The 72,089-nt window shown below is 35.2% G+C and overlaps 1 protein-coding gene across 1 annotated transcript; it reads right to left on the bottom strand.

Moving 5' to 3' along the window:
• Positions 1 to 53,905: 53,905 nt before the first annotated feature.
• Positions 53,906 to 54,606, bottom strand: LOC119638264 (general odorant-binding protein 56d-like). Its single transcript, XM_038034943.1, has one exon. It carries the CDS (start codon positions 54,604 to 54,606, stop codon positions 54,070 to 54,072), a length of 537 nt encoding a protein of 178 aa, XP_037890871.1. The 3' UTR covers positions 53,906 to 54,069.
• Positions 54,607 to 72,089: the final 17,483 nt, after the last annotated feature.

The following is a 72,089-nucleotide window of genomic DNA, read 5'->3' as shown; positions in this document are numbered from 1 at the left end:
CCGAGCACTTGCTTGCCATCCTGTGCTCAAAATTCTTCTTCCAAATTCATTACTTTTGTCGTTCATTTGAAGAAATGTGCTGCAGAAAACCATCAAACACTTTAGAAGCTTATAGTGATGTTGCTTCATCGCATCGTTGCCAAACCGATATGAGTTCTTTCGACGCGACATCGCCATAGTGCCTGAAATATGATAAAACATTGTAAAAAGTGGTGAAAAGTATTTTGATTAATATGCATTGTATCAATTTCTGTCAATAAATGCTTTTTTCAAATAAAAAAAAAAATAACATGCAAGCCGTTATTACATATGTACATACGTATAGATATACCTGCTTGAGGTACCTATAGAAGACAAAGGCCCTTTTGAGGGTAAGCCTTCCTATCTACTTCGTTACTTCCGGACCAAACGGAGCTTGTCTATCACTTTACGTCTTGGGAGGCGAATTAATGAGTTTGTTTTCTGTTGGTATGCTCCTAGCAATCTAGGAGCTAGTAGGTCGGGATTGCGCTCTATCGATAATATACTTACATTTTATATATTATATAGTAAGTAGGATTCAATAATGGTAGGTCTCTAGCGTACTGTAGACCTATACAATATATGTGTTCATACCACATATATGCAGATATCCCGGAGTAACATAGAAGTATTGAACTGCTAAGCGGTCAAAACTATTGCATTTTTTGTAACTAAAAGAATTACAATTACGTTTGCTTTTTTCGTTTCTCTACAAAGGTACACTTGTTATGTCGGCCGTGCACCTTTGAACCTCTTTATTTTCATCTATAGTTTCATTGCAAAATATTCTGTTTTCTGTTGAGGCGCAGAGTTTTCTTTATTGAATTTTTTAACTCGATATGTGAGTCTGCCCAAAAAAAAATGAAAACAAACCAATTTTTCTCAAAAAGTTCGCCGTCCTTCATTAGACTTTGAAAAACGGCTCAAGAATTTTTCTACATTACTGATTTAGATAGAAGATTGCGACCTGCAAACATAAAAAAATGGATGTGCTAAAAAGAAACGTGTTTGATAGCAGCACTCCATCAACATTGTTTTCTTAGAAATTTTTAAACACTTTTTGTAAATATCTTAACATATGTGGGACTATGTGCGAAACTTTTCTTTCAAGACTCTGCGTTAATTAATTGCCAAAAAATTTGAGAAATTCCTAATTCCTAATTTTGTTTCACGTTAAACTAAGAAGAGCAACACCTCCTGTCGCTAGTGAAAAAGTCAAGCAATGGGTCATTAGTGTCTCTAAAGAATGGCTTTGTGTAACTACTTTTCAAAAATGTAGATAAATTTACGTAAACTGTCAAGTAATTGTGTAGAATCGGGTTCGAGACTCAAGTGCGGCGAAGTTTTTTTTGATCGTTCAGTCGGAAAATACAGCACTTAGCGCCCCCTCCCCCTCCCTTCAACTTCTTTCTCACTGTCACCGCCATCGTGTTATACGAGTAGCAGTCACGCCCTGACCTATTGACCAAGAAGATGAAGAAGAAGAAGAAAAAGATTACATATGTATATATATTACGTTAGCTAATCGACTAAAAAGTACGTTGATCGGTCACTGTCGCAAGGCAACGTCACGAATCACCACGAAAATGATTCGATAACAAAATCCAAATCATTATTTCGCCTCATTGAAGAAGAAGAATATATGCTTAGAGTTTCTCAACTAATCAGAGAAGTTTTGGTTCTTATAGGATGACATTTTTAATGTACATAATATATATATCTCCCTCCGTAATTCCTAGCAGTTTACATATTGAATCGGTTATGAATGTAAAAACTATTTCTGGCTTCTGAGCTTCTCCTTGCCATCAGTGTTCGCATATTTCAACAGTAAGAGATGTGCTTCTTATTAATTAAGAATTATTTTAATTACGGCAATAAATTTAAAAAGAACAACAGGAACGACAGAAACAATTGAAAATAATAAAAACTCGAAATAAAAAAAATTAATACAAAACAACAAACGTAGTGGAAGTTTCTTTCCATTTTAAGGCGATTCTTGAAAGCTCCTCCTTCCTCACTTACGGCAAATGTAAAGCGTTTTCAATATTTCAAAGGGCTCAACCGGAAAATTAAAACTGTTTATCACTAACTATGTATACGTAGTTCGAGCAAACAAGGGAAGCCGGCTTTATATCACTGCATGTTATCGTGAAAGTTAATTTTCAAAAATTACTCATACATTTGAAGGTTGGATGGAGAAGTGCTCAGACTAATTTTACGGTTGAATCAAAAACTTATATACGTTGAATTTCAGCTCTTTTCGATCGATGTTTGCATTTTCAATGATTAAGAGAACATCGATAGGCGGCGAAATTTTATCTAAATTAACCAAGCGTCTCTCGTCTTGGCCCCTATTTTGTCTGTACTTTAGGTTGTAATGTTGTAGTTGTTACAAGCGCAATAACAACATCATTATGCCTCGATGTTTCTCTGCTTCAAAAAATTCGCGTCCTGCCTATTTTTGAGCAAGCAAGATAAACGGTCAAGGCTTGATGGCACAAACGCAAGCATACAGCGGTCAACAAAATACGTATATGTGTTGTGGTGGAATTTTCGATGCCAAACACTTTGAAAATCACAATATGCTTATGAACACATGTGTTTGCAGGGAACATATATATGCACATTCGTATATTATACACATTCATATATATACACATTCGTGCTCAGATTGAGCCGGGTCGCTGATTTGCCAGGCTGACGGTATGGTTGTTAGTTGTTTGGTTGGTTGACTGGTTTTGTGCGTAATTAACGACCAACAAATGAGTTAAAATTTATGTTGTTGCCGATTTTGTCAAAACTGTTGCTGCTCTTGCTCGTGCACCGTGCAATGATGATGACGATGATGACAACGCTACTCTTGTCGATAATGCGTTGCTGTAGCGCCCCCCTAACAGCGCAGATTTCTCTTTTCGCTTTTGCATTGAACAAGTGAACATCGTCATACTGAGCATGTGGCGATGGTTCTTCCCATAAAATATATATGGGTCATAACAGATCAATTGTCATTGATAGCTTTTTGGTGGTTCATTCATTTTTTTTTTTCTTTCTTTCTTTTTTTGAAATAAATCAATATAAGTGACAGAGTGTTTATGAGATTTTAATTGGTAAACGAAAACTTGGCTCCGTCTTCTGGTTTTTTTTTTTGCATGTTTTCATTTTTTCCAAATTTTATAAACTTACTAAATAAGCGTATTTGCAATTACGAACAATATCACGCGCCAATCTTTTAAAAAAAAAGTTCTATTTTTACATCCATTTGTGGATGTCCTAAATGCGTCCACTTTCTTTGCTGCGCCGCGCACTTTCCTTGCTAATGTAATGTTTTGTAGGCGTTGCAGGCTTTTTTTGGACAAAAACTAAGACGATTTCTACGGTTTTAAATCGACGACACAAATACCTAAAAATTTCACTACGCTCGAGGCTTGCACAGTTCAGAGGTACGTAGTAAACGAAGAAAACGGCGTTGGAGGTTGGTGTTTTCCGTTGGGAAAAGGATTGATTCGTAAGCCAGTTCAGCGGACTCTGCGTTTACCGATTTCTTCCAAAATCAATCAAGATCAATTTGGCCCACAGTTTTTGGGGAATCACCACAGACGCAAACACGAGGGCAACAAGCTATAATTGGGTATAAAAATTTTTGATTGATCGAGAACTCGATGTTATAAAGATGGATCAGAAAAGACGAACCTTTTTGTCTATGATTTTTGATCCCGCGAAGCTATCTCTGGAAAGTTGTTATCGAGATAATCGCCATGTTATGGCCAAAAATGGATCCTACGGTTTGCTAATAAGTCTGTTCTGTTATTTTAATGTTGTCCGTATTCCTTCCATTCCATATGGTGCACATGAATGTGAGGAAATCACGTCCATTTTTGAACCTTTGATGTTAAGGAATGTTTATGTCGAAAATTACCTTCTTCTCTTCATTTTAGCTTCAATGTGAATCCACAAAAACGATTACATTAATAAAGAAAAAACAAAAATGATGGATAATACGCCTTTGGTTTCCCTTCCCAACCATTGTAAAGCATGAAGAATTTTCTTGATTTTCTACGATTTCAAATATTTCGTCTCTTCACTATATCGTATTAGAACCTTCAGCCTTGATATTTGGACTAACGTTGCGAAGTACATTCTATCTATCTAACAATTGCTTTATCTATATACTATTAAACCCGTTAGTATGCGAGAGGTGCTGCCATTAGTCTTTGTGTGAAGTATCTTTGAGTGAAGTAAATTTATTACACTATAAATATGTAGGTAAGTACCGATAAAGTAAGATATCGATGAACTTACCACAAGATGCCTATAAATGTGAGAGCACACTGCATTGTACAAATTTTTTTAGAGACTTTGTTTTGTTAATACTTATAAAATACTTAGAAGCGTTTTCTTTTCTTTTGTTGTCTAGACTTTATTGTGTTTTATCGATCCATCGGCTTTTGGTCGATGTTGTTGTTATTATTAGTATTATTATTATTATTATTGTTTGTAACTTTCGTGGTATTTGGCTTTGATTTTTATATAATGATTAGAAAACATTCGCTTTGTTGGGAAAAACCTTTTGCGAAAGCTATCGTCCTCTTAAGCTTTCACATCAGCATTTCTCTTTCCTAATTTTTTTTTTTTTTTTTTTTTTTTTTTTAGGTACATTAGCTGGTTGGCTGTTTTTCGGCATTAGAGATTTCATCAAATTCTTCAATGCGGTATTGGCGGATACGTTACCTTATTTGCTGTCTTTCTATTATTCTCTAGTGCAGTACTTATTGTTATTCTCTTAAAGACGCACCCTATTTGTAGTTATATTTTTGCTTTATAGGTTTATAGGTTAGGTCATGGTTACTAAATTTGGTAAAATTAAACAAAGTCTTGCAAAAGAAGGAAAACACTTTTTTTTGTTACGCGCCCTGAGTAAATATATTAATATTAAATCTTAACATTAGATTTTACTCATTTTTTTTTTATTTAAACGGCAGTTTATGAATGAAAGAAACATCGCGGGCGTTGTGTACTATGTAGCTGGCAACAAGCTGTGTACAAGGGAACATTTTACCTTAACATCCACCTCCATCCAAAAAATGCTTGCGTAACACTTATATATATTTAAGGCAATCGAAATGTATTAACAAGCATCTGTGTCTGCTGCACACACGTTAATGAGCGCATTTTTCGATTCGACTTTATCTCGTTAACCGACTCGAAACGCCGCCAAGTGGGCTGGAAGTGAGGATCAAATTCAAATCTGCCAAACAAAGCAGCTGACAGACGCAGAAACTTGTCATTTCCAACTTGTGCATCCGTACATTAAGAACGTATGTCGGAATCAAAATCACTAGGGTGCCTCAATCCATCTGGAAAAGCCTGAAAGACGCGGGTAATTTACGAAATTCAAAATTGAGTATTCATCCCCCAGCTGTTTTTTCGACATAGCATTTAGCGGCTGTTTCGGGAGAGGAGACATCGGACGTACGCTAACCAGGTTTTCTCAACGTTTTTCTAACTGTTAAAAAAAAAAAGAAAAAGCACAAAACCATGAGCTTTTTTCTCAGACCATACATGGAAAATATTTTGCCTCACTACGAGAATTGTAAAGCTATTAAATTTTAGATCTTGGAGTCGTTAAAGAGTGATTTCTTTCATAGCTGAAAATTCTCCGGAACAAAGAATGCCTTTACGCGATAAAATCGGGCATGGATAAGGTAAAGTCACATAAAATACTGTGATTAGAAAGTAAGACCAATATTTAAATTAAATTGCACGATTATATCGAATGTCAGATATATTTTTGCCTAAATCTGTAATACTGTAACTGACATCTATGTCAAATGTCATATCATAAACACTATTATTGTTTCAGCTGCGCTTTGCTTTGTACGACACAAAAAGTATTGTTTGTGGTTTGTACAATGTCTGTGAAATAATGATTTCTAACTGTTAGGATGTCATTAAAGGCACTATTATGGGAGATAAGATTTAGATCTGTGCACACGATCCAAAAACACCGACCAATTGAGCGAATATCGTGCAAAAGGTGAGGGAAGAGCGAGAAAACCGCGTTAAAAGTTAAGGTCAAGCAGTTTTCTTCGATTATCGTGGTGACAACAATAATGAAATTACTATTTTTTATATAAATCCTGCGATATGGTGACTGGTCTGTAATGGTTCGCCACTATAGTGTTGTTGCTTGTTACATACTCAGTAAGCCCTTTATACAGTCGCGAGGTGGCATAAGAAGTAGGGAAAAACATACAGCAAACACGTTCCGAGCAAGAACGTCATTGTACTTACGACGTGCAAGGCATTGTTCAACCGATTTTGTATAAACGTTGTGATGTTCAACGGGTTTATCATAGTTGATCTTAAAAGGTACTACTCTTAAAAGGCATTGTCTCAAAATATTTATTTGCTATTCTTAATTGTCTTTGTTAAAAGAAAAATGCTTGGGAGTTCCTGCAAGCTAACCCAATTCGAAATTGCGTTCAGCTTACGCCCCATTGCGCGTGTGCGCTCCGACCGATTTGGTCCATTTTCAATACCAACATAGGCGTAGATGTTTGTTCTAAATTTAGGCTTGATATCTTCATTTTTGCGACCACGAGACTGTCAACAACACACACCACACAGACAAACAGACGAACAGACATGGCTACATCAACTCAGAATTTCACGCTGATCAAGAATCCGTATACTTCATAGGGTCTCTGAAGGTTCCGTTTGGGGTGTCACATACATTATGGAGCAAAACAAAATGATTATATAGCCAGTGGTGGGTATAAAAACACTACGTACGTTATATGCATGCGTTTAGATTCTGTTAAGCTGTTGGAAGCATTTAAATGCGAAGGCCCCTATCAACTGATGCATTGATTTGAACGTTACAAAAGAATAAAGCAGATGTTGGAAATATCTAATTAGCGTATTCAACAAAAACACGCGCATTTGCGCGCACACACTTTTATGAACAGGTTAAGCTCCGCTTACCTAAAAAAGCAGCAATTTTGTTATAATTTCGTGCGTATTTTTCAATTGTACGTTTATGTTTAATGCCGCAGAAATGCGGGTTCGATTAAAAACCTATGTTTTCAATTGCAAATGATGACCGCAAATAACTTCCAACTCTACAGAGTTTGTCTTCTTTTGGAATTGAAAGCAAAAGAAAAAACGAATAATAAAATTGTTCCCGTTGATGGCCGAAATCTTTATACCCAACATTTTGCCTTGAAAAATACTTAACGCAAAAAGAAATTTCACTGCTGTAAAATAGGGTGGAGACGTGGCCTATCGTTTTTATTTCGGTTCGAATCATTCGCGGCAGATAAAGTGTAATTTTTACGCTTGTTACTACCCCATGTAGTTCTATAAATAAAAAATAAAATTTTTTTTTTTTTTTTTGCCTTCCGAAAACAGATGTTTTCAGTTTATGTTGTACGGCAGGCGTTAGCTTCGACTGATTTGGCTCATTCTCAGTATCAAACCACTCGCAAGAACTTCGAATGTTTTCACCAAATTTCAAGTCTTCATTTGTGACCACAGGGCAAGAAGGCACATGGATGCTTTGATCGATTCAGAATATGATATTTTTGCCAAGAATTTAGATAGTTTTCAGAATGTCTGAACTTGTCTTCTAGATGTTGCACTAATTTTAACGGGATAAATGTATATATGCCGGTAATGGGTGCAGAGAACGGTCGAATTACAAAAATTAATACTTCGTTATTATAGCAGTAATGTGTAAATGCAAAATGACAGATGCTAAGCAAAAATTTAATGGTGGAAAAAAATGAGTAAAACTGCATTTCTGTTGTCCAAACTCGTACGTAGCAATTGCTAATACTTATGGGCGTTCATTTTAATTGAAAGAAAAGGAAGAATGATTTTTACCTCAATCGATGGGTTAGTTCTTTTACAGTGTTTTTATGTTTGTTAATGTTGCTACCACATAACGCATGGTTAGATTATACATATAAGAAAGTGGGTAAGGGGAGAAAGAGCTACGGAGCGAAAGATACGAACACTAAGTACACCGACTTCACCGACTTCACCGACTTCACTTATCTACAGCCTCGTGCACCAAAATTTGAGCCCGCGAACACGCGACTTGATAATCGTGACCCTTATCTACTTGGGTATGCGGCCTTTTATCTACTCGGGTGTTCTCACGAAATTTCTTAGGAATAACAAACCGTTGATAAGCCCACGTTATTTAATCGGTAAGGGTAGGTTTATGCTTTAACTACAGTGAATTGCACGGTTTTGGATTGAAGTCAATCTCATAGGTGGGAATTTTAAGCAAATAATTTTATAGAGAGCTCCCTTTTAAGTAGATAGAATAATAGCCTCATCATAATTTTCCAATAGTGACAAGATTTCAGTGTTAAAAAATGCTTTGCAGGGACAAATTGATTCGAGAAGCGTTTGGTTTTATCGCTCTCTCATACGTTGAGCTCTTATTTGCCTATTGACCTTTTGAATCACGGAGGGCGCCTCTACAAAAACAGTTGCCCTATACAGTAGTGTTCAACTCTGCTCCTGCTATTCAGACATTTAGTTCGAAAATATACAAATAAAATTTCTTTACTCGTTCCTGCACTTATAAAATTTTCCAGTCGTTGTCGTGCATGCCGTGAAGTATGGGGAAAATAATAGGGAGGCGTCCAAAGACGTCGGGCAATGCGTGCAAAATAGATAATTTTGCGCTCAGACAAAAATTTTATATATCCGTCACTGTACCCAAAAAGATTTTTTAAGGTTACGTACAACTGTCGTTAACATTGGTCGGCTACTTTACAACACACAATAAAAGTTGTGTCACTGAAAAGCTTCCATTGATATTCGAAACGTGCGCACTGCTCCTAATAAGAATTCTCTTTATTTTTTGAACAGTAAAGTGAGTTGTTTGTTACAAAAAACGGAAGAAAGAACAACCTATGAAACAATTAAAATTCAGAAATGGTTTCCCATGCTAGACATTTGTTTTCTCTATAATTTAGACAATTCAAAATTTTAGGACGAATTGAAATCACTTAAAGTGGGATTTAGCAGTCAATCGCAATGTAAAAGTGATTCCTTCACGGGTTCATTTAATTTTAATTTGAAATGATTTCTTTTATTTTTAGCAAACGTTGTGACGAACTAATAAAAATTATTAAAACAACATGTGTAAGCGAAGAACGTAACATTTCGTCTGGCTGTATATTATAGTGACTTATTATATCTTGTAGCGGCCTTTTTTTTTTAAATAATTTCATTGTTCTTCCTTAGGTAACTAAGCAATGAAGTTAACTGTTGTTATGCAGATTCATTTAAACTGGCATGATTTACACCATAAAGAAGAAGAAAAGGCATGTAAAACATCACCAACACGCATTGGAAAACATACAACGACAATTGTGTACAAACACATTAAAAATTGTTTGCGAACACTTATGCAATGACTGTCGTTTACCTAGTCCCCCGTAATGTAAGCTTGTAGCTGTGTACGTAAATGTGTAGACAAAATGTTCGGAAAGAAAGCCTTGTCAAGCTGCTTGCTATTTTGTTAGGGATAGAAGAGCGAAAAAACGATTGTAACTAAAGAAACTGAAACGTACACCTAAATAATTGCATATAACTTGAACTTATATCGCTACAAACTTACAACGACATCGAAGTACCTATAGAGGAAATAAAATATAAATGAAAACACATCAAAATATTATAGTTGCGAACGCTCGGCCTTCAATACCTTGAACCGTTCCGTCTAAAACAGCTATTGGCAGGTTTGCGTGATAAAATCCCAAAAACCATATTTTGTTTACAATATCAGAGAAACCCTTACATTACAGGGACTCTAAAATCTGAACCGATCTGTCTAAATTTGATAAGTTTTATTTATTTTTTCTTCTAAGATATTATTATTCCTCAATTGTTTTCATCAAAATTATATTTTGTTTTTAAAAGGCCTTTGCATGGAAAACGGCTTTAAAGTTGAACTGAAATGTGGTCCATACGTACCACAACAAATCGATTCTAGATCACTTTGCAACATAGAATTCTAAAAATTTCGGTTTGTTCTCGCGCAAAGTCTTCATTTGTGACGTTTATATGGAAGGGGTTCCAGAAAATTGTCCCATCTGGTTGATCTATTCCACACACGTTAAATATTCTAAACTGTTATTTCCTATCAGCCGTTATCGAGAAATATTAAAATTGGAATTTTTTTTCCATACAACCAACCATATTCCAATATATGCCCCAAATCGGGCTTTATATGAATAATTATCATAAAAATGGTCCGGTACAACCTATTTGCAACAGTTTCCATTGTACCCGTACATCAAATTTTGATCGCATATCTTAAAGATTGCAACCTGTAAGTTGAGCACAAAAATACATGCACAGACGAAGAAAGACAGACAGACATGTTTAAATTGATTCAGAAGACGATTGTCAATCGATCGGTATAATAAAAGGTAGGTTTGCCTCATGGCCTTCTCCATGTGTTGCCTACGTCCGCACTGGTTTAATATACCTTTGCGACGTAAGTATAATAAAACACGCTAATATGAACAGCAAGCAGCACTTGTTCTACTACCAAAAAAAAAAAGAAAAGAAAACAGAAAATAGAAAATGGGAAAGAACGCCAAATCCATATACCTAACAACGAGTTGACGACGGCATTTTATTACTGGTAAGTATTAATTTTATAGTTTTACAATGTATTACATGGATATGGGACATGCGTGTATATGTGTACGAAATGCATATCATTTCCAAAAACCGTAGCTTTCCTGATACTGGCACTGGTTTCCTTCGACAGTCGTATTTCCCATTGCTTTTGAAAGCTTCAAATTAAATGTCTAGGAGCGACGCAGTCAGAACAGTCAGCTTTAACGGTGATGACGTTGTGGTGCTGGTAGTAACGACAGTAACAGGTACTATAGTGACGGTTGTCTATATAGTTGTTGTGGATGTTGATTTACAAGTCTTTTCCACATCATGAACATATATTGAAACTGTCCTTTTGTGTATGCGTATGCATGTGTTAGTGCAAGAGCTATAAAATACCGAATAATAAGTGTTGAGTAATTTGCTTAGAAATAAGAAATTACATACACGTATAAATCCATACACATCCGCACTCATTTGTACTTCTTATAAACAAATTTCCAAGACAAGTCTTAGCGACATGCACACACATAAACCTAAGAGTCTCTTTTATTATTCGACTATGCGAGCGTAGTCGAGAAACGAAAACATATGCGTAGCAAAAGAAGGGAACTTGTAGTGAGACGAAGTATTAGGCTGGCAAGGAAAAGCAATATACACCGCACACCAATTTACACGGTCTTCTTCTATGCGATTCTGAAATAGCGCGATTCACAAATGAGAGCAAATACACTTTTTTACGCGAATTTTTTGCTGTAGCACGAATTAAAAACAAATAAATTAATAATAATTTTCACAGCGCGCAAATACTACTGAGGGAACACTATGATCAGAAGTCATACGATTTATGTCCACACACTTGAAGAATTTCATTCGAATCAAACCCGACACGTTCTGCCGACGTATCTACTGATGATAGCATATTTGATCCAGTTCGTAATAAACGTGCACGCTTGTCATCAAGTAGCAGTAGTAGCTTGTCAAGTAGTAGTTGATATCAGTTGGGAAAGCGATTTTCATTCCTATACTAGTTTCAATTAAATTTTTTGTATATACTTATGGACTGAATTTTCACTATACGCTAATTTCAATTTGTTTTTTGTAATGAAAGGGAATTGTTTTTATTTTATAAATATTTAATATGGATTTCATTATTAATTTTTTTACGCGGTCTTTCCAAAAAACATATATACTCTTTTTTCATCTTACACGATTTTTCAAAATTGTGAACCGCATCACCAAATTTGCCATGTGTTGCGTTAATTTTTTGACACGATTTTCTTTGCACGGATTTCTAAAGAAATGCCACTATACCGTGTAAAAAAGGAATTGGATTTATATAGAATGCGACACGCATTTGTGGACGGTTAAGCAGCAAACATAACTTTACTTTATACCTAACAAAACCGACATTATTTTCTTACCAACATAATGCAGTTTTTATTTGTAACACATACTTCAATGTACCCAAATATGTGTATTTTCATACAGATGCAAGCGATGCTTCTAAGCAGCTTTGCTGCTGATGTTGGGTGACATTGCTGATTTGTTCTTGTTATTGTTGGTGTCGTTTTATTTGATATTTGCTTCTTAATATTTATTTAGTTTGAAGTTTTTACCGACACAATGAATACACAGTTTGCGCACATATTCGCATACATACACATGCTTTACATATTCGTATTTAAATGTTTTCCATAATTCTTTACAATCCTGAAAAAAGCAAATGAAGACAAGTTGAAATTTTTCCTAAAAAGATGTATTTGCGTTAAAGCTTAACTTATATAACGTAACAGCATGAATATAACCAACAGGAAAGCAAAAACAGATATACAGACATACGTATGCGCTTATCCACTGAAAACTACACAATGTGCTTACACATGTTGTTACAAATATAGTTATAATGCTTTCTACATGCAACTACAATATACATTGGTAAGGTTGTGCGTATGCATATCGTATCATGTTCGTGTTTAAGTTTGTTATGTAATTAAGTGGGCGACAGGAAAATGGATGTGTATACGTTAACATTCATGTAAACATTTTATGTGACAAAGAAATCCCAACAATAACAGAATAAAGCAAAGCAAACTGCAAAACGTGTAGAAACTTTTTAAAAGAAGACTTTTTACAAGAAAATTGGGAATAAAAAAAGTTAAACGAAGCATTTAAGACGATTTCTAAAAACCTTAAGAAAAACTTGACTGTAAGTCAAAAGCTGGTTAATGGAAATGTTACTTTTCGAGATCCCATTAATCATTAGTAACGATAATGGATAGGCAAGCTTTGGTGTTGGCTGAAACACTCACCGCTAAAAAAATAATCTACTTATGATCAAAAAATTGCGAGAATTTTTGCTTTCTCTTCAAAAAGTATGCTTTCATTTTTAAAATCCATTCCACAGCGACAACTTATCTGCTGGTCTTTCGCTCGACAGGTGCGAACAAGTGCAACGGCGAAAAAGTATACTTTTTTTACTATGCAGAGCGTCAGCTTTCGTAGAAAATATTCTTGACTTCAAAAAATATCTCAAGGACTGCGGCTTGTTGCTTGAAAATTAAAATTGAAAATTACGTGGACAGATAAACAGACCGGATCGATTGGTCTAATAAAAGGTGGACCTATCTTAACCCCTTCTTCGTGTTGCTCACGTCCGCGCAAACTTAATATATCCGGTACCATAAACAGTGTAGGATATAAAAACAATAAATAAATAAACTCGCTATAGAGACTAAACGAAACCATGGCGCAGAGTTTGAAAATTCTTCTTAGTTTTTGATCATATCAGATATACAATGGCCTTTTAATTTTACGGACTAACCCTCTTTTTTGGTTTTTCCGCTTAAGCGGAATAAATATTATTGCAATATGTGCTCTTAATATTGTTTTACGAATTTATTAATAAATCGAAAAAAGACGCATTCATGACATCTTGCAATTAGATCCACTAGAAGTGGCGTAGTAACTTGACTTGTAATAGTAAAAGTGGATGAAATGAGCCTGGTATAGCTTGAGTTCAGTCAATAAGCATATTTCAAACTTATTACAAATTGTACTCAAAGTGAACTTTGCCAGTCGCTCAAACCCATTCCAATTTCTAAACAGCCCGTATCTTAGCAAAGGCCATGGTTCCCAATGCCAAAGACAGATGCAATCTGTTAAAGTCGTTTTATAAACATTTAACCACTCATGATAACACATTTTACATTTATTGCCGATAAAAGCTATTGCACGCTAACATGCAAAATCCAAAGCTTATTTCAATCATCTTTAAAAATTGCAAAAAAAAAGAAGAAAAAAAAAAAAAAAAACTCATTAACATAAAACGATTTCTCAAAAATGTCAAAACTCACATAAAAATCATCCGGTCTGCGTTTGTTTGTGTTCATTCGGTCAGTCAGTCCTTCAATTCACTCATTCAGTCAGGCACAAATACCAAATTCTACGTATTCACATATGGCGCTTAAGTGCACTTTTTAAATGCATATATATGTTTATGCGTATGTATATGAATACATATACAGATATATATATACGTGTACAGTATGTGAATGAAAGAGCTTTAAAGAAAACCACCAACAATGCAACAACGCTATCCACGAAAATTGTTTTCATTTATTTATGTTATGCGAAAACAATCAACAGACAGATAGAAGGACAATACGGACAGACAGACGAACATACATATGGACAGACAAAAATGTGCACTTTGTATACGTTCGTATCGATGTCAATGATATATATTTTCCTTTTTGTTTAAAGACAAATAAAAGCGCCACTAAAAATTGAAAAAACAAAAAAAAAAAACAATAAGAAAACAAAAGCAATAAAAGTGAGGCAAACGAGGCAACAACTGAAAACACTAATAAAATATCCTTTCAGTTAGTGCGGCAGATGCCTCTTGTATCGTTCTCTACACAGTTCTCGATTAACAACAAAAGAATGAAAAATGAATTTGCGTATTCAATAACAAAAACAAATGAAAAGAGAGCGAGACAGACCGATAGAGAGACAGAGAGAGATAGAGTGAGCGATGGAGAGAGCTAGGAAAGAAGGGAAAATAGAAATCTATATTATGTCGTGGTAACGTACTTGTGTAATGCAAAGAAGGTATTAATTTTAAAATTCCTTTTCATGCCAAGAGTCTAGCAGACGAAATGGCGGCATTGCTCTTTCATATACGTATGTTGTGCATAGGAAACAATTCAAATGATTTACGTTTACTTTACGTTACGCAAAAGGGCCATACCTCCAAAGCGATGATTTCCGCTGATGGGAAATGAAACTAGATTCTAATTAATCTAGAAAACATTGAGATTGTTATTAGGAGGTCTTTGGCTATGTAAACATCTACAAAAGTAATATTCCAAAGGGATTTTCCCATCTCCCGAAAGTTGGGTTTTCAAGAATACTGAAAGATGTTTATTTCATTTATAGAATTTTACAAAAATGATTCGATTCGAATGCGAAATTATTTCGATAGCAAAGATTATTAAAACATTATTCTTATTACTGTTATCTATTGCAAATCGCAATAATTATGTAGGCAATCCATACGACGGTAGTTGAGAAAGTCTTAGCCATTTATATTTTGACAACAATGTCGGCTAGTTCAGTCGTGAGTGAGACCGCTCATCGGTTGAGAATTAAATTCTGCCTCGATCGTTTTTAAAAGTATGTTGTTGACACAAATTGTGGTATTGTATAGTGTATAGCTATCTAAGCACTGAATACATATTGTAGTTTTCTTTCAACTTGCCTAAAACTGTTGTTCGTCCTGCGTTGCATAGTTTAATTTTCGGTCATAATTCACATATTAACTATCATATTAGTTAAGAAAATTTAGCTTAAAAAAATTGTTAGGGAACTTTGGGAGGAGGGGCTTTGTTAAAACCAGTAAACTGAAATATCTTCAAAAGTAGCGGAGATTACAGGCAAGCACTACATGAATCGAGCGCAAGTAGTCATGAATAGGCTGAAATCGATTAAACGCAGTTCGATATGAGAGGCTAATTAGTATGGTAAAGACCATTGAATTGAAAGAACTTTCAGAAAAATACAACTGATTCTGCGCCAACGTACGGGCAGGGCAAACTGTCGCATTTAAGTACAGTTCAAAAAGATTACCATTGATGCAATTGCAGGTAGTATCCCCACCAGTCATTTTCGCAGAAGCTGTGAGACCGTTTAAGATCTTCACTGAATGCGACATGTGTGCAACATTTTCATTTTCTAGGCTGCTTGTGGCAAGAGCATATCAACACGTGGTTGACCACGTGAGTGGCCTAGTAATCAAGAATCACGGCTAACAAGGCTGTGTCAGTAAAGGGTACACACAGACTAGGCCGCGGCCGTTTCCTTATCTATTTACCTTTCCTCACTTCTTTTCAACCGTCACTGTACTACATGAATAGGAGCCATTTCCTGAGTATTTGGTCATATAAAAACAAAAGAAAAAAAAAATTAATCATTTCTCTCAGAGGAATCAAAGGGGCCCGTAATTCGCATCGTGGCATCACCAAAATAAATACAAAAAATTTAAAATTTTCTTGGTCGATTAAGAAGAGCTTAACAGAAACTGAAAACCACAAAAAGGTTTTCTGTGATCTCTTTGGTACGAAAACCTATCGACATCTTCAAGACTAGACCACGCAGACAAAAATTTATTACAAGTGTTTAAAAGTCTTTCCCTATAAGTAATGGTCACCGACAATTTTGGAGCTTTATATGCAGTTATCTTTGTGCGGATATAGGGAACAAACAGGTGGACTTGATGTAGTTCCGTCGTACGAATCAATTCAGAATCATTTGATGAACAATTTCAACACGACTTAGCAATTTTCCAAGTATTTAGATGAAATTTGGTGTACTGCCATTTTCTGGCTTGATGGTTACGCGTATTGAACATAAATTGGAAGGGCCTATTTTCACACCAACTCCCCAAGTAAAACTTTAAATTGGAAAAATTCATTGTTTAAGAAACACTTTGCTATTTTTAATTTTTTTTTTAATTCGATAAAAACAAAATTTTGACTTAGTAAGTAAATGAGCCAAGTGCGAATGGGATAGGACCATTTTTTGAACTGCGTTTCTTATAATTAATATTATGCGATATAAGCGTTTCTATAATAACAGAAGAGAATTTTTTTCTATTTTATAACGAAAATAACGCTTTGACAATTAAATATTTTCTCGTAACTTTGTAGCAATTTTTATTCATTTTTCAGATCCCTTACAATGTAGGGGTTATCATGGACAACAATCCCTTAGGTGCCAATAAAATCTTATTTTTCTTCAATTTTGGGACAAAAGTAATTAAGAATGATTAAACACTCATATGCAAAGATCAAATTGAGACGTAGAAAAAACAATCTTTAGTAACATTTTCAAGGCAAAATTATTGCTTATTTGTCTAAAAGTCCTAGGGAAGGACATTGAACACCGAAGTATATATACATAGTATATTCATTTTGTCAAAACGTTTGCAACATGCAAGAGTAACCTTTACCTCATAACGTATGTGAACTCTTAATAAGGACCAAATTGAGGCCCGGCTATGTGAACGTATGCGGTAAGCATCCTTCCGGCCGCAAAAATTAAGACACCGTCCGCTAATATGAACAGCTCGTTGAATGCAGATTGAAATCAAGAAGGAGCAATATCGGTTGTAGGACCAAAATAAGAAGTCAGCCTGTTATAGGATATTTGGCTTTTTAAGTGTTGCTCATAACTGCAACGATCGTAATGGTAAAAATTTGTGCATACAGCCTGTAGATGATATTATATAACAAGGGGGAACGAATCATCTATGTCTACCCAATATAATGTGAGATAATTTTTTTATTTTGGAGATTTCTCTCTAAGATAGAAGATGGGACCACGCCCGAATATAATATTTTTAATTGATATATTTTTGCTTTAAACCGTTCGTAGGTGGCTTATGACGATACACAATCAATTATATGGCATATATCGTTTGTCGTAGACATGTTAAGGTACCGTTTCATGCCACTCTGGAGCAACTTAAAGGTCATTCTATAAATGGAAAACCAAGTTTTCATACTTCGTATAACCCAAGCTGAAGACGTTTTTACTGCTCACGCTGGAGCGTAAAGAGCCTTATAGGCCCCGTAAAAAGAAATTCAAGTAGAGTGGTTATTGTTGCTTAACTTCATTGTGTCGCACCCTCTTTATGTTTTCGGCTGTTGAAATGGTTTTTGGTTAACTGAGGGACATGATAACTTCGATTTGAAGCTTAAAACTCTTCGACCTGCCCTCGTATGAATTTTCATATACGAAATTGTACACTAAGCATGACTAGCATTTAAAAGTTACTAAGAAAAAAGAATTCTAATCGCACCACACTAACTAACAACAATAATAGTAAGCAGTTAAGAGCAATAGCAAATTGCAGACAATACTTGATGAAAATATTTATGAAGAAATTTTTCGATTGATTCCCATATTGATGGATACTTTTGAGGAAAATATTTCTAAATGGAATATGTCTGTATATGAATGTGCATAAGTAGTTTTATATGTATACATATATAAATATATAATATATAGATATATATATGTGCAACCTATTTGTATGCAACAACATCCACATATTATATATGAACATAGCATTGTATCCATATGCTGAACATACTAACGATTACCTACAATGAATAATAAGCTTTAAATCATTATATTCCCAGGACAAGGTGCGCCAATTTTTACCTCGTTTTTTTGGATATTTTGCTTTTGTTATGCAGCATATGAAGGAGTATGACCTCTTAAAATAGCTGCAGGCAACATGTTACTAGGTATCGTAACGTATTGGCATGATTCCATGAAACCGACAATCATTACTTGTTACGTTATAGTATGTCTTGTGTTCTTGTTGTTTTTGCAATTCATATAACGCCTTATTTAATACTACATGTATTTATGGGAGTATATAATAGATAGAAAAGAGAAGAAAATTAGAACCGTTAACATTTAATTTTGTTGGAGAGTGCAAAATAAAACTTTGCAAAAATGGTTTACAAAGCTTTAAAATGATGCATTGTTGTTTCTGATGATGTTATGTTGTTATGATTATTTTAGTATGATATCTGGGTTTGGCTGCATGCGGTATCCTAGTAAATCTTCAAAAAGCAACAGAAACTGAATTTGAGAATGTAACAACGGTTTAGTATGACAGATCATTTGATTTATGTATAGAAATTTCATTCTTAAATAAATATTGGTGTTGTATATAAATTAAAACCAATGTCGGTCATGTTGTCTCTAAATGAAAATTCTTTGTTACTGTGTTATAATTATCGAATAAAAACTTTGCTTGAATAATTTCTTTTTATAAAAAAAAGCCATTAGTCAAGCAATTCCTGAGTAAAACAACAATAACATTAGAAATAAAAGAATTTCGAAAATGCCAGAAATCTTAAGCCATAGCTCAACAAGTTCAATGCTATAACATTAACCTGCGTTACACTTGATTTGCATGAATAGTATAAGACATAAGAGAGTCGAGATACCTATAAGCGCCCGGCTTTTCGACTTCCTGTCGTTACGCATTCTTTGAGATGGTTTTTGATGTCGTGAATGCTGTTTCTATATACAGGCTTAAAAAAATTATATTAATCTCAATCTGTAATCAGCAATACTTTAAAAATCCGTTAAATTGGTCCAGAAATCTAAGTGTAATCAGAGGAGGAAAACTTATAACATTTCTACTTTTCCTAAAAAAGTGCTTTAGAAAGTTGAATTTAATCTTATATTTTCCTCTTATGCGTTATTCACACGTTAACATCGAAACTCAACTGAATGTTTAAGGGCTTGACTATAATAAGATGTCAGGTAAAAGAAATATTTCGTGTCGTTTTTCCCCAAAAAATTCAAACACAAATTCTTTTTCTTAAATTTTCAATGAATTCTATCCAAACAATATTTTCCACTATGACCGACAATCTTTTGCCATTTTGCTAATAAAACCGTGGTACCGTCATTGTAAAATTGCCGAGATTTCAGGACAATAGGCCGGGCCAACTGATTCTCAAAGGCCTATTTTTACAGCTAACTTTCCACAAGAGAGTTCTGCAGAGAGCGTATAGGATAAATGCATCAAAATTTCATACAAATATTCATTCACGACATTTGTCTCCGACACCGTGGCGATGCTTTTTCTAGTAATTAGTTCAAGACACATTCCTTCAGTTGCGTGCTTTAATCGCATTAGTTGTTGACGATAGAGAATGAAATCGACCGCCTCTCTGGGTTCGAACTGCTCAGGTGTCAATCGGGACTTTATTATCGTTTGTCCAGCTTCATCCAGCTTGGTCCACGATATCGTTGATACGTTACTGTTATAATCATTATTTTTATACCTATCACCGAACGATGGGGGATGTATATATATTTTTAATGAGCGCCAACTTCTAAATCGATTTAAACATGCCCGTCCGTCCGTCCGTCTGCAAAAGGAAGCTTATGAAGACTTCAAGTTTGGCAGAAATATTGGAACTTCTTGAATGCGGATTGGCATTTAAAATGGGCTAAATCGGTCGACGGACCACCTACCATACTACGCAAAATGAGAACACCTTTGTCTTTCAAAAGGAATAAAATATTGGTTTCGTACTCATTACTCACCAACTACAGTCGATAAATGAACGCAAAACTTGAACGCAAATGCCATTATTGATGATTTGATTTTTCATGGAAATCAGTCGATTCTCTAAACAACTTCGGAAGAAACGGGAAAACCAAGTACACATGACCTGCGTCATGCAGCTGGCGACTAGCGAGCAGATTAACAAAAATTGGCAGCAATTTAGCGGGAAACACGGACTAGAAATGTCGCGATGAACGAGTGTATAAGCAGCATATTTGCGAAATTAAGACCCAGTCGCAAGAAGGTCTAAAAGCGAGTCACGAGTCATAAGAAGAGTTGAAGAGTTAGTCGAATTAGCCGAGTCATGAGAGTCGAGTCAAAAGATTTGAATTGTATTATTCGAACGGATAAGACCAGGATGAGAATTAAAGCGTCGTAAATATAAGTTCCTCTATCTAATCTGTAAATAGATTTCCCAATTTTGTAAACAAACCTACGCTGTCCTAAACATCGCTATTAAGTCGAGTAAACAACATAAAATTCACGAAATATCGATTTACGTTACAGTATGGCTATGTGCGATGGTGTAATACTTTTGAAAAAATCGGCCAAGCCTACTCAATGTCCTAAACTAATTTTTTTCAAAATCTTTATAGCGCACAAACTCATGGTTCAAAAACCTCACAAACTATATAAATTCACTGGCAGTTCCAAATTCGGAATGCGCCTAAGCAAGCTCGATCCGTCTCTCTGCCTGCGTAGCTGCGTAGTAGCTGGGGTAAACATTCTACCGTTCGGAAAAATGGATAAACGGACGTAAACATTTTAAAGGAATACGCCCACACGTCCATGTAACAAAATCTGCAAATCCTTGTTGTCCGTGTTTTTTGCTCGCTGCAGTGTAAGCGTAATGCACAACAGCTACAGCATATAAACTTCAACTTTTGGTTTGAAAATAGAAAAACACGGCCGCACCCGCCTAATATTGTCGAGCGCGAAGATTTAGTTCTTTTCCATTTTTTTTTAGGATCACGATGATTGGCGTAAACGACGAGCGAATATAATCCTCTTACTTGTCTTTTTATGACTTGTCAAGCAAGGGATGGCTCCTAAGTATATGTAAACATGACGATGGTCAGGGATAAAGAAGAGCGACAAGGGGGATTGAGTTCGGCGGCAGATCGAGGCGTAAGTGATACGCCATTATAATTCGAGCATTCACTATGAACCAGTTTTCATCAAGTGTTACTTGATAGATTTTATCAACGATTAGTTGACCAGAGCGACATCCATCTTTAACATCGAAATTTTTAGGGGAAAACGAGAGCATCATTTGCGCGTTTTTTATTTTGATAAAGCATTTCCATAGTACCAGCACGAATTTCATCACAAGTCTCTAAAGCGCTTTGCCACCGTCGTTGTGATGTCGCAAAATATGGCAAAGTTCTTTTGAAAATTTTGATCTATTTTCCAAATGCAGTTCCTCTCGATTGAAATAACGAAAGACCAATTCGCACTCTAACCTATGTATATTTCTCATGCGTACAACACTGTAAACAAAAGGTTGGTTCTAAATTTATTTTATTCATTTCAAAATAATCTTGTTTTTGTCGACTTTTCAAAATAGGTAATAAAATCCAGAAAGGTTTTTAAGAACCGCGATTCGTCTTAAACTTTTTCGATCGTGTGAAAGCAATGTTCCTGGTGCGTATTTTTTGTTTTTAGGTTTCGAAAGTAGTTGGAGATCAGGTTGCGGTGAATAGGGCGAACGGAACGGTTGCGGCAAGATATGAGTTGCATGGTTGCATGGTGCAAAGGTTTCGACGAAGTCATGCCTGGTGAGAAGGTGCCAAAGGTTAGCTGCACGCAACTCGCTTTCACGCAAACAACCCGTAGCACTTATATAATATTGTTTGTTAAAGATTTGGAAGATGATCTACTGCGATCCGTAGCACGGCAACTGAGAAAGACTTAATCTCTTTAGCATGTGATTATAAAAATGAAAATCTATGTAAAATTTTCATGATTTCAACGCAAGACCTTGAAAGCAACCTGCGTGCCGCTGGTACGTTGTAGAGGACGACAATTTAACTTTTTGACTTTTGTTGTTTTTGATTGAATTTGAGTTGTGAACACTACGGCTACAAGTTTTGACTAACTGTGGGCTAATAAATGGGTCGCCTTGAAATGGTTTCCTTTTTTGGAAATTTGTACTTTTCTTTTTTCATTAACAACCACCCAATTTGTTTTATCACTTTTATGACTTGATGTCTTTCTGTTTTTAACAAGTCTTAGCAATTATTACCATAATCATAAAACATTATCGCTTATTTATCAAACTAAAAACCCAGAAGGCTGACGCTCGCATTGACCGTGGCACCGCGGCACCATACAGCTAAATAGACAGCAGAATACCGACTCCTAGTCAAATGATTTTTCTTTTTTTTTCCTGCATACCAGTCGGCCGACTAAGCAGCCAACCGTTTATAGTTAATTCAATGGATGTATGTTGTATAATAATAAACGCGCCATGGCATGTGATCACTATGTGAATATGGAAGCAGGCATTCATGCAGTTATACGTGCATTTAAAAATTATCTTGTGGTTGGAAGAGCGAATAAGAAAATGAGGGAAACGGATACTTGGATGCTGCGTAATCGAAAGCTATGCAAGAGTGTTGCGACTGACTGATGATAATGCCATGTGTTAGCAACGTCTTAAGTTAGCACTTGTTGCACTTTACTGCATATAGCTGGTAAAGAAAGGAAAGGGAACAGAGCTGGCTGGTGTCAGCAAAGATTTTTTGTTTATTTATTAGTTTTTATTTTTTCTTTTTCAGTTTTCAATGCCACCATCAGCAAAATTTAGACACAGATATAATGTTTTTGTTGCTGTTGCTGACGTTTCTTTTCGGACTTGGGCTTAACGTGGTCAAAGTTAAGAAGATCTTGTCATGTGCGTAAATCAGCAGATGCGCTTTAAGATTAAATGCCGGTTTAACATATGTATGTCGTCGGTGCGTCTGCGTGTTTGTGTTTGTATTTATCTTTGTATTGAGGAAACATGTAAATATTGGCTTGTGTGATAAATGCGTTGAATCGTTTTAATGAGGCTTTGATATGACTGTGAAATTATTGAATATATTTGCGACGACAACAGATACCTACCTCACGTGGCTAAGCCTAAGCAATGATTGTTGTTGATGGTGTCGGTCATTATTTTAGGCAGTTGTGAGTTTTAACGTTTGTATGTTCCTTTGTCATTGAAGGCGGCTTACAAACATGTATATATGTAGGCACATATACGTTTATATATATAGTTATTTTCTCGAGTCGAACTAAATCGGCTTGTTGTCTATGCTGTCATTTTCTGTTAAACATTTCCTTGCGTGTGCAGTTTAATTAAAATGTCAGAACTGGTTTAATGGCGTTAATGACCGAACACTTTTCAATGGCAGATATGCTGCTATGCGTTGCTTACCCATACCTTACTTACGTATATATATATGTGTGTACATGTATATTTGTCTTTGGATGAACAACCTGTGCTTGCTTGATTTTTCTTTATAGTCTGGGACACTTGGTTAGATCCAACCAAAGATGTTCAAGATACATTTTTACCATACACTGGCAACAACATATTTATAAGCTAACGAGGTTTAACGATGTACATACATGACTAGCATTTGTGGCAGCAACATATCAACCAGCATACGTTCAAGCCACTAATTGTCAACCCCGACTGAGCACAACTATCAAATATTTTGTTTTATTTTTTTTAACTCATTGCCCGGACTTGTCTCCGGATAATGTGGTATGGAATAGAATTCTGTTTCGATACCCACTTGCGTTTGACTTTGCTTTTTTCTGCATATTCGTTTTCCTCAAGATCGTAATCAGGCTTCATTTCAGACATGCATACAACAATTGCACAACATGTGTCATAATGATATGATATATACGCTTTTGCAAACATCTTAAGTATTTTAAAATACACTTTTATTTCTTTGAAGCAAGAATTGATTTTTGCAATTCACGATGCTCATATACTATTTAATCTAAAAAGTCTCGAACCTTCTATAGGCAATATGAGCTGCATGACTCATAGCAACTCATACCGAATACCATTAAAGAGAGGATAGTTGACGCTGTTAGTGGACGTCAATAAGTTGAATTAATAAAGCAAAGTGGGACGTGTGGCCACGAGAGCTTTTGAAAAACTGTGCTCTATTGTAGAACTATTAAGAGCAAGGACTAAAAAAAAGAAGTGGAACTGCTATAAACAATCTCAAGTTTACTAACGGCATAGGCTCTTCGTATCAAAGAATTTTGTAACGCCTGACAAAGCGTAACGACTAAAAGATATGTGAATTTTCGAACCACACGCTGCTGATCTCGTCCCTTTTTGAAACATGAAATGACGTCAAGCTTATTCAGAAGATTTGAAAACGAGCTCGTCGTCGGAACAGTGCTGCTGTGATCTCAAGACGAATTTAAAAATATATAAAACTTTGCGAGCTTTTCACCTTTGAGCAAGAAATTTCATTTAAATTTTTGGATTTCGAATTACATTCAGTAATTGGATGATGGAAAAGAATGACGAAAATCACGATTTTTTTGACGTAATTATTTTAAGTGATCACAATCATTTTCGTCTCTCTAGCTAGATTAACAAGCAAAAAATAATTGTGTGTGCATCTGGAACTCCGGAAACTCGGCAATAGTAGTGGAACATCGTCCTCAAATAGCAATCAGTGGCAATTCGGTTCGGTTTTTAACTGAGGGTTTAATTAGGTATTGTTGCACCGAACTATCACAAATGTTTGACTCATAGCAGGGAGATTGATGGAGCGAATCTGAAATAGTTACGCTGTGAATTGTTTTGATCACTACGGAAAACCCTGAATGCTGTTAAATTAGTTCCATATAGAATGTATGAAAACTAACACTTGCAATATTTTAAACCGGCATTGTCGAAAATTTATAGCATATCGGTTGTAGTATTGTCAGGCAAATTCACGGGATTTTAAGTCATTCATCAGAAAGGTCGTCTTATCGTCTTTATAAGAAAAACAAACATTTCACTTTCAAGAGCTCCATATATTTTAGATTAGTTATTATAAATGTCACAAAATTTATTAAAAAAAAAACTCCAAAATACTTTTATCCAATTTGCGCCTCATTGGTTTTAATAAAAAAACAAAAAGAAATCAATAATATGAAAAGCATCACCGTCATCGTCATCATTATCAACAACGGCATTTATTTATGCTGCACAAAAACTTAATTCGTTTTCATCGACACATCTACAAACACATCTTTATAAATTTTTGTTTGTCCTTCAATACAGACGCAAACTGATTGAAACTCATATGTTTGAGTAATTACATTGATTCATTCATACATACGCAGAGCAAAAGCATACACAAAATATTGCGTTCTTTCTTCCGACCGTTGATCATCGTCATGAACAGCCCAATAGTAACAGCAACGATGGTCTGACGGTGCTTTCAAGCTCAGTGTATGTGTATGCATGCGCGTATATGGATAGAGACTACAGTAAGAAAAAATAATAAATGTTTCCGAATACCACTAAATTATCAATTGCCCATAAATTTGCTCATTACGCGGAACGTTTTCAGACGATTATGGTTCTCCTGACATATGTGCAGCTCGCTATAGAAATAAAACTACAGTTTTTGCCGACTAAGAGTTTCGGCTTTAACATACATCTAGAAATTGTCTCTCTTTTTAAGCACATAACGAAAGTTGGCTTAAAGCCATTTTACGCAATATATCATTAGTAAATTCCAACAAATAATGCAGCGCAAATAGAGCTATGTGCATATATAGTGCAACAGTGTAATAATATCACCTCGGAGACTCGAGATTTCTTCCTCCGGATCAGTTTCATATCTCAAGGGCTTCGAATGCTAACCTAATTTTTTTATACACTAAAGAACTTCTTGTACAAGTGTACATTAAATATGTGTGGATGTACGGAACACCCAGAAGGAATTAATATGGACCAACCTTTTACGATATCGATCTGACGTTGTGCGCCACTCTGTCCTTTTGTTCCTCCCTTTGTCTTGTTTTCTTGTACTCAACTTCTTGGTCATAACTTATGACACTTGTTTTGGCGCAGGGTCGAAAGATTATTAGCATTGGTTCAGAGCGGACCGCTTCTTCAATGATACCTAGTATAGCGTCTTCTTTTGAACACTCGTTGTGTAAGTAACAGTATTAAGCGAAGCGTTATAGGATACTTAACGGTGGGCTGCGGCCCGCTTTTGGTTGGGAATAATCGGAACTCAGGTAATACTCTGCTACTCAAATAATGCCTAATTAAAACACAATACCGATGGCAAAACATTCTGTACACAAACCATAGGTGATCGTGATAAGAGAAGGAAACGTGGAATCGCTTGGTCCGAAGATGAGTCCCCTTGAACATTCACATCGTCGTAGAGTAAGAGGCCCACTCAGTTTTAATTCGTTTGAATATTCCCTCGGAAAGCCCTGGAAACGCTATATGTCAGGATGTACGCATCCTTCCTAATATTCAGAGACCCAGCAGCGCTAAGTATATAGAGACCATAACCGTTTCCATACCATGCAAATCCGCGAAATTTAATGACCATCTTCTCTTGATGAACGATGAAAACAGTTTATTATTTCTACGAATGACATTTTGACCACAAATTTTACAATCTAAACTAATCTTAATGCTTTATGCTAAACGAAAGGGTTGAAAAACTCTGTTTCGCAAAATACTCTCGCGTTATAAGTTTTTCGTTCTATGAACCTATGAATTCTTCCTTCACTTGCAGTTTTTACCTCAAACACAACCGTTCGTTACCACAACCCATCTTCTATGATCGATTGAAAGTATATTTTATAGTGCAAAGGTAAAAGTGAAAGTTTGACATAAAATTATTTTGTGTAATAAAAAATTGAAAAATTCACATTGTTTTCGAGCAAAGTTTCCATCAACCTTTTGCTACGTACAGTTAACAGCTCTCCTTCAATTTGATGAATTCAACACAATCCAGAAGTTGTTAGTTTTGGTCTCGTGCATCTGGTTGTCGCTTGTCAGAGGCAATAGCTGCCCAATTCTCTTAGCTCAAAACTTCCTTGATTTGCAGTTGAGTTAATATTATCATTTTTATCGCTCTTCTCTTACTTTTTAAACGCTAGCTTAGTTGTAGTAAAATTAATGGCATCTTTTGTGACACACTTAACACGGAAAGGGTAAAAGGGTAACAGCATTTGCAATATCTTTTCCAGCGACTAACTTTTACTAACTGGGCGCAGGGTTTCGTTTCTTTTATCTTTCGATAATGTGACTACACCTCCACTTTTTCTGATTTGCTCCTACTCTACTACTACTCCAGTAGTGCCGTTATAACAGTTATGTTGCGTCGTATTCGGGCACAGATACAGCAAGGTGCGAACAGGTAGCATTTAAAAGGGAATTGGAAAGATGCTTTCGCCTTGGAAAGAACCTCGCCGCCTTAACCCAATGCAATTGTTGGCGTGTTGTTTCCCGATTCGAGTTTTCTTCCTTGGGCTTTCTGGAATAGTCTGACCTATATTTGTATCGAGCAATAGGTCAGTAACCGTTAAAGACCGTAACTTGACAATTTTTGCCTGTTGTAGCAGATTTGGAGACCTAGTGGAACCGGGGGCTGAACAAGCATTTCTATATATCTACAGATTACAGTCTTTGCAGTCACTGCGCTGGCAATCGTTATACCCTACGCCGTATGTAGGGCGGGACGTTTGAAGTTGATACGGATATTTGTAACAGCGTCAAGGACTTCAAATAGTTAACCCTTGCATTGTAACGATCGGATTTAAGCTTCCTTGACCATCCTCCCATCATCCTGCCTGATGTCTGTCCATGTATTCTAGCCTTCAACTTACAGTTCGTAAATTTCGAAGTTTGATATAGTCATGTGTAATAGACTAAGGAAGAGCATTATTAAAAATAATTGGGATTGGACCATTTTTATGAGAGCTTACTTTGCAAAGTCCGAGATACGAAAAAAAAAAATGGTGGCGAAAATCGCTTTTAGAAAAGCAAATAATATAATGTAAAATTGTAAACGGTCGACTTTGCCGGGCAATGTTTGTATTTGTTCCCGACTTCATTCGAATAGTTTTTTATAGCAAAAATTCAACCTCATATGACGTACATAGAATAAAAAAAAAAAAAGGAAAAAAAGGAAAAACAATCTCATATCTTTTATAATCGGTGTTAATCCACTTGTCATTGGATAAATTCATGAGATTTTTCTTCGATTCTTCTCTCGTATCTTTTTAAGGCTCTCTTTATTCTTAAATAGCATTTGCTTTTATACTTTATCGTAATGTTTGGTAATAAAACCATTTTTAGCAAATTCAAACACTTTTTTCTTGTCCTTAACCAAATGCTGAAGGCTTCTTTTTCTGATGCAGTCAGCAAAAGCAATAAATGCATACACGTTTTACATACAGAGTAGCAACAATGTTGATATTTCTCTTGCTTTTTATTTTTGTCGCTTCCACAATCCAACCTCATAAATATAGTAGAAGAGCTTTTTTCGGTGTCGTTCATTCTTCTTCTTCGATAACGCTTCTTTTTTTCTTTTGTTTTCGGGAAGGGGAGCAGAATGGGAAAGGAGAAGAGTGCTTCTTTGAAGAGCTCAATAGTTTTTGTTTGCTGAGAGGTTGGCCTATTGTACAGTTCCAATATTTTATGGGATATTATTGGCATAAACTTATAAGAAACGCGAAACGGACGTGAATCAACAAGTACCACAACAGCAATGCACCTTGCATCCATTGTCTTTGTCCTCATCAACATCATCATCATGACCATTGTCGTCATCATCATCAATATCATCATGATCAGCAGCAGTATCATCGAGGAAGAGCCTCTGTTTTCAGCATTTTTTTTTTTTTTTTTTTCTTTTTTCTTAAACGGCTTATTGTTGTTTTGTGTTTGGTGTTGTTTTGTTGTTAGCGGTGCCGTCATGAGCATCAACAACAAGTACACTTTGTGGCGCGTCTTAGCTTTAAACATAAAATTGACACAACTAAGCAAATGCACACACAAACGCACAGTATGTTACTCGGGAAAGTTGCCAAAGATGTGTTGTTTTTGTTATTGCGGCTGCTGCTGCTGTTGGAAAAATAGTAAGTGCTTTAACAAAGAAATGCCAATGCTCAGTTATAAGTATGGGCCTACGCTACTACACTACTATATAGCCAGCCAGCCTTGCGTGGTGCCCAGTAACATCAACGTTCTATTCTCGTTCGTTCCAGAAATTGTGTGATTTATTTGATGTGTCAAGTAAAGCGTTCAATTAGTGACTTAAATTGTGTTCATATGTTTATGTGTATGAATCGTATCTCGCTTCTCCATATAAATATGGGTATGTGTGTATACTTTTTGAAAATGTCTGTATAAATATAGGTAAAGTTATATGGTTATTGTTTGAAACCACGCGGTTTCCTTTTCTTTTTTTTTTTTTCTTACGTTTTTCTCTTATTTTACTTTCTTGCTTTAACTTATGTTTAACTTTATTAGCACAGACAACATGATCAGGTTGACTTTAAAGCACAAGAAAAAATTATTGTGCATTTTACCACAAAGCCTCTTCTTTTAGATACATATGGCAAACAATTCAAGTATCGTGGCCAAGGAGATTCATACGATTTTTGGTTCTCAAAACAATTCTTTGTTTTGCTCGTATGTTTTAGAGCTTTGAGAAACGGAGGCACTAGTAGCTATCGTAGTACTTACTGGTAGTACTTGTGTAAGTAACTTTTTGTTTATGGTTTCTTGCAGACTACACACAAGTATGGTATGTTGTGGTTGCATAAGTCTATCTTTATAAATTTTAATTTAATATCATCCAAGAAAGAAAAAAAAAGAAAAAGAAAAAAAAAAAAAAAGACGCAAGAAGGAAGGAATTCATAAATAAATGCATTATTGTTGTTGTTGGTACTTTTTTCTTAACGCATTGTTGAAATTATGTGGCTGGACATGCTATGTAATATATTTGATAATTATTCAGTCTTCATTGTGTGTCTAATTATGTGAAATATATCTGTATAGAGTTATATGTCAATAGCATAAATGATGTCAAACAGTTCTCTACAGTGATTGTGGTCTGCGTTTAAGTATTATGTGATAAGCAAAACATTTAAAAGTTGATTTTATCGACTGCGACGGAGTCTTTCTCTTCACAACTAAACTCGCGCTCAATCATATTTTATAGGTTTAATGAGTAGATTAAGTTGTGATATGCACCTCCTTCAATGAATTTTCTTATTTATTCAAAATGTCAATTGGAATGCTATGAATAGTTTCAAAGGACGTAAAACGTACGTTAAACTCACAACCCAACTCCATTTATTAAATTCATAAACACTTCTTCTTACCTTACAGCTATAGTGACAGTCACTTCGAACTAGAAAACTTAACTAGCACGAAATCTCAGCCAAGTCTGTGCAAGCGAAAGTCCGATACACCATAGATCGAACCTGGGCATGTGGACTTGAGAACCGCTCTTTCAACGTACGTACAGCCTTAAAAAACCACTTTACTTCTCTGTGTATACCAGAAAGTTTGGCAAAATTCTATATTAACCTAGCAATGAATCTGTCAATAAGCGAACTCCAAGGGAAGCATTCATCAATTTAATAACTTATGAGATTTATAGGAAATTTTGTGAACCGCAAATATTTTTTCGTTTCATAAGACCACGAATTGCTTGCTATCTGCTTTAAATATATACCGATAAATAAATAATTCCGATCTTTATATTTAAGCTGAATATGTCGAGATGGTTTGAGCAAGGTCCGTTCATAGCAGTCTAACTGATTGTATGTAAATCACCTACCAAGATTCCTTATGTTGCACAAAAAATTGAATTTCAAATATTTTTTGTCGATTTCGATTGCATTGGTTGCTTCTAAGTTGAACAACATCGCTGACTAAGTTCGCTGCTTGTCATTATCAATCAGCCCCTGTTACCACCGTCGCTGACATTGGCATCTAATGTGCCGTCTCTGTGTATGTATTTTCATTAGCGTATCAGTTGACGCCGCGAATTGGCGATCAACAACTGACTTAAGAAACAATTGCAGAAAAATATTTTGTTCGAAAAGTTTAAAATCTCCGTTCACATGTCACCCGTACATTTCTAATTACCAATTCTTCGGTATATAGTTCGAAAAAGCATAAGGCATCAATAAATTCTCGAAAAATGATGAATTAATTGCGGTTTTTAAGATCGAACTCAATTGAGTCTTTGTCGGCAACTAGTTCGTCGTTCGAAATGGACAAAACTCTGTAAAGAATACCTCTTTCGAGTGCGTTTTGATGCGAATTCCGTCAGTAGCCTGGTCCTATCCTGCTACCAACTCCATTTACGCTGCTTTTGAGCTGAAGCCAGAAGAGAGAAATAGATACAGCTCTCACACCAAACAAATTTTTCCATAAGGATGTCTAATTAAGATGCTAACAAAGTCATTTATGTGCTAGATAACGAATTTATTCAAAGGCATTTCAGAAGACTGCCAGAATCGAGTATTCGACGAATCATGAGTCCACACTGAGTGTATAACTAATTTGTCCCTTTTTTTTAAGATTTTCCGAAATAAATATTATTATTTAATTAGCCAGAGAAATAAATTCTAAGGCTTAAGTTTAAAGGAAACTGTACGGCCAAGCCATGGAAAAATATTCATTCATATGAATCAAACGTATCTATTATCTCGCACACTTTGTTCCCTCATAATCGAAATTAAGCTTACTATGTCTAATGTCTGAATTTTTAACTGTGCTTTTGCAATTGTTACGAAGTGCACGGGTCTAATTATATCGAAGCAATGTGCTGTAATTTCGACAGAAGCAGTTTAAACCGACTGCAAAACAAGAAAGCTATGGTCAAATTGTGGAACATATGTGTCGTGTCCAGTCGCGTAGGCTTGACAACAATATCAAACGTATTTGGGAAAATTAAACTGAGGCAGATGTTATCACAGCTAAAGTCGGCTAGCAAACGTGATTGGCATCCCTAAAGTGGGAGAAGATGTGAATTGACAATCAGCTTACCCTTAAATGAACTGTACACGGTATATAAGTCATATGATTTCCAAAACAATTCCGTTCAGGAGAGACTGATGTGGATTCGTATGAATGCTGGTTGAGAAAGCGCGATTGATTTATTAATTTTTTAAGGCCTTTCAAGCTTTGAATTTTTATAGTAAGTTACAGAGAATGAAGACCAATAAGTCAAAATGTTGATGGTTCTTATAATCTATAATCTCATCTACTAGGTTCTTACTACTTTGTAGCCTGAAAAATCAATGTTCTCTCCGTGTTAGGCTGTTTATTGAAAGAAGTAAAATATCCTACAATATTACATAAAATATCCTACATCACTTCACTCAATACCTTCTTCTCATGTTCTCTCTCATACATTTCGCTATTATATAAGTGGAGCAAAGGGCTTATTAGTCTAAAATTAAACTAAAATAAACGATTTGTTGGTATTTTATAGCTGTCCTTTAGGAGGACCTCCTTCTAGGGTATGGAGACTAAATAAAAAATATAAGCTTAGGCGGTCCAAATTATGGTCAGTCAATTATTAAATCAAATTACTAATACGGACAAATTTCTTTTGCCTTATAAAAGCATACTTTTCATAGGATCGGTTATGTTTGTAGGAACAAATAATTTGACCATTCGATCCAGTTTTTGAATTTAGTACGCCCAATGAGTATTACTTAGGTATCTTTCCAAAAAAGAAATACTAGATGAGGAGCTGTCCAAGTCGTTCGTCCTTGGGCAAAAATGTGTCAGTGTATCCCATTTTGTTTAAATATTCGCAGTTTTCGGTTGAACGCACTAATACACGGGCAAACAATAGGCGGATAGACGGAGAGGCAGACAGACAAAATTAAATGAGTTCAGGAAACAATTCTGAGTCCATCGGTAGAATAAAAGGTGGGTCGCTCTTGCCAGTCATTATGGAGTGTTACACACTGTTTGATATAAGAAATTGCAGCCCAAGGTGAACTAATAACTTTATGTAGAACTGCGTGAATTGTGTGTGTACATCATGGTTATAATAAGACATTCTTCTTCTCGTTTGAAACACGGAAGCGTCAAGGTTATTTAACTTTGCTTGACCAGTCAACTCTGTGCCCCTCCTTAACGGTATACTCGTACATTCGTCAAACACAAGTGTATGTAATGTGGCATTAGATTATAATGAAGAGCTTGACAAAATGACAAAAGTATTTTTTAAAATACATTATTATGGCAAATATATGACAATAATGATAAAACTTGATAAGGAAAGCCAACAAGGATCATGGTGTACATATTCGTCGTGAACTTAACATACCCTTTACTTACTTGAAAATACAGTCTATCACTGGTTTTATTAGGTGTAACACAACTGGGAAAGCTTCTTTCCCCTTTTGAGGAGGTTTTGATGTCCGACACCTCAATGCCTAAAATTCAACTATAAGGTACCCGCTCAGGTTTCTTTTTACAGTCGCCATTGTTAGCTGATCCTCGGAAATATTTGTATCCTTTTTCAGACCAATATCTGCTACGAATAGCAAACTATAGTCTTTAAGTGACATTCGTATTATGTTTCAGATCAAATGGTGTTATCTTGGTAGGTCACGTATGTTCTGCAATGTGGTGTGAGTAAAATTCTACTGCGTATTAACAAAATCGATCCCAGCATATCTAGTTTCTCACCATGTTATTCATGTTCATGCTGTTCTTCTTTTATGTAAACCGCACCGCACTCTACTACACTTTTCGATATTTTAGTTTATGCCATTTCAACACAGATAACGGAGAGTGAGAAAGAGAGAGAGAGAGAGAGATAGCATTGTATTCAGAATGAAGCCATTTTTGGCTATGAACACTATTGTGTATTGCAAATAATTGAGAAAAAGCAAAACACATTAGAAACAAATTTGCCATAAAAGGCGTTAGGTTGTTGGATAATAAAATGAAAATGAAAAGCTTATGGAAATCAATTTAAAATAAAAGCAGTCGTAGCAGCTTTACGTATAAAGTAAATTGTAAAAGGCATTAAAATATTTAACTTATTTTATCGCTTAGCCAAAACCGATAATGTTACATATATTGTGATAAAAGATTTTCTATTCTGTTAGGAATTTTATAGTTTGAATTTACTACCGACAAACAAATCTCGTTCGTTGACCAATTTACTCAGAAGTTGCGGTCTTGTCAATCCTCTCTATGGGTATGTATAGAGTTCGAAATGTGAGAAACCGATGTACTGCGCCGTGAGTTTAATGGATAGCGAGACTACTTTATAAAGCAGGTATATGTCCGCACATTGCCAAGTAAATTAATGATCCGGATAAGCTTCCGAACACCGCGTTTCCATTAGATAAGATAAATATATATTTTCGACAGAAACTCTTGACTTTTAATCCGTCAAATGCAGTAATGTAAAATGTAACGAGTCATAATAATCAAGTGATGTGGACAATGACCATGAAAGCCCAAGCCGCACTATCAAAGCATTTTAGAACGTCGCTGCGGAGATCGCGAATGTATGACTTCTCGAACTTAGCTGCCATAGACAGGGAAATAAGTAACCTTGATATTGAAATTTCAAGGGAATAGACAGTCAAACAGAAAGTCTACTACAAATTTTGTGGCATTCTAGGAAAAGACCTTGCAATAGGGCCTGGAGGAAGGCGAAAAAATTGGCTTAACTATCAGTTACGTTTGATCTAAGGTAAACGGAGATAATTTTCGTGTTGTAAAGCCCGACGATCGTTACCTCTTAAGAAAATATACTGATGTTTTGACTACATTTTTCCTGCCTTGTGTTCTTGTAATCGAAAGGCTTGAGTAAAAAATTAGCTCTCTATAGGACGCGTGAATCCTTAAGAAGAACATGCGCAAGTACTATCTGTACTACGTTGCATTTCGTTCTTTAACAATAGAAATCATTTGCTGTCTTTATCAGACTTTTCGAAATTTTTTTCTTTAAGGGAATACGTTTTGTTTAGATTGTTAAAGGTTTGAAAGAAGCCATCAACAAAATAATAACAAAATTACATTTTTTTCTTTTATACCGTTCTAAAGTCAATAGACATTGATATGCTAAGAGTAACATTTACGTTTCCATAACCAATGAAGGCATACACCAAAAATAATATTTCAGTTTGCTGACCAAGAGTCAACAGTAACAGTAACAACATATCTACTAGAAAGAAAACAACAATAATATGCAAATAATGTTTGCCTTAATAACCATGGTTGGCTAAAATAAAATGAGCGAATATGCTATAGACAGATTTTCAGTTGTAGCATATAACGACAACCTAAGAATACGATAAAGGATAATTAGCATTTAGCCTGCGTTGTTTATTATTGTTTCTCGTTTCTAGTTTCTGTATATAGAAAAGCCTTTATGCCACTGAAACTAAAGCAGTTTTTATCCTTAACTGTCGGACGGTAGATTAGATGTGTAGGTGACGGCAGCCAGTTCGTAGAAATGTTTACTGCGAAAACCACAAATATAAAGTGATATTTGCTTGTACACAAGTGCACTCTGAAGGGCAAAATAACTGCAAACCTTCGCTGAGAACAAATATCGTTTGAAAAGTCGTTTCTTTAGTACGCTGCACTTAAGTGATTCAAGTGAATGAACAGGACTAGCATTTTGCTGGTAAAACGCGAGACTAAAATATACTCGTCCAAGTCCACATTGACTGAAAGAAAATAGTGCTACTGATTTAAGCCGAACATCCGTACCGTGTTATATGGAATCAAAAAAGAGCGACCAATAATTCCATACGTACGTTTTGTTTATTTCAACTACAGCCGGACTGAATTTTGATTTCCTTCGAAATCAAACGGCAGAAGAATATTTAATTACGAAAGAAAGGAACTTGTCCGCCAGACACTTATCTGAATTACACTTCCGAAGGAAGAGAATGACAATGTAAATCATTTATTCGGATACGGAAAATAACAAAGTTCGAATGATTTGTTCGGTTCACTTTACTAAAAGTAATCTAAATGCATCTGCCCAGTTACTATGCACCAACACGTGTGCTCACAACTTCCCTCACCAGTCTGCCCCATCTTTTCACAAATCTGCCAACCTGTCTGCCCATCTTCCAATCTATCGTTTTATCCATTTATTTTCTCATCGTGCTGCCCATATCTTTGCTCATCTCGCTTCCCATCGCCCTATTCATATATCTGTGCGTGAGTCGATTCGCCCATCAGTTTGCCTATCAATCTGTCCATCTGTCTGCCAATCTGTGTGTACGAGACATAACGATACGTGACATAACATATATTCTCTTGCTCAATGGCCGCAGAAGTCGTTTGAGAACGTATATGATATGCCCACGATTTTCGGCAGATAATTTTATGCAATAACATCCGATGGGCGTAAAAGCAATGTGGGTGAGGTCCTCTTATAAAGACGAGAGAAGAGAAGAGATTGTAAGATGACTAAACTAAAGAAGAGATTGAAGTAAAGAGTTAGCACAAGTTTTTCTTAACGCCATTCCCAAAATAATTTCAAAGACATTGTTAAGTTCATAATTAATAAGTAATGAGTCGTAAGCACATTCTGCAATCGCATTCCTTCAGAGTTTATAGCTCCAAAGCAAATCTTCTGTTTTGGAACGTTTTAGAACAAGTGAGATAAAGAAAAATTATTTGCAAATGTGACTTAGCTTTTATGATTCTTATCTGCCAAAGTCCGCAGAATATTTAGCGAGTGTTCAAAAAGTTGCCTGTAAATAGGAGCAAGGGAATGGAAAGTAAGATATACAGGTTATTTGCAGTGATTTTGTCATGAACTGTTACTATTTGCATGCAGTTAAGCAATGTTCAGACATATGTTGGAATTCTCACTGCAGGGTCCTCAAGTTTATTGTGTTATGTATCTGTGCAGAAATTCAATGTAACGGCAAATATATTTAATTTATACATAGAAGCAATGTTCATGTTATATAATGTGGGATCAGGCCGAGGGATGTTTTTATGTAAATTTATCAGCAATTAATAAGCCTCTAACACTAATGACTACAAACTTCGGAAACTATGGAAAATTTATTAGAAAGATCTTTGTTCAAATATGTTACCCAATAACGTTCTCATAAAATATTATCATTAGGAACACGGATGCTTGTTCAATTTAAATGTCATTAACTAAAACAAGTTACCGTGTAGCAGCACTATAAAATAGTAACAAAGCACTTTCTGCTTCCTATACTGCAGCAAAATTACCTTGACTTTTTTGATATATACATATATTTTAGGTATATTGCCTAAGTAAACTATATCCGCACTATTTACCAACTTCAAGAATTTTAAAAAAATTTAGTAAAAGTAAATAAACTACTGATGAAATTTTCGGCTTATAACACTTGAAAAAGACAAATTCATGCAAAGGTTTTTTTAAAATATGCTTCTTTTGCGTTTTTGTTTATTTTATATAAAAACAAAGAAGGTAAATTTTCTTGTTTAAGCTTGGGATCGCCATCGTCATCTACGACAAAGGCATTTATTATGTATAAATCCACTATGGACCTTGAGTCGCAATAACGGTAATAACTTTAAACAGAGCACATACATTTAAGCAGCTACGTAAAGCAACACTGACGGACTGACCATCAGCATAGAAAAAATTTTTTTTTTCTTTGCAATGTCCAGAAGGGGGCTTCAGAGATCCCACAAAGTGTGTATTTTTATGATTAGCATCAAATTTTCTGTCGATTTACGTATGTCCGTCTGCCCAATCACCCATCTGACCGTGTGTTCGTCTGCCCCCGTAGAGTTTATAAATTGTGGACCAGTCTTAAATTTGAAATGCATCTAAGCATGTCCGAGTGTTCGTCTGTCCATTTCTCCACCTGACCAATTGTGTAGTATCTGTATGTGTTAAACATTCTCCTATTAGCAAAACTGAATACATCGAATACAAATTTACAAAAGTATTTGGAAGCGACCTAAACCTCTCAAAAGACACGCCTACAAGGCCAATGTGCCATTGCGACAAAAAGTTTCATTTTGAAAATAAAAAAATTCAGCCTCAGACGATGAAAATTTAGTTATTTTCCTTGTTTTGTCTTTTTTAGGATAACACTTAAGGGCATAAAAGTTTCGGTCCCGATCGAAAATAATTTCCTTACTTTTTATGTTTATATTCGTTTACCATTTTGTTGACATGTGGGTGCACGGTTGACGACACGCATACAAAGTTGTAGCGAAAAATTTGTTTTTAAATATCATCCCTACGTACCATAAATAAGTCAAATAACAATAAACCGAAGGGAATGAATGACTTCTTATGTCACTCGTTAATAAGACTCGTTAGGGGAAAAAAAAGTAAGAAGGTGATCAGGAACTGAAGCTAAACGATCACTTTTTCTGTATTTATTACTGTTTGCTACGGACTTGAAAACTCATTTGCCGTTTTTTTAGAGGAACGTGCGGGAAAACGCAGCCACATATACACACAAGTGTACAGATTTGTATTTATTTGTATCATTTATGTTTATTTGATTTCATTCTTCTCAATATATATGTGATTTGGCATCGTGGTCTTCCCAGTGTGGGTTTCAGCCTAAAATGCATGCTCGAGGAAAATGAGTTACGGAAATATTTTTCACAATTTTAGAGGATCGTAGAGAAAAGTGCAGTGGGCCAGGAGCAAGCACAAAGGACCCTGCATCACCCTACACTAATTCATATATTGATTTTTCGCAATTAGACGTTGTATGGGAAGTTGTGGAAAAAGTTGTCGAAAAAGTCGTCCTATGCGCACTATTTTCAACAGCGTATGTCCTTGGACGAAAACATATCGCTATACCAAATTTCATCAAAATATTTTAAAAATTTGTCATCTTTAGATTGAGTAAAAGAAAAACAAGACGGACAAACGATCGGACGTGCTTAGAATATGATATTGAATCGACTGATATAATAAAAGGTAGGTTTAGCTCAAGTCATTCTGGGCGTTGTTTACAAACTCAATCTATTATTGTACCACAACTGGCGTCGGATAAAAATATATAGTAAAAATAATCTATATACCTCTTATATAGTACGTTTACATACCTATTCATATAAAGAAGTTTATCCGTATTAAAAAAGTTCACATATCCTTCTTCTTAAAAGCATTTAAAAAAGTTTCTAAACTTAGATTTTAAAAATTTTCAATAAATTTATAAGCAAACTTTTATTTTTGTTTTTAGGACCATCTACTATGTGATAGTAAAGTAAACAAAAGGAAAGATCAAGTAGGCTAAGAAATCGACTTCGAAGTTTACGTTAAGCAACCAAAGCAAGGTTTTTCATTAATGACAAGACGACTATTTTCGCCATCTCTCTTTTTTTCGCTTCCGTTTCACATTTTCATTTAAGATTTTTCTCTCCTATATCGTCCTCTTGTCCTTTCCTTTCCTTTCTTTTCCATTCTGAAAGGGGACAATATGTCGTCAATAGAAATAAATCGGAAGCAGTAATATTTGACGAATACGACGTAAGACATTTCTGGTGAACGATGCTAATATTTTCTGCACAGATTTTGAAATAAGCGGCCGAGTGTCCTTGTGTTCGAAATCTATCCCTATCAATCTTTTTAGCAGATGGCAGTCGTCTTTAAATCAATTTTAGCTTACTCAAACTGATGATATTCACGCTATTATAACTTTCCGAATCGGTAACATCGGTAACAACCTATAATGCACAACATGCAAGTGAGTCGCCCAAAACGAGCCTCCGTGGAAATTCAGTTGCATCGCCGATGTTAATGGTTCGCCCAATCTGCATTACGGTTTTTTGTTATCGTCATGCTGCTGTGGTTTGTTATCCGTAAAGATGCTGCAGCACTGCTCTAAGAGTATAATAAAATATATATTGATATTGCGTAGGACTATTAATATAATGCAATTTCAGACATACATATATATGCACTACACGTGCCATTAGCGTCTGCCATGTACGAGACCACGAATTTTAAATGCGCCCTTAGCAGATCCACTGATTGTTATTCGTAGCAATCCCTAGTGATAATTTGTTCTGGACATGTTAAAAATGTTTGATTCCCCCAAATAGTGACATTGTGCACTGTCATCGGAGGTAGTGGTTTGCAAGGCGTTCTTTGTTGATAACCTGGAGTGACTTGGTAACACTACTCATCGAATTAAGCAGGAAAACTGCGGCTCATGGTTTTTCGCGTTTGTTGGAGGTTTTGTAAATGCGTCCCAAAAACTACGTTGTTAACTTTCCAAGGTTTAAGGTGCTACATAAGTGTGGCTAGATTATGATCCGAAGTAATTTAGTACTGATATAGTCCTGTCTTAAAATTCCTTTAAATAGTACTTTGTTCCTTATTAAAAAGTCTTGAGAAATTCCTGCTTCTAAAAAATGTTCTGAACGCACAATCATGTGTCTCTCTTATCTTTAACTTATCAAACATCTCCTTGGAAAGTCGTCTGCAAACGCTTATATGTGTGTGGATACATTATTGCGTGCATTTTTGTGTGCATGTATGTATTATATATTGTTTAAGTACTTTGTAACGACACTATAAAGAAATAACAATGTTTTAATAGATGAACATTGTTATGGGTCCGTCCTTTGCCGTTATATGCTTGCGGTGGTATTTGTGATGCGATTGTGTGATGAACTTACAGTTTACATGTGTGCATATGGCTGTGTCAATGTGTTTGTGTATGTGCTTAGAAGAAAGCAAACAATCATGACATAAAAGCTAAAAGCAACAATGGACACTGACAATAGCTAAACAAACAAAACAAAGTTTTTTTCTTTTTCTTTTATAAAAAATGTTTGCGCCGCACACAATACGAAACAATAAAGAACTAGGAAACAGTTTAGTATGAAAAAAAAAGATGAAGAAGATGTGCAAAAAAAGATACTAAAAATTCAATTTCTCTTTACTAAGAGATCAACATATTTTAATTTATTTAATTTTTCCAGTTGTTAGCAGGAAACATTTCTTTGAGTAGCTATGGCTGCTGCTCTAACTGGTGTACTTTCGTATGTATGCATATTTTTCTATTCGTCCCGTCTGTCTGTCTTTGTTTGTCGGTAGTTTTAAATTAAATTTTATATTTCCGCTTGAAATGCGTATTTCCGTTTCCTTTTGACGTTGGCAAGCTAAAGGCTTTTGCTTTCACTTGTGCCACCAAATACCGGCTCTTGTTTCTCTCTTTTTTGTCTTTTCCGCTTATTTTCACTGCGTTCGATTTCAAAGGCAGTTGCGAAAGATAAGCTTGATATGCGTACTTTAAGAAAAAATAAATTGCTTTTCGTTTCATCAAAAAAAAAAAAAAAAAAAAAAAAAAAAAACGTTTAAATAAACCCTTACAAACTACTCAAGTGGAAAATTTGAATAACAGGCATCCACAGTGAAATAATAAATAATCAAAATATTTTGACTTAATATTAGTCGTCAGAAAAAAAAAAAAAAAACTTTCCAATAAATCATTATAGTTAATAACATTAATTGTAGCAAGAACATCTTAGTAAACATATTCGCTGGTATCGAGTGTTTGCTAAACTGTCTTTACAGGCATTTCCTCACACATAAACTAACTCGTACTTGGCTTATTGCTGAAGCAGTATGAAAAATGATTACTTAAAGTGCATCAATTGGCTGGTCGCCAAATGATTTTCTGATTTACGATATTTTAGCACGCAAATAGCTAACTGAGCTTAACGTTAAACATTCCAGACATGATAGCAAATGCCAGGCAAGAAATTGAACGCGTTCAGTGCTTTTTTAAAAGGTAAAGCATTTAAGTTAAAATCCGGTTATTTTCTAAGAAAACATTGCAATGCATTAAATCAATAGCTGCACTATGCCTGCCTGCATAACGAGAATAGAAAGGAATATATAGCCTGACATAAAGGAAAATTCACAGCTGACTTTTTTAAATTATCGTGACAGCTGGTACTAGCAATCAAGTAGGAATTTTTTTTTAATGATATTAAATCATTAGAATAAGGTGAGAGACCATAACGTACAAGTGTTCATACGGCTTTAACTTAATTCTTTATTCCACTAAAAACCTCCGACTCTCGTTGAAGTAATACAACTTAGTAATATGTAGGATTTATTTAATTGATTTCGTCAACTTGTTGAAAATATAATTATGCTCCACACTACTTGTCATACAAGGTATATTGATCTGTAACACGCAGAAGAGCTTAAGGCTGGGGCAATTTTTGAATACTGCCTAATAGAGAGAAAACTAAAGTTCATCCGACAAAATGGTATAATTTTTAACGTTTAACGATGAAAATTATATCATAATAGTAATTTAAATTAAAAAAATTTGGACCAACTCGGCTAATTTTTTTTGGATCCTACCCTAATAACGATTTTCACGAAAATTGAATCTTTCTAGAGCAGAAGACGGTAAGCTTTAACAAGTAGTGATGGAAATTGACTCATAATATTGTAGGGTATGTATTGGTCGGCCTTGTCCGACTATAATGTTCTTACTTGTTTTCTTTTATTTTCAGATTCGTACACCCATCACCCAAGGAAGGGAAGGTACTTTCTCCATTGTCGTTAAGCTTGAAGAAGTGGAATAGAAGTAAGTGGTGGCGTGACAAGACAACATGGGTAGACTCATTTCAATGATAATGCTTTTATGGCTTTAAGTGTTTTTTATTTGCTGTCCAACTATAATACTTGCCTGCTTTTTCGACGATAACTTCAGTTCCAGTTAGTGGTTTTAATGCGGTTCTTCTTTCAAAGAAGAAGAGAGTGATACAACGATGTTCAAGAGAGGGACATCTAACGTAATCTAATGCATACGACAACAGACGGTTATTGTAGAAGTTTTGAAAATTTTGTTAACATTTGATAGATTTGATCCATATGTATACTGCTAAGTGTTGTTAAGTAAGCCAGTTGCATATAGCAAGGAATCACTTAGACATTCTTTAACTAAACCTTTCAGTCCTATTTTCTTGCTGCTCGATTTCTGTGAGTATCCGATAAAATATTGTACAATTTGATCGACTGAACCCTTCTTTTTTTTGGTTTTTAAGTGGGCAAGTTAGCATTAATTTCATAGTTGTCGTGTTATTATTTTCTACAAAGGTACAGCAGCATTAAAAAGTGTGGGCTAAAGACGCAGTATACAAGACAAAATGCATGCTCAGCATTCCAAACCTGCTGCTATTGACTTACTGCAACCATTCCGAGTTGCCTTGCGTAGTACCAACCCATTAAAGAGAGCAATATTATATGTAGTTAATTATGAAACGAAATGTCTTCTCGCATAAGCACTGTAAAGTAAAAAAAGTTATGATCACTTTACATTAAATTTGTTAGCATGTACTGAAAACGGTATACGACGCTTGGAAATGGCATCCTTCTCCATCTAGGTTGGCATGGAACGTGTTGATAGCCGTTTCAATTTATTTAGAGCTGAATTCATCCGAGCATTCGTTAAGTTGTGTAATATAATTTTCGACTCCTTATGTTTTTGGTCAACAGTTGATAACAAAATATTATCATTACTATAAAATCCGAATACTAATGATTAGTTTTCCAGATCTAGTGAAAAGCACTTTAAAAATCCTTAAAGTTTTATCCTAAATAATGGACACATTATCTATATAAATAATTTTAAATTTTCTATTTCGCCCATAAATATGCTTTAACTATTTTTAAAATTATGCTCTTTAAAATATATTATAGATTTTTTTTTTGCTTTTTGTTGCTACTATGACATAATTTCAGGTGTTTTTGTTTCTTTTCAAAGAATTACAGTTAAATTAGTTATGCGTTAATAACGAATCGATTGTTACATGTATTAATCAGTCAGGCGTAATAAAGTTATTTTTTTTTTCCTTTTCAAAATTTACAAAACAATGACAATAAAAAAGAAGCTAACATGATTTACAACATATGCTGGTCATGACAACACATTGCACGCAATTTTCTCTTCTTCTTTTTTCTCCCATCCAAATAATTTGTAAATTAAATCATTTTAACGGATAAGAATATGAGGGTGGAAGAAGGAATCAGTCAGGTTGAAAAATGAACTTTTTAGTTTGCAGAAAAGATTGTACTAACATATAAATTGGCTTAATGAAGACTAATAAATTCTAGTACGTTGGCAGATGGTTCTTCTTCATTAAGCTGTCACATAAAAGGGTTAACTTGTTAATGCTGGAAAATATTTAAAATGTGTTATAATTGTTTGCCAATCTCTAACATTTACTTCACTTGTAGTTTAAGCGTAAAATGAAGCTTTTTTTAGAAAGACACTTGAACAGTGACAGCAGCAACTGAAGAGAATGATTACAGCTATCAAAGTTTGAGTATGTATGTGTGCACCGTTTACAGTGTTGAACACCTTTCACGTCAAATTGACTAACAAGCAATTATAGGCTTCATCAAGGCGAAACGATTGCCTAAATTACACATCTGAAAGAAAAGTCTATAGAAATCACCAAACATTTAGACACATTAGTTAGCCACTCAACAAGTAACCCGGGTCAGTTGTGAATATAAGAACAGAGCGAACGAAAATGCAATAAAAACGCACGCACGTCATTACAATAGTATTTTGCCTGGATTAAAATGAAGTCTCCTCGAATAAAAATGCAACGTAGACAGAAATTGAGGTATGGTACACTTGGAATCTATTTTCGGGATTTTAATCAGATACAGATAAACTGGCCCAGGAATTGATATAAAGGACTTAACATCGTTTATCGATTTCTTTAAATCGATAATTGTGAGATGTTTCGTTGAAATTTGATACTTCGACATGTTTGGCTCAAGTACGAACGCTACCCAAAATGGTACGGATCGGACCACTTCTATCACTACTGCCCATATTAAGCAAAGTAGAATAGGCTATTTAATAGTAAGTCGTGCCTCACTATAGTGCTTTTGCTTCTTCAAAATTCCTATTGGTAGTGAAGACATTAATCATTTCCTAACTTTAATACTCAGTCTATTGCAAAAATATTCGAATACTAATGTTGAATCGGCAGCGAAACGACAAATCTAGTATACCTACCTCTTTGGCTGCTGAAAAAAAAGCGTTGGTATGCCGCATAGACCGGCATAATTGGAGAGAAGGGAGGGAAGTAGAATGTAAAGGTTTTTTTAATATAAAAAAATTATGGGTCATGCAAAGCTTATCGGTTGACTAGTTGGAAGAAATGTGTTCATTCTGTTTAAATTGCGAACGCACAGTTTGAGGATCAAAGGCGCTTTGAGGGGGAAATCAATTAGCATCAGTTCATATATAAACTGAGATGTGGAATGTTTGAAGTCTTAACTTTTGTTTTTTTTTTTTGTTCGGCTGGTTTTCGAGTGATAGCATATGCGTAAAACCTTTTTTTCGTTTTTTTAACTAAGAAGTTTCGCTAAGCACTTTCTAAACGTCTAACGCGCCAAGAGTTTTTAGAAATTGTTAATGATTTGCAATCGAGAAAAAAGTGAATATTAGAAAATCAGAGACGAAACACAAAATTTGTGGGCGTTAGAAATTCATGCTGGAGAGAACCACGTGGGGTTTATTTTTTAGTGTCCAGCCATGGAATGTGTTCTAGATTATATTAACCAGCTCCTATATTAGATCGTTAATTTATCTATAACCAGTTGTTTCCACGTTGGCTTTTTGTAGTTACTATAATAATAGTTAATATAAACAATTCATCAATTTATTTATGTGGAATACGTATTTGACATAGTAATAATATTTGGCATACCATGCTTTCTAAATGAAATGTACGGCATATAGCTCTTTTCTAGGATAGCTTTTCCCTGTTTGAGTGGTAGGTGCTTTTCACTCTACAGTCGCGTCGATCACTAGTTTACTGCTGTGTTAATTTTATTTTTAGAGATCAGTCCTCAGATTTTGGCTGGAAAAAATTCTTTATTAGGCGAGTTGTTTAGAGGTATAAGAACATTCAAATAGAATTTTCGGAAATGTTTCTTTTCTTACAAGGATTAGATTCCTCATTGCTACCATAACTTTGTCCTTAGAGGTGCACTTCTACATAAGGAAAGTCGAAGAGTGTTAGGCTTGGTGAGTAGAAAAAACATCTTTTAAAGCCTTGCGTCTTAAATTTTTTAACCCTAATCGTGCTACGTAATTTTATAACAAATAATAAGACGATGTACCTCTTAGGCACTTATGAGGTCCATGAGAATAATTAAAAAGATATTTTTGGTTCACAATCTAAGTACAGTTAATTTGTCATATAAATGTAAGATTAAATAATCAAATTGCACTCAAGAGTGTGTACTGCAATCAGTGAAAACTCCAGACAGCCCTTGTAGGCAAAGACTTTTGGATTATAGAAGGGATAGTGCAACGTTAAGATGTATTATGTCTTATACGGCAGTTGAATAACGCGTCCGCAATTTGTGAAGAAGCGATCTGTTACCATATTCGAAAGTAATTCTTGAATAATCGGAGAGCCAAAGCCAGCCGAGCCAGAACAATTAACTTCGTATTTACTTACACCTACCTAGTTTTACGTAAACTTTTCATCAAAAAATTTCGAGAAAATAATACTTTTCGATCTCTACGCGCGTACTTCATATCCAACTTATATAAGCGTTATTCTCATCTTTATATGGTGTTACCTATGCCAGGCAATTCTAATCACTGCGCGATCTCATTCCTTAGGGAAATTTCGATTTTCGTCTTTCCGTCAATTTAAAAATTCGTAAGATTTACATTGTATTTTGATCCGTATAAAAGTCTGGGTGATACGGTTTTACTCGTTTGTCCGTTCATCGATTCGCTTGCTTTTGCGTGCCCAGTGTTACATCGCTCGGGCATGCGAAAGTTTCCACAAATTGCTGGAAAATGTACGCAATACATCCGCAAACAACGCCAAAGAAGAGTTAATGTGCGGCCTACATGTAAAAATTTGATGATTTGATATGACTGCTTGTTGGTTAAGTTTACGAATAACTTTTGAATTGTCTATTAGTTTGCTCCCAATATTATTAACCGCTATTGCTGGTCTTTTTTGCAACAATTTTTTTTTGCAATTGACGTCGGTAGACACATGCAGCTCGAATTTATCAGCTCGAAATAGACTACGTTTTGCCGATTCGACAATATGTATAGTAAAAATTTAAGGCGGTTCATATTTCGCTACCGTGTCGATGTGGATAACTCTTCTGGATTTATTCTTGGCCTTTTGTGATTGGGATCGTCGTAATAAATCCTATTCTCATCGCCAGTCACAATGCGCTGCAGAAAGCTTATCTTTTTCCTTCCTGACGAGCAATGAAACCGCGCTGTTAAAACGGTTCGAAACGGTTTATTTAGCCAACTGGTTTTGTAGCCATTTTCCCTCCTTTTGGATCTTTCGAAGTTCTTTGAAACTGCGATCTGGGTTTTCAATAAGTTTTGGAACTCAATGTCTTCAAAATTTCTTGGCCCTCCAGGCCGTTCTGTGTCACTGGCATCAAATTCATCACTTTTAACCCGTTAAAATCAGAATCGGCACTCGAAATATGATGAAGCAAAGTCACCGTAAGCTTCTAGAAGAAGCTTGAATGCCTTTTGTATCAAACTACAAAAATAATGAAAGCCGAAATTTTAATTTTGAGCGTTCCATAGCCATCGTCTGCGTACACTGAATATATACTCAATAATACTAAATGGAAAACTGCAACCTTGTGTAGAAAAAGATCGAAATCGTCGTATTTAACCGTTACGTATATTGATACTTTGCATTACTTTATCACTTCTATCAAGAGATTTCAGTGGCCAAACTACATGGAAGCACCTGTTATTTGGACTTCGATGCTTAGCATACATTTTTCGCGGATTTATAACAAATTCTTTTGAAACATGCTTTAAAATGGCGACAGCACCTCAAAGCCAAGTTCTCTTCAATTTTCGCAAAAAAGGCGTAACTACGTGTTGTAATATAAATGAAAGCACTATTGTTGGCTTTATAGGATTGTTGCCGCTGTTATCGCTCATAAATGGCTGAAAGCACATGAATTATGTTTAAAAAGAGAAAAATTACATATTTGGTAATTAATTTAATTTGACACTGATTACACAGAAGTGCAATAAAGTTAACATAAATTTTACACCCACACATTCACACACGTCCACAGCTATGATGCTTACATTTGCGCTGCAGTAATGAGAACAGAATCGTTATAATCATCATAAGCATCAATGCGGTGGTGGTGGTGGTGTTTTTTCATATACACGTATACTTCTAGCTAGAAAGAGATAGGTATAGAGGCACACATGACATATGGTAAACATGGACATGGCATGAATTTTACTTCAAAATTTATGTAGTTTACAGCAATAACCATTAACTTAAATTAGCACTGAACATGCTTAAAAATCAACAACGAATATAACAACAACAGCGACAAATTCGAATTGTTAAATTAAAACGAGAAAAAAAACAAGTATATCCGAAACAAATTTAACAAACATCGTTCCATATCCCACGCATATGAAGGCAACAACTTTTTAAACACAAGTGCCAACATATCAGACCGATGTCGGAGACAAAAGAACAGCGTATGCAGAGTTTTTAAGGTTTACACGTTTACGTAATTTGCAAGCTCGATACGCGCATTGTTGCACTTATTTTGTATCCAAAACATATACAAAGTGTGCCATCGAGTTTCCGGAATACATAGCCGCTTATCCGTCGTCGAGGTAAAGAGAGCGTCAAGGTGCATCCCCATCAGTATCCTCCACAGTATTGATACTTACGTTCATATACAATCTATGCATGCATGCGAATCATGTTCATGTTCAGTCACGTGCATAGCAGTCACAAAATAACAGAGCACAGAGAGATGAAGAGAAAACAAAAAAAAGAGGAAACTTTCATGGTGGCCGGGATAAACGTACGTACATTTAATATAGCTGACTGGTTATTCCAGCGTTCATGTAAATCTATTTGAATGAAATTGATGCGTACCTTGGTCAGTGTACGCGTGTGGATACTCTTCCGTTTGGTTGGTTGACTAAACAAATGAACAATATCATCTCATTTTCATTGAATATGCGAAGACCGTTTCCTATTCTCCATTGCTACCAATGCTATTGATGTGCTATTTACTACGACTGTTGTTACCTTAGTTACAAATCATCGCAGCCATAACAAATTAACACAAATATCCAACCGAAAATCATACATTTTCACTGACTGTCTATCTGTCCATTGCCAGACAATTTATGAGAATTTACCTTTTAATTGCTTACACACTCTTCGGTGTGCGTATAAGCAAAAAGAAAAAAAAAAAAATAAATAAATATATATATATATATATATATACATACTGGAGTTGATGAACTTAACGCACAGACGGTCATTGTGTGAATTTGGTTTTACATAAATCATGGCGTTACATTATAAGGAAAATCTTTTCAATTTAATTTTTATTCTCTGACTAAAGAATTTATTGAATTTAATTGAATCACTTTACAAAATCGTTCCATTACTTGCTGTTGATGGATTTTGTTAATTTTATAAATACCCATAGCCGGCGAATTCGTCTTACATATCTTACCTATCCGTAGAATCGAGATAAACATAGCGCCAAAAGTATCCTTCCTTTCCAAAGGAAGAATAAACTTTTTTTTTTAAAACGTGTTATTAAAAACTCTTGTAGAAATCATTTTGTTTGTTTTGTTTTGGGTTTGATAATTGCTCTCCACGAATTCGTTAGGAATTAACTTAGCATAACTTAAGAAAACCAAGCGACTAGTGAGTTTGGGAAGCACCAAGTCCGGGATATGTGATGATTTCCAAATAACGAAGATTCAATCATTTTTAATGGTTGATTTTCTTTTAAAAAAAGCTTAAACCAATCCCTGTCCGTCCGTCTATCCACATATATGTTATCTTAAGTTCGATATAAGAAGATTGGCATGATTTGATTCATTTCCACATGAAATTTACATATGCACACACCTCTTTAAAGTTGCTAGTCGTATGTTATCATCTATGCTACGAGCAGTGGAAGGTCAAAAGCATTGTCGAAAATAATACCTCTCTCCTTCCATATCTTTTTCAAAGTTTGCCATGGTTCCTTCTTTTCATATATTTTCTGCACCGTTCTTTTGCGATCGGCTAATAGGTAATAGTCTCGGTGGAACAAATCTAGGGAACACTATAGGTGAGGAACAATTTCCAATTTCAATGCAGGGGATTTCGTCCCGGCTCCTTCGAACCAGTAACATGTTGATATTGTTGTTCAATAGGCATCCATTTGGAGAGGGAACATCACATATCTGAATTTTTATGTATAATAATATAATAGTGTATGCGACGTCTTTTGATATCTTTTTGATGTCAGCTATGTCTTGCAACTTCACTTTTTAATTAGCGTAAATAATTTTGAAAATTTTATTAACGTTTCCACCTGTCCAGGGCGTCCGGTGAGCACCAGCAGCGTTGCGGCCCATACCACGCCCTTTGAAATCAGGAAAGTATCGAAAAACTAGAGTTTTGGATGGAGAAGAGTTACCATAACCTTCTCCAAGCTAATCCAGAGTTTCAAGTTATCTTACGCAGTTTCTTGGAAACTCAGATTTTTTACAAATAACAAAAGTATCGGCACTGAAACCGCTTTCAATTACAAAGCAATGATCAAGATATCATGACGTTTTGACAAATGATGCTTGGGAGTTGGGACTTCCGAGAAATGGTAGGAATTATTCGCGTATTTAAGTAAAGAGTCTTACTTGACTATTGTTAGTTACTCTCGACTATTAATTCTTAATGAAAGTCAAAGTTGGGACAAAATGAAATCATTCGCATCCAAATTTTATAGGAAATTTATCAGAGATAGTTTTTTTCTAGCTTTACGAAATGACCACTTCTTTCGACACTCGGTCTCGTAGAGGACGTTCCTATTCGCGGAACGCAGCGACGGTCAAAAATAAATGAGGCAAAAGAAAGGAAGAAATGGGGAAGGTAATGGCCGCAACTTAATGGGGGTGTGCCCAATCGGTAAGTATTATCCTTTCACCAACTGAGTACTCACTATAGCTACTCACTATAGCTCAAAGACGAAAGCTACCAAGAAAATTAAAGAAGTTGAAGAGAAAGGCTACCAATATAAAGAAGATCATCTCTAACTTGTTGAAACTGTACACTTTTAATATCAACTAACCATTTAACTTTTAAACTATGTTTTTGGAAATTTTATACTTAAGTTGCATTGCAAAAGTTTAGCAATACAACGAATACAATCGTCATGCAGAGTATGAAATTAGATTGTAACGAAATTACTTGACAAAATGACACACATTCTAAATTACATTACTATTGCAAATACACATTCATAATGATATCAGAACCGATCGACGCGTCATGACATACATATTTGTCAAAACACAAATCTTGGGCTTTTTTTATGATGCAATAAATTCTTTATGATATATTCGTCGTACAAAGTGTTGAAATGCTGCAAACACACTTATTGCTAAGAAACATCACTACTACTAATAGTTACATCAAAACTTTTCCCATAGAAGTCATGCATGTAAAAACATTACTGTCGGGCAACGTCGACCCTTATATATCTTATACTACTTTGCCTAGTAAATGTTTTCATTTAAAGGTGTGCTTTATCTCCTTTAGCTTACATCGGATGAGCTTGAAAACGCCACTACAAATATTACAAGGTTCTTACATCTCCCGAAACACTGTTACTCAACTATTTTGATACAGAAATAAAGCCTTACCTGGGAAGTGGTTGTAAAAATGGTAAAAAATGATTTGTCCCTGGCTCAAAACACATCACAATGACAAATTTGGTCACAATGTCTTGTAAAATCGCGACCTAAACAAGAAACAGAGAAATGCATGGCCAGATATTAGATGGGCAGCCGGACAGACGCACAGACGTTCGCTACGTGTATACAATGACTCATACTTGATAAAGGTAAAAGCATGCTGTAGCAAGCACACGTAAAAAAGCCCCCCGCTATGCTTTTCGCATTCTACTCTCCATATACTTTGATTTGATACCCATATCGCTGGTATTATTAAGAAAAAATTAATCGTGATGTCTACAATATTTTATTTAAAATTAACCCATTTTCAGGCAAATAACATATCTTCATTTGCGGAGTGTACAAAATACTTTTAAGCATTCTGTCTTGTTTACCTCGTAAAGTAAATGTGGACAATTTCAGCCTTATACTTTCCGAGCAACGAGCAAAAACCCAACTGTGCGCTTCTCTTCTGACCGATTTCACCCATTTTCAATATCAACTAGCGTGCAGAAGCTATCATTTCTAACAAATTTGAAGCCGACATCTTTATTTTTGCGACGAGACACACAGACACTTAGATGGTCAGACTTTCATGCTGATCTACTTTATAGAGTCTCTGAAGCTTCCTTTTGGGTGCTACATACATGGACATGTTATGGAAAAAAACAAACTGAGGATGCCCTCATCTTACAGCGGTGGGTATAAAGAAAAAAAAAATTTCTTTGAAATCTACCGCATTTGTAGAGCAAAGCTAGAATTAAAGGTCAAACAATTACTTACGGCAAGACAACACTTACATGACTAAGAAGTAACCATAATTCAATAGAAAGTTTAAGAGTTCCATTAACGTATCTTTTGTTTTGCGATTGACCCCATAAAGAGAATAAAATTTTATTATTTTTGCACCAGAATTACCTCTAATTGCAAGCTTTTGAAATTTCGGCACGGCGTTCAGGGGGTCCTTCCCATATTTTTTAAAGCGGCTTAAGCAAAACTTAACACTTCTTTAATCTAACTCTATTTGACGGGTACAACGCGGCACAAAGTCCAATAAGACGTTTTGGAAATATTTTCCATTTTATCATAGAAGTTAGATCTTCGTGCACAGCAAACAAGGTAAGAGGTCTCCCAAGTCCAACGAGACGAAGGTATTCAATTTTTAAAACGCCTGCTTAGCTGTGTGGTGCTTTTCAATATAATAACAAGACTATGCAAGAATGAAATAGTTTTGCAAATCAGATGCCCTCATTGTTAGTCTCCTGCTTGATTTTGAATTTTATGCTTATAAGTAGGTGTACTGCTGAGTCAAGCGCTTAAAAAAGTATAAAAAAAAAGACAAAACTGTTGAGTCATACCTAGTAGAATAAATCAATCATGGTTTCGTCGTCAACAATTTCAATTGACATGAAACGGTCCCTTAAGGGTTAACACGAAAAGAAATTATTAATAACAAAAAATGATTAAAATAACTTCTATGTATTTCACCAGAGAATGCTGTTTTGAAGATGCTTCAAAAAAATCCGGGGAACGGGATGAAAATGTTAATTTTTAATTCAATAACCCGTTTTGACAGTTTAAAATTTTGATATGTGTGGGCACGTTTCTCTTTGCAAGCTAGATCTGTTTAGGGCCAGATAGGAAGCGAGAATATATCTACTGTATAAACGGAAAATTACCAGCTACGCTACACACAACACGGCAAGACGAAGTAAATGAAATAAAGCAAATAGTCTCCGTGGCGATTGAATATGAAAAACAAAAATAAAAATTTATTTTGTTTCATTACATGACAGTTTCATCCAACAACTTTTACGTAAACTCAATAGAACTTTTATACAAACTCTCCTAGGCTTTTTGAAAATCCATTTTATCAGTAATACTGGCGATAAGTTCCACCGAAAGTAGCGAATAGAAATAATTATTTAACTTTGCTCTTTGTCGCAAAATGATTCTATAAGTATGTGCGTATCTTAAGCAAAAGCAACTCTATATTGCATATTTGTCAAGCTGTTGATCAATTTCATTGCGGCAATATACTGTGGGTCGTTATTTTCTTCCCATGGCACAGTAATCCAAACTTCATCAAATCCAATATTTTGAAAGCATTTCTTCAATTTGAAAGCTATAACACATTTGTTCGTACCGGTTACCTTGTAACATGGCGGCAGTATTTCATCTAGAAGCACGTGATTGGCAATGTATCCAACATTTTTTTTTAAAATATCAATCTGCAAGACACCATTCCTTAAAATACCAGTTCTATCATATAAACAGGCAAGAAAACATTTCGCTTCGTAACTGGAATCATCTAAATCACCAACTCTAAGCCGATCCAAATCAAATGGATTAATCCGTCGTTCTCTCTTGCAATGCTTAAAATCCGCCATAAATTCCTTGTATCGGTTATCGCTGAACAGTGCAGGAGCGGCTATGGATAGCAAAATTAGTGTTACCCGCAACATTACTTTTCTTCTCACACGTATATCAAAAGTAATTTTTGATTTCATTTATCCAGCGGTCTATATATGCAAGGCATTTCTGTGAAATTATAATTTTTACGGTTAATTGCACTAATTTGATATGGTTGGCCTTTTAATTTTATTGTTTAAAGTAAAACTCTGCAACAAGATATATAATAAAATCGTGTTAAGTAGTTAGCTAACTTCTGCAGGATGTGAAATAAAGTTCATTTCGGTTAATTAAAATAGTTGGAGGTGGGTCGACATCAAATTGGTTTCCTTAACTAACGGCTTTCTCGATAGGTGGCGGCAATAATGGTCTGGGGTCATTTTATAATCACCGATCTCGAGTAAACTTGATAACGCTTAGTGAAAAAGTACAGCTTACTGTCGATTGAAATATTTTGCTGTAAAATTGCTGTCAGGTAACATATTCGACTTACGATCGAGTTGATCCGACTTGGGCAGTTATAAATGGGCTGCTGACTTGAAGAAGTGCAGTCTAGATTCGATTAGGTTTAATTGTATGAAAAACTGAATCGACCATTACAAAATATATTTACATTCTACGCTGAAGAAGTAACTCTCTTCCTTCTTCTAATATCAGGCAATTAATTGCAGCTAATTTGATGATAAATTTATATTAGAGCGCCATGTCCTAATAATATTCCTGCAGAAAGCATAAAATGTTGTGTTAATGACCAAAGAAATAATGTAAATAGTTAAGTTTCGTATACCAACCAACGTGAGCTTGCCAGGTTTTTAATAGAATAAATGCCTTTTCTTCTACAAGGGCACCCCATCTTCGTTAGATTGTTTCGTTGACCATGGTTGTATTTAGAAACAGATACTTTTGAGAGTTAATTTTTTAGTACTTAGAAACGCGTTTCTCATTTGCGAGTAAACCTGATTAAGCCAACTTTATAACTTCCGTTTTCTGTCTTCTTCTTTATTTGCCAACGCCACGTAATAGAGTCTCATCAAGTTTTAGTGACATCTTCCATTTTTAACGCCTCTAAAATGTTTTTTATGGAACAATCCAAGCTTCCGAAGCTATTGAATATTATCCAAATTTCACTACTAAAATTTATTATAAGCGCCACTGACTACTATCTTCTATTGGCCTAAAAAATGTAACGTAGAAGAACAACACTCAAATCGACGCATTCCGTTGAAAACTTTTTCGGATAAGTGATGAATGTAATCGGTGGTAGCAGTGTTGATTACGATGTTAATTATCCGACTTCGAATTGTTCACGGAAATTGGTAATTTGTACGACCGTATTGTTGGGACAAACCGTGGTCATCTATAGTCTAACCGACATTTCACAACAAACCAAATAATTCAAATAAAGGGAAAACCAACAATCTTTGGTGTCCCTTCTGCTAAATTCCTTGCATCGCATGTTACGAATGCCACCGAAGACTTTTTCATTTAAATCGTCTCGCGTTATCCAAAAAGTCACCATTTTTTCTTTGAAGTCTGTAGCATCTTAACTGACATGTCAAATATATTCCCTACCAATATTTTCCCGTGTTAACGAGTTACAGTTGTTTACTTTCGTCGAATATTATGCAACTACGCTTTCCATTTGTGTTTAACTTTCCTGTCGATTGAAATCAACATCTGATGAAACGTTTTTTCCACAACATAGCGTTATATGAGAGGTAAACACGTAGCTGTATTAAATTTCACCAAAATATCTCAAAACCTGCGACTTGCACGTTGAGCCCAAGAAAATAAGACGAACGGACGGACGGACGGATCGAGAAGCACAATTATTTTGCGCACTTGGCCTTATTGTAGCATAGTATACACTTGTACCACGAGTGATGTAGGGTAAGCAATTAATAAGTGTAATGAAAAACGCTTTCCCAGATCCGGTTGCAAATTCTTTTCAAATCTAAACCTTTTTTGAAAAGATTTCACTCCGCTTCTAATACTTGCTAGCGCTGTTTGAAAACTTACTTCAGCAAATTACTTCTACGTCGATTTTGTGTTTGTTCTGCTTTTCTGTAACTCCTATTAAATTTATTTACAATTAATAAGCACCCAATAAAGCATTAAGAAGGCATAAAGAGTTGAAAAGGTGGGAGATAATTACCCAGCCCTACCTATCCAACCTAAAATGATAACAATTCTTTTATTTATATTTTTCTCCGTAGTACGTTGTTGCTCTTTTTTTTCGCCTTTTGTTTTTTTTTGCGTCTTTTTAAAGAATATTCTGTAATATACAAGGCTTTTTGTACTATGGTACGGTGTCAGTATAAGTAAAGCAATTAACCTTATAAATCTACTTCATGGATCGGTTTTGCAGTTTTCAACCTCTTCTACCGCTTGCATTAGCTTACTCCCAAACAGATAACTACGAATTCAACTATAGAGCTTCAATGGCTTGTAAGCGTCTATGCACGCGTGTATGTGTATGACTTTTGAATTGCTGTTTTGTCGTTTTTTTTTTTTTTTTTTTTTTTTTTTTTTTGCTTTAAGCTTTGAGAACTTCAGTGTATGTATGAGGATTTATGCAAGCAATTGTTACAAAAATTTATAGCTCACGCGTTGGTTAAACGTCATTTATTACCAATCACACTTGAATTTATGGCAATTGCTTGACAGTAAATTATTCTATTCAGAAGAATGAAAAACTTAAAAAAAAATATTTTTTTCCTCATTTTTTGTTTGCTTTTTTAAGGTCGCTTATAAAAAAGTTCAATTAGATTTTTAAGAATAAAACATAACATTATTCTCTTTATTTTATCTTCTTTTAAAAAATTACATAATAGATAAATTCAAGTTTTGCTAGCTAGATTCTCTCATATATGTAAGCGAATTAAAAAAAAAAAAACCCAATCCCCTGACTCCTTTAGTCAATGGAAGCGTTTATTTATCTTTGAAAACTGTACTCTTCGGAAAAAAGACATTTTTTTTTTTTTTTTTTTTGCAGATAAGTCCATATGTCGCATGAATTCATAAACATAGTTATACACGACACGAGTGTACCCAAAATTCCTTTATTTGGTTCGGTAATTAAGAATATGTAACTGTCTGCTTGCGATTTATTAGTTTGAAACGCATGAATATGCATTTATTTGTATCGATTCTGCCGCTATACCTACAGCGCGTATCATCAAACAAGTTTTCATTGATTTTTATCGCTAAAATACATCGTGTATGTGTATAAGAATAAAGGAACATGAGTGTGTAACAATCAAAAGAAAATGGTCTTTAGGAAGCGATAAACGTAGCTTAAGTTTTTGAGTACAAGGGTAAAAACTACCAGCAAGAGACCTGATAATATAATATAAAGTTAGTGACGCTTACGAAAATTCATGCCATAGCCGTCTGCTGAATTGTCCGCCTTGCCGCCGTTTCTTCCCTCGGCAATTCAGCGTAAATTCCATAGCAACTTGAAGTTGGCAATAAGTTGAAAAAGAGAAGCTCCGAGTTAGTCACGTGTGAAAAATTTTACCTTCGCTCACTTTGAACTACATTATTAGTCCTCCGGTTTTCATTCTCAAAGGTTGAATCCCTCCACCTCGCTTTTCTTTTTGTTTTTTCTTTGGATCGAAATTGCTAGAAGACCATAAACACCTGACGAAAACAACACAAAGAGGCTTGACACTTTACACGACACAAGAAACTTTCTTTGATCTTGCGGAAAACAATGAGAAGCTCGTTAAGTTACTAATATACACTGTGGAGTCTCAAGAAATCTTAGATTAAAAATGGCCGCCAAAAAATTTCGTAATGAATCATAAGAAATCTTTAGGCAATTTCCATCGATTCTTTGATCTATGATAGTTCGCCAGATTGTTTTGCGTTATTCCTCACACCAAGCACTTCTGCAGCCTGGGAACTAAAATTAGCAGGAAAACCTTTCGTAGTAAGTATTTCAAGATGTCCGGACAGTTTCGATTTGTTCGATAGTGTGCTCCCTTTTGGCGTTTGCTTGACGTCTCTGAAGCACTTACAATTGTTTTTATTCAAGTAAAACAAAGTTTTACCTTTGAATTATGGCTTAAGATGAGCTAATCAACGCTGTTCGACGCTGTACATGTATGCAAATCAATTGTTAAGAATACATACACGACGAAACAATTGATGTTGTATTTATCCCAAGTAGAGGGTAACGAGGTCGTTTTGTTAGTGAAATTATTTACTGAAAAGACACGCGTTGAACTTTGCTCTTAAGGTTAGAATTGTCGACTAAATTCAAGAAAAGTGTTTTCAGCTAGAACAAGTTTTTCATTTATTTTATATATCGACATGTGCGTACGTAGCAAAGTTATTGACTTGCATAAGTTTTCATAGTACAACGTTTTCGGTTGTGATTACCATTCTCATAGATCCGCCATTAAGTTTAGTCTGACTGCCTTCTAATGGAATTTTGCGAGCTCTATACGGACAAAAAGATTCGCCAATTTGGAGAAGTAAAACTGAAATGCTTAAAAATCATAGGATTTGGGAATCGAAGGAGCAAATCTTCATTCCGTTACTGTGTCTCATACTTATCAAGTTTGCGACATTACACTGGATAAAAGCTTGAGCCCGACTAATGAGTTGCTTGCCAACTTTAAACAATTGTATATAACGTTAATGTTTCCGTTAACACTTTAGCGGCCGTTGACATGAATAAATGAATAAATAAATTCACGTTCTCCAATGCCTATTTCTGAGTGCGGCCACATTAGGCGCTTTCTATAGCCATTATTGTGGGACGCATTAACGTAGTCAAAGTGATGTGCCCCGATACAACGGTATTTGCTTTTTACACAAAAGTACATCAGTTGTTGTTCCCAAGCGATGCGCGATTTATTAGAGCATCCATCACGATTATAAGTAATAGGTGCATAAATAAATTGCTTCCGGTTTGTTGATAGAATGTAATCTTCTTTAAATAATAATTTCCCCAATGCTTAATAATAGAAATATGCTCGATCGTTACCCGATCGTAGTCTTTTGATGTATTTATTGGATAGGAGGGCGAAATAGCCATCGACCCATTTTCGCGCAAAATTCAACTACTATGGCCGATTGATCTGCTGAATATGACTGCCTCGATCTGAAAAACGGTAATTGGAACGAACCAGGTCTAAAAAATGCAGTGGATGCGGCAAAACTTCCCGCCTAAGCTCAAAATTATGGCCTTGGAAATGGGCGGACGTATGCGAATTGTCATCGTTAAAATGTATTGTCCAAAATCTCGCAAACCACTTTCTAGCGGTTTCGTAATCTTCATTTTCATCCAAGTCAACTTAGACATGTTCGTAGCTTCAACTGCATTTTTTATGGTTAATCTACGTGAAAATTTAGAGAAACGTAATGTGCGACACCTCGTAAAGAGTCCAAACTTACACCGTTCAAAGGCAATAATCTAAGTTATCTTTGTCTGTAACTGTGTAAAATGCACGCCTCACGTAGCTTTTATGAAGCAACCAATTTCGGTAGACGGAAACTATTTGTAAACCTAGCATATAAATATGACTGCACTGTAAATATAACTACGTTGTATTTCTTGATCATAAATCTATACGCTGCACGTTAACCTAAGCTGCAACGGAAATTATTGTTTCCAACTCGGGGGTACATTTAGCCTAGAGAAGGCGAAAGTCAGAAAGTTCAACTTGAGTGCACCAAGTTTCATTAAAATATCGTCAAAAATTGCGATCCGTAGATCGAACAAAGGATATTGGCATTGACAGACTTACCTCGATTTGTGCTTGTTTTTATGATGGCCGCCACATAAGTCGCTCGCGGAGACAGTAGAACTTACCACACAGTACTATATTTCATTTAATCTAATTATAGAGAATGTATTTCCATGTATTCCGCTTGTTCTACTAATAATGAAATTCTTCGCCTTTATTGTATTTAGTATTGATTTCTTTACTAGTTTTTTTCATTATCGAGTTTTTATTCATTGCTTATCGTTTAAGATAATGCGCGAAATTGCCATGACTTGTTAGCGGTAGTAGCTGGCTTATTCGCCTCAGAATCTGTAACCAGGTCTTCTCCTTCCTAAGCAAAGAGTTCAACGACAAAATGGCCAATGAAGTAGTCATGTAAATGAAAATAGCGGCTGACATGAAAATATAAACAGAGTAAAAGAGAAGTTTAAAAGGGTAAGATTAAGCAAACGCCAAGGCATGTTTTATTGAAGCAGTTTAATAAAAAGAAACGGCCGCCTGTAAGAGTAGGAAACGGTCATAAAAAAAAAAAGAAACACCACTCTCTTCCTTCATCCTGCCCTTCCTATAATCCTACCTGATCGTCACCAGGGCCGCATGTATAGGGGACAAGCTGCGAGTGGCTGATCATAGGAAAAAAAAAAAACATTAAGTTATTATGCAACGGAAGCCATGAAAATAGGTGCTTTGCTTTCCCATCATAACCGAAGATGCGTAGCCGTATCGAGATAATAAGGAAGAAGAAGTTTAGGCTCCAAGGGATGCAAATTTTGAAGTTTTCTTAAATACTGGTACTTTTGGCAGGCAACTAAATCAATTTTCTATCGAAAGAGAGCTGCAAGCAATTGCCATTAGCCAAAAATGAATATTTAATAAATTATGCGTGAAAATATTTAAACATGTTACAGTGGTACTATAAATACACAAATATAAAGAAAGAAATATATATATATATATATGTATATATACAATCAATTAAACGATATATACATAGGCAAGCAATGCTACTTGTTACGCTATGTACGTGAAATGCGCATTTCTAAAGGTTTATCTAACTGAAATACAATTTATTTGGAAGAGACACGTCGCCGTCTACATACACGAATGAAACGTTCACCCAAACACTTTGAAAGGTGTACGTAGAGAACGGTGTGTGATGAATTCCCATATCGATGTCAATTATACTTAATGTTGTTGTTATCATTGTTGCTATTGCATTGATGGTGATAGCTTGCATTATTAACATTACTACTGAGCTCAGCCATTTAGTTTACAAAGTTGAATATCTGCTCGTACTGAATACGCTACTTTGTGTCTAAGTGTATAAGCAGCGCCAAGTGTATGGCAAACATCAAAAGACAAGAGCATCTCGCCACATTAATATCCTATGAGATTTCTAAAAGCTTGTACAAATTTACTTTAAGAGATACTTTGAAAGTAAGAAAAACCGAAAATAAAAAAAGAAAGAAAATACACAGGAATATAGCGAAATATAGCAAAACAATAACAAAAATAATGACACAGCAGCACGCTGTCTAACGCCACTCTAGTAAAGGTGAACGCAACGTAGCAAAATGCCGCCAGAATTATCCTGTTTGTGAATTTTCGAATGCGTTTTTACTTAAGGCATACGTAAATAGCAGCAAGTTTCAGTATTAAAATTAATGAACATATACCAGTTTGCAAATTCATAGTTTGAGGTTTCTCCTCTTATCTGCTTTAAATACTGGAAAAGAATTTCGATTAACATTTAAAATTAGAGAGAGAAAAGGATAATGGGCCAAGCCCCATCATAAAATACACTACACACTCCACAGTTAGATGAATAACGACGGTAAGGTATTACATGGAAAACATTTTTAATAGCGTCCGGTCTTGGGCGCTTCACGTCAGTGCACTAAATTTCGTTAAGATATCCCAACAATTGCGGCCCGAATACAAAAGGCAAGACGGATAGAGGGGCACATAAGGGTAGATCGATTCGGAAAGTGAATCTGGGTCGATCGCGGTTTAATAAAAGGCGGGCCTTTCTAGGTGTTGCGTACATCCGCAAAAGGTTGACCCTTAAATGCGTAACGATGTGATTGCGAGCGTGTGTTGAAAACCTTATATGCCTTTATTTGGCAACTTTTGCGTTGTGCTTGTTTTTTGATCCTTAAATACATATTGTTGCCAGTTGTATTTTATTATCGATGCTTTTGATTTTTTATCGGTGATTGACAACAATATGCATTTAAGGATTAATATACCCTTGTATCACAAGTGGTGCTGAGTATAGAAACTTGAGACGATAATCATTTAGATACAAAACATTGTGGAACAAGAAGTAGACTTACATCGTTGCATATAAAATAAAGACAATTTGTAGAACATTTCTAGATCTAGAGAAAGAAGTGAGTAAACATAATTTACAGTTTTTGTAATCGTTTTCCTTCTTATATTTTCATATTATTATGTAATTTCTGACACATAACATCTTTGTTTCCCTAATAGTTTTCATCATTTCTGCATTTATTGCTATCACGTGCTAGTAAAATAATATGTTTAGCCCTAGCGCTTAGCTAAAGCCGTGGCTCGATGTCTTGGCTTTTATGGACTTTGGTTATAATATACAAATTCATTAAGTCCCTGCTATTTATGTCTTAAAACAAAAACTGCAGTCAGAGAGAGGCGCTAATTATAGTCGGCATACTTCTAAGTCGATAAATTGAACTTGAATTTCACTCTCTTTTTGGCATTGAACCCGGACAAGGTAAACAGCCCTTGCATTCAAAGAAAAGACATGGCAAACAAGGAAATTCCGTTATTTTGGCGACGAATAACGAGTCCTTAGATCATCCCTTTAGTTGTCTTTCCATGTTCGACTAAACAACCAAATGATTTGAGAGAGTAGCGGAAGATTTAATTCTACCAATTAATAAATTGAAAAATTGTAAACGTTCTTTCGATATTGTTCTAAGAGTCGCCAATGACTCATATATGTCCAAGTTTGGTAAGAATTTTCTTAACGTTAATCTGAGTCTGCGGAGACAATTTCCTTTCGTCTTTGGCCAATTTATCCAAACCCACAATATATGCAGAAAATTGGCTATTACTGCCTAACTACGGTTTATTAAGCGAACTAAACCAGAAACGCTTGATGGATCTTCGTTCATTAGTCCGTCCGCGAACATGAATCTTACAGCGGTAGTCTATATCTTACAGTAACGATTTATATTGTCACTCAGATTTACGTTGGGTTGCTGGTGTTTTAAACCCAACAAGTAGAAACATTATTGGTGGGCAAGGCTGGCTATTAAATACCCTACATCACTTCGCACAACACTGTTATTCAGTCGCTTTAATTAAAATACACCCAAAGTTACACATGGTTTTCATACAAAAAGATATTTTTCATGAGAGTCCGCATATTAGAGAAATCCTTATATGCTATGGTATCCAAAAAATAGACCTATCTATCGAAATTTTTATTGTTGTGAAGTAATTTGCACCATGAAATATTAAAAATTATATCTTTTTACTCACATTTTACTAGAAAAGGAGAGGGGGATGTAGAAGAGAGTGTTCACAATATTGCCTCAGTCAAACCAAATTGTTCACCTTAATGTAGACCGTCCAAATAGTAGTACAGAGCGAATTTTATTGAGAAATTTTAAAAATTGAAGATTTTTTCCTAATAGCGACTTCTTTAAATAGGGCATTATATGGAGAGTGATCGGAAAAGTGGACCGATCCGTAGCATTTTCAATAGCGTTCGTTCTTAAAAAGAACGTCAAAGCACATCAGTGCATCAAATATAACCAAAATATCTCAAAAATCGCGGCCTTTAACTTAAACACGAGTTTACCTGGACGTACAAACACGCAGACGGACTGACTGACAGACAGGTTAGATTCAGAAAATGAATTTGGGTATGAGAAAAGCTGGGTCTATCTTGGGCTCTTCTGCTTGTTACATACGTCCACGCAAACTTAATATGTACTACAGCACAAGTGGTGTAGAGGATAAAATTTATTTTAAAGTATTTATTTTGAAGTTTTCTGTATCCTCTGGCTAATTTCCTGATCGATGTTCTGCTATATAATGTCATATGGTGAAGACTGAGACTTAAGCCCGAGACTTAAAGAAATAAATAGTGTAAAAAACCCTTTGAACTGAACGAACGAGCCGCTTACTTGAACAGCTTAGTGTGAACTTTGCTTTCGCCTTTGATCGATGGTTTTCCGTAATATGTCATTGGTATATGTCTCTAATTGTAAAGGTCGGTTGAATGTTTTTTGCAGTCAAGAAAGAAAAAAATGTTTGCCCAGACGATAAGGTATATATATACCTTTCTTGATTGAGTTTAGTAAATCGGCTTTTAGAGATAAAATTTTATGATAGACTTGTTTTTTTCTTATGGTCGCTTTGAAAAAATCAAATATTGTTGATTTTTTGCCCTGCGTCTATTAAGCATAAGCTAATGAGAAAAATATCATATTAAACTTCCATTAATACATACATTTTGTGATGATCTTTCCTTTTTTATTCGTAGATTATTTTTTTTAGACTTTTGTACCTAACATTAAAAGCAAAAGTTTACAGTTTTTTAAGAGCCTATAAAGAAAACTTCAAATTCATGTCGTTACCATTTTGCATGCAAATCAAATGAAACGACAACAGAAGACAGAGTGCAGGGAAGAGTGTAAAGATCATAAATTTAAGTTGCGAACGTACGATTTATGACCGTAACTAATAAAGAATTTTAGTAAAAGAACGATAACAGCAGCTGAGGAGAAAAAATTCAAGCAAAAATTCTATTGTTTGTAGACTTTAAGACATATTTATGATGCCCGTCTGACGCTTCGCTGAAATAATCATAGAATAGCTCTGAGTGTAAATGTTATAGAACAATATTTACAAATTGGAAAAATTCTTTCAATATGTGCACGTAATTGCTGAACTCAGTTGCAAGGCTATCTAATATATAATAGCTACATGGAAAATATGAAGGATCTGTATTAATGTTCATTATGGGAGGAGCGTCAATTTTTCACAGTGAGACTATGCTGCGAATTGAAAGTAATTACCACATTTTTGATAGAGGCTTTCAAAATTCGCGTCATAGGCTATTAAGCTACATAATCTTAAAGCCTCAAACCCTTAGCCTTTTTATCGATTTAAAAATTCCTTAGGTAAAGTCACTTTATATTCCTTATTATTACTTTGTTTGTTTAGCGATCGGATCGATGTGGTTCAGGTAATTTGAAGATTGTCCAAAGCTTCGTTGGTAAGGTCAGTCACGCCTATGTGATATGTGCAAACTTAACAGGAACAACGTTGGCTACGCACTTGGATACCATGGTCCATGCAATTCCTCAAAATAGAAAAGTTGCCAAATAATGCGCGTCGGGAACGTTCACGATGCTCATTTCTACATCGAACTTTCACAAATATTTGAGCCAATTTCTAGATAAATATCTCTTATAAGTCACAGACTTTAAACTTTTATGTTTGCCGGTGAGTCACGCCTATTTTTATATTTAACTTGGAACGATATATGCTAAGTTTTAGCGTTCCATCTAAACTTTCGCGATAGTGAGCTACCTGACACTGGAAAGAAAATATGGCGAAGCTAAGGATCTTCAGAAACTTGCCCTAATCAGATATACGTATGAGAGCGTTTCGATTAGACAGAAACGCACTTTTACTAATTTTTATTTGTTGAGATATATTCTGGAAAGGAACGTTATTTGTATTATATTCTCGAAGTCTTTCTCTCTTGAGTAATGAAAAATAACAATCACAAGTTGCGAAACGCGCACGACAGTATAACGGCAAACACAGTATAACTTCATCTTCCATTGTCAGATATTTAAATGGAATATCAAATCGCTTGTAATGTTTTCAACCATTAGCTACCGAGAAGCGTTAACTGGCTTTGTCTTCCTGTCTACGATGTTCGCCTATATGAAACAGGGATTATGTAAAGTAGACAATTTTGTGATCAACCCATAATTCAGAGATAATTTAACGATCTTCGTCCGAATATTTAAGGTATATGATGCTTCGTTTATTTTGATTTTAGTTTACCTTTAAACATAAAATATTAGAAAGGACGCAGAGCTAATTACAAACCTTCTTACAATGACTAAAAACGGTAACTAATAAACTTCGAAATGCTGTTGGCTGCATTTGGTCTGCAGAATTAACTAAAGGTGCAAACCATAACTGCTCCAGATTTCACATTAAAAGTTTGCAGCAAGTTGGATATGAGACATTGACAAGCTTGGGCATTAGGGAACGACTCGATATAGTTGTTGTATATTATTTTAGCAGTAAGTATTGTAATAATAATGATAGCACAATTTACTTACAATAACCACAAGCAGTAGCATTAGCACTAGGAACTTAGTCCATCGGCTTTACATTTTACTAGATTAACTACTTCGTTAGACCAGTCGATTTAATAAAGTTAAGTACTTTATTGATATTAGAATAGTTTTTTAAATAGTAAAATAATTTGTCATCTTCATTTGCGCAGCGATATACATTATATAAGAAATTGTTGGAAATGGAATATTCTTGGAGAGCTCCGAATTGAACTTGAAAGGTATTTTACAAAGAAATGAAGTATAGGCCATCCTTCGCCTTTATTTCTCCAATGACTCATCGATTGCAACGTATATTAGATGGGAAGAGAAAATCTGCTTGCAACAGCGGATTGCCGGTTAGTCTTGATAAATTCTCTTGGGCGAATTTTGCTACATGAGGTCGCTTTTCGTTAAGCTAACTGAATACTTAGTTAATCGTCAATGCTAATAGTTTGACTCAGTAACACTGTCCTTTAGTTTAAGCGTTGAAAGCGGCCACAGAATTCCATCTATTTAAAGACATCGAAAACTATTTGCTTTGTACATTTTACATATACAAAAGTTACAGGTTTATTCGCCTCCTTACGCCTTACGCCTAGTTCCAGCCAGTGTCCGGAAAAGGTCAGAAATTATGCAATATCATTTCAAGAAGACGAGAAGGATTTTGAAGGTGGACTGAAGTATGCTTTTTGTAACCTGTCCCATGAATGCAGTAAATCAAGGCCTAGAAAGTTTAGCCTTGTGCTGGGCCAACGATTTAAAAAACCACATGATACTCGTTGGATACATTTGTTGCATCAGATTTTCGCCTCCTATCGCTAGTTATTTAACACAAGATAAAAGATTTTATATGAACCTTAATAAGAGATGCTTAATATTTTTTAGCGTCCCCGTTAGGGTTTTCTTACTTTAACGTACTTTAAAAGTCATATAACAACTTCAAAATGTTAAAAATATTTGTTTTTTTTTCTTATACGCTCGAGAGGAAATCTCAACTTCTCGCTTTTAGATTCACTTTAATGAAATCAAATATTTTGGATTTTTAATGTATGTAGTCATGTAAAGAATCATTCGTATAAGGTCAACCATAGCCATGCAATGACCGTCATAAAAATGTCAGAGGAAATATCTGCTCTTTCTGCTCTACAAGCACACATATCTCCTTACACCGCTCTTTGGTGGAGTTCCTTCAGAGAGTGTGTATTATTCGCATAAAAACAAAACGGAAAATAAAAAGAAAAGAAAGAACAACAAACACGCGTTGCAAAACTCACAGACACATTTTAATTAAATGCAGCCAAAAGAAAAGGAAATAAAGATAACACCAGGACACGAAGTTAGGCAGCAAAGAGGAAGAAATGAAAATGAATTGTTTCACACTTACACGTACACACCACAAGTGTGTGTGCAATAAATGGCTTCTTCTTTTTTTATACGTGCATGTGTATTAATTTCCTTTTCCCTTTTCCCTTTTCAGATCTTTTCGAACTAGTATACGTGGAGATAGGGGGAAAAATGGCGAAGGGAAAACATAATAAAAGATTACATTGCTATATAAGGACTAATTAAAATTCTTTTAATTCTAGATGCGATGCAGATTGTAAAGACAGATTAGATGTCTAGCATAAAACTGGAGAAATGGTGGGCAAGGAAAACCTCATAAATATGTTAAGCAAAGAGATAAACGGTATTTTAGAGGAGACAAAGGAAGCGTCCCTGCCTTCCATATAAAGACGGCATGAATTATAAATTGTAGAGACTTCGTGTGAACAATTTAAAGATAAATAAATTTCAAATAACTTTAATCTCATATAACTATGAAAGCGAAAGAAAGCGAAAGATAGCAACAGAAGCCAAAGAATTTTTTAAAATTTTGATTTGGCTAAATAAGTTTTATGAGTATTACTACTTATGAATTTGTAGATTAGTAAGGGATACATAGCGGCCTGCTGATAGGTTCGCCTCTAGTAATTTGAAGATACTCACATACGCCGCCTTCTACATTTGTTATAATGAAATCTCGCATAAGAGTGAACTCACAACAGCGACCTATTTCGCTTCTTTTGCTGACAAGTGCCCGATCGACCTTTGCATTTGAGGATTTGTGTAGCTGTCTTCATTTGCGTATATTTTTCTTCTAAATTCTTTGGGGTTACAAATATCTTCCAAAACATAGTTAAACTTTGCAAGTACTTTCGCGATATGGTTTCGTGTGATTTTGCAAAGAACTGAATTTAAAGCACGTTTGCATTTCCCTGCGGTATTTTTCTCTTAAAGTTTGAGGTCTACTGCGGTCCGGATGGGCAGCTGAGTCGGTAAAAATCGCAACTATCTCTCACCTACTTGGCAACGGTCACCACCGCCTTCTATTTCCATTCTGCGCATATACCGTGTTCCACGAATAGGGGACATCTCTTGAATGATTGATTATATAATAAAAAAAAGCCTACAGAGAGCAATTTTCATGTGCACCTTTATTTCTTTCATGTAACTTCAATGAAGGGCAAGTCAAATTTTTATAAGCAGTTTATCAACTGATCAAAGGTCAATTTCCCTTAAAAATAAATTAAAAACAGCTGCGAACTTTACTTGTCTTCGATTTTTGATTTCCGCAGAGACACGAATTCGCAGCGTCTAGCACAAAATGTTATGATAGCAGAGATGTTTGTTCCCCGATTGGAAAGCAGGATCGTCATACGACTTTTCGTCATATTGAAATATTGGTATTTGTATCAAAGAGAAATCAACATATATTGTTGGTACATGTAGCCCATATGCGCAACTGAAAAAGCACATTAAAGATTTAAACACGATGGGCGATGTTTGATTTTGAACATTTGCGTGTAAAAAAAATAGCTACTAACGGTTTGGATCCTTCGCGAAGATCGCGAACATATAATTGTACTATTTAGTGTGAGTCATTCAAAATTCATTTCAAATACTTTGCAGCGCTTCGAGCAAAATTCGCTTCACCTCTTAGTTATCGGGCGGCAGCATGAGGACTGGCTTTGATTAGTTTTCCATTTGATAGAGGACTTTAGATGCAGGATCCTTCATAAACGCTTACTTGCCTATCGCACGTAACATGCACACCGTCAGGAAGCTAACCCAATTGTTTGCAAAAATTATTGCTATTTTTCATCAAATTTTTTCGGCGGGGACATTATTCACGCACTTCACGCATTTATACGAACATTATTTTTGGAACTGGAAAATATATATAATCGGTTTTCAAAAAATCTTATTAATAATGGAGACAAGTCTCGTCACGCTCGCCAGGCTGTGATATAATTAATTTGACTTTAACTCACCTTCAAAAATTTATTGTACAGATATGTGCTTTGTATTTGATGTGAAGGATGTGCACCCAAACGTGTTCGCATCCGAATCTTTCAAAGCACTCCTTTAGACAAATAGCTCTTTCACCCTTGGTTGAACACACGATTACTTGACACGGTGGTATTATCTCGTCTAGAAGTGCCGGATCCCATAAAGAATCCAACATTTGTTTTCAAGTTATTTACTTGTAATACGCCATTCTTCAATATTCCAGTTCTCTCATATAAGCGATCCAGAAAGCATTTTTCCTCGTTAGTCGTTGTTTTTAATTGACCCATTCTAAGACGTTCCAGGTGAACTTGATGAACATTTTGTTCTTTTATGCAAAAGTCAAAATGCTGTTGAAATTGCAGATATGTGTTTGGATGCTTCAGTATGTCATCGCAGAGCGCCGGGCAGCTATAACTGCCAAAACAGGTGTTATCTTTTCCACAATCAACTTGAAAATCATTTCCCGTTCCAGGCTCTTACATGCATGGGACACTTTCGTGACGGTTAGTTAAACTATTTTGTTAAGCTTAGTTAAACTATTTCGATTCGATGGTTACATAAAAGAAAGGTTGATTTTTTTTACAAAAATTCTGTAATGAAAATTGGAATAAAGTTGACGAAAAGAAAGCAATCAGTTATATAATAATATTAGGAATGTTCTCAACGAATTGGAAATGCTTCGTAAATTTCACTTGAAATGCAAAGAATATTATAATTTTCTGATGAATTGATTCATGGAATAAAGAGATCTTGAGACCAAGACGTTATTTGCTTTTTTCTTACTCAAATAACGGTAATATTATTAAATACAATAACACGGTAATGGATAATAGGACTCAACATTCCCGAATTCTGTTACCGATTACAACATTTGTACAATATCCCAGTATTATTGAAGCACGTTCGCCTCTGTGGTCAAATGAAATGTTTGAAAGGTCAAACTGGGCATGACCGGGCAAATGTTTAAAAAGTTATCAGTAACGTTTGTACAAAAATTGTTGGTCAAATATAACGAAAAGCCAATAACTTGGTACAGCTACGGTAATCGTGACGAGCATATTTAGCATCATTTGCTGTTTTTTACAAAAAATTCAATTGTAATGCAGTGAGGGATATAACTTACTTACTTCCTTTCTCTGTGCGACCTTAACAATGCATAAAAGTTTTAGAACTTCAAAAATTCCAAATTGCTTTTCGCTTAAGGACGAAAATAAATAAATAGCTGAGTAGTTAAAAAAATTACTTCACTGGCGAATATTTCTTATTTATTTATTTTACTTACAAGCTACAACAAGAGAATTGAATAATGAAATAATTTAACATTAAGTGCTTGCGCGCTTCGATGCGGGATCTTTTTCCTACTTGCGTAGTTTATGTCGTCTTACGACGCTAACTTACTACTGTATCGAACAAGCGGACATGTTTAAATCTACTTAGAATTTGATGCTGGGCAGGAATACATATACTTTGTAGGTCCTTGAAGTTTCTTTCTGGGTGTTGCGAAAGTTTTGAAAAATTGAACAAAAAAACTTTGAAATACTGTATATTGCGCTTTCTTAAAACAACTCCCCGCAGAGACCCAATTTTTTCTGATAAAAGATCAAAGAAGACAAAATTTTAGCTTTGCTAAACTCGCAGTACAGTAAAGGTTCCTTATTCGCGCTTCTTTTATTCGCGGTTTCCCTATTCGCGGATGAAAAAAATGCCACCAATTCCCATATTCGCGGCTATAAATTTCTTTATTCACGGTTTTTGAGAATGTGAGGGCAAAGCTGAATGCACATTCGCATTCAATTTATTTTGTCACCTAGGAACGTATTCCCGATAATCCCATACATTTTACGCATTGAAATTGTGATGAAAATGAAAGACAAATCTTTGTATTGTGTGCAAAAATTTTATTTGGAACAATTTTAAACAAAAGTATTTCAGTTCTTAGTTGCCATGACATTTTACGAATTGTTGTTCGACAGATTCCAAAAATTAAGTCTTTATTTTGTGACCGTTAGCTTCTACTTTTTGAACGCGATGGATCTTTATCATTACAATGGTCAAAACGGACTTTGCATTCTATCCACCCGCGTTCTCGATACACACATTCAATAAATTTTTTCGGGTTTGAACAGCATATGCGCATTTCCGATAATAATGATGTGATAT

Source organism: Glossina fuscipes, unplaced genomic scaffold (genome assembly GCF_014805625.2).
Source record: "Glossina fuscipes isolate IAEA_lab_2018 unplaced genomic scaffold, Yale_Gfus_2 86, whole genome shotgun sequence".
NCBI classification, from domain to species: Eukaryota; Metazoa; Arthropoda; class Insecta; order Diptera; family Glossinidae; genus Glossina; species Glossina fuscipes.
The sequence above is the reverse complement of the archived record's forward strand: the minus strand, read 5'-3'. Positions and strand labels throughout refer to the sequence as shown.

Bases quoted from the DNA above. Each gene is read 5' to 3' on its own strand.
- LOC119638264 (XM_038034943.1), bottom strand. From the start codon at position 54,606: ATGAAATCAAAAATTACTTTTGATATACGTGTGAGAAGAAAAGTAATG.